The sequence below is a fragment of the Oryx dammah genome, unplaced genomic scaffold (genome assembly GCF_014754425.2).
Source record: "Oryx dammah isolate SB20612 unplaced genomic scaffold, SCBI_Odam_1.1 HiC_scaffold_12, whole genome shotgun sequence".
NCBI lineage: Eukaryota > Metazoa > Chordata > Mammalia > Artiodactyla > Bovidae > Oryx > Oryx dammah.
The window spans coordinates 51,527,600-51,598,239 of NW_024070196.1; the positions used below are offsets into that span (position 1 = coordinate 51,527,600).

General features: G+C 44.9%; 4 protein-coding genes and 1 non-coding gene across 10 annotated transcripts in view; 3 read left to right on the forward strand and 2 right to left on the reverse strand.

Moving 5' to 3' along the window:
• The window catches only part of RILPL1 (Rab interacting lysosomal protein like 1), a 42,994-nt gene extending 40,623 nt beyond the window's left edge, over window positions 1-2,371 (forward strand). For all 4 annotated transcript variants that reach the window (XM_040250699.1, XM_040250697.1, XM_040250700.1 and 1 more), the window contains one exon: window positions 1,518-2,371. In XM_040250699.1, coding sequence (XP_040106633.1) covers window positions 1,518-1,523 — 6 coding nt within the window. In that variant the 3' untranslated portion in view covers window positions 1,524-2,371. The remainder of the gene's footprint in view (window positions 1-1,517) is intronic.
• A 4,459-nt stretch (window positions 2,372-6,830) lies between these two features.
• On the reverse strand, window positions 6,831-10,811 carry SNRNP35 (small nuclear ribonucleoprotein U11/U12 subunit 35). Its single transcript, XM_040250745.1, has 2 exons — window positions 10,456-10,811; window positions 6,831-7,697 (listed from the first exon to the last, which is right to left on the reverse strand). The coding sequence occupies exon 2, from the start codon at window positions 7,692-7,694 to the stop codon at window positions 6,957-6,959; it is 738 nt and encodes a 245-aa protein (XP_040106679.1). The 5' UTR covers window positions 7,695-7,697; window positions 10,456-10,811; the 3' UTR covers window positions 6,831-6,956.
• Window positions 10,812-26,844: 16,033 nt separating this feature from the next.
• On the forward strand, window positions 26,845-55,480 carry RILPL2 (Rab interacting lysosomal protein like 2). Of its 2 annotated transcripts, XM_040250766.1 has the most exons (5): window positions 26,959-27,574; window positions 37,422-37,573; window positions 44,236-44,349; window positions 49,957-49,994; window positions 54,952-55,480. In XM_040250766.1, the coding sequence occupies exons 1-4, from the start codon at window positions 27,251-27,253 to the stop codon at window positions 49,961-49,963; spliced, it is 597 nt and encodes a 198-aa protein (XP_040106700.1). In that variant the 5' UTR covers window positions 26,959-27,250; the 3' UTR covers window positions 49,964-49,994; window positions 54,952-55,480. The 2 variants fall into 2 exon arrangements, with proteins under 2 accessions (XP_040106699.1, XP_040106700.1); XM_040250765.1 differs by lacking the exon at window positions 49,957-49,994 and having other exon boundaries at window positions 26,845-27,574.
• Window positions 44,006-44,112, forward strand: LOC120871667. The gene has a single exon (XR_005723090.1). It is a non-coding gene; the product is annotated as a U6 spliceosomal RNA (small nuclear RNA).
• A 4,241-nt stretch (window positions 55,481-59,721) lies between the features above and the next one.
• KMT5A (lysine methyltransferase 5A) overlaps window positions 59,722-70,640 on the reverse strand; it is an 18,564-nt gene continuing 7,645 nt past the window's right edge. For both annotated transcript variants that reach the window (XM_040250708.1, XM_040250710.1), the window contains 5 exons: window positions 68,204-68,423; window positions 67,735-67,822; window positions 64,833-64,892; window positions 62,393-62,583; window positions 59,722-61,603 (listed from right to left, as the gene is read on the reverse strand). In XM_040250708.1, the coding sequence (XP_040106642.1) occupies window positions 61,393-61,603; window positions 62,393-62,583; window positions 64,833-64,892; window positions 67,735-67,822; window positions 68,204-68,423 (770 nt within the window). In that variant the 3' untranslated portion in view covers window positions 59,722-61,392. The remainder of the gene's footprint in view (window positions 61,604-62,392; window positions 62,584-64,832; window positions 64,893-67,734; window positions 67,823-68,203; window positions 68,424-70,640) is intronic.

Here is a 70,640-nt window from a genome sequence, read left to right on the forward strand (position 1 = left end):
TTTACATATACATGTATATGTATGGCTGAGTCCCTTCGTGGTTCACTTGAAACTATCACAACATTGTTAATCAGCTATACCCCAGTACAAAGTAAAAAGTTTAAAAATAAACAAACAAAAACAGTCCAAGAAGACATCATTAAAAAAGAGAGAGAGAGAGACTTTAGCTGGTACAGAGAATTTCTCCAGGCAGACTTGGCTTGCCCCAGCTTTACAATGAAAGACTACTTCATTCCAGGTAGGAAGTGATTGTAGGATCCAGTAACCACAGAATAGGAAAATCATTTTCACCCAAATGTGATTAAAACTGAACTCCATAGGCCACAGCACTAAAAAACAGAAACAAAACAAAACAAACAAACAACAAAACCTAATAGGTAAGCGGACAGAAGGAACTAAAAATAGTTAATCTGAAGCTTTGATTTCTCAGAGGTTCCTTCCTATTCCTGCTCTCAGAAAACATACCTGAATTACTATAACTGACCAAGTTCAAAACTAAAATTCAAGAGTAGAGGAACTTAGTAATACTAGAGATCATCTTTAATTAGAAGCTGGGAGTACAGGAGGACAGTTAGCAGCTTAGAAAGGACTTATCGGAAATACTCATTGTGGGCCAACTCGGGTTGACTGCCCTGGGTCCTCGACTCTGTTGAGGTGGAGTTTAAGTTGACTTTGTTTCAAGTGGGCCACTTTGTCAGCTTTTTGCCTGAGATTTCCACTTTTATCATTCAGGCATCTGATGGTTCACTCTGATTGATCAATGAGCAACAGTCACAGCTATTTGAAAAAGAGTTCATGGTCTACTGTAGCCTTGTAGATAGTAACTGTGACAACTTCTAAAGGCTCTCACCATTAGATCACTTCTCGTCACTTGTCCAAATTGATGTTTCCCAAATTTCTTTCATAGTCTGTATTCACAGTGTTTATCTAATCAGTACACATGTGTACTATTACTTAATATATATTCCTTAATATGTATTTTAATCTCTTAACTACCTACTTTCAGCTCATTCTAAGCAGTAGAAATATCCATGAAATTTGGACTTTGAGGTGCTACTTATCTAGCTTCCCAATTCACATCACATAAATACACAGTTACTTTAAAACATTCATCTCTTTACATCTGAGTCATTTACATTTCATATGGCTTCTGAGTATTCCTTTCTCTGCATCATCGAGGTAAAGAAACCGATGATGTATGTTTCCAGTAGCTTTTTATTTCCACTGGTAAGGAGGAGAAATCCCCTGTAGTGCTTAAGTGGGGAGGTACATCACACATCACCTACGTGCACGCCCTGCTCACACTGTGTCACCTCCAAGGTACTGTGACAGTCACATGCAGAATCAACCCCCTGCTGCTTTCCGGAATAACTCTGACCCGCACCCCCAACCTTTTCTTTCACACCTTGAGTTGATTCGCTCCCCTCACGTTTGCTGCTGTACGTCCTGGCAATTGCAAAACCTGTGACGTGCACAGCCAAGGGCAGCCTCTCATTTCCGTCTTTCCCTTCTCAAAGGTTTAGCTTCTTCTCCCGAGATAAGAAGCGTCTGGCCAACACGCAGAGAAACGTGCGCATCCACGAGACCTTTGGCCAGTGGGCCAACTGCCACCGCGATGACGGTTACACGGAGCAAGGACAGGAGGCCCTGCAGCACCTGTGACCGTGACCCACCTCTGTCCTCGTACCTGAAACACCCACCACCAGGGCCTGCCATGGAACATGGGCACCTCAGGTGTCACACCCTCAAAACTGATCCCTCCAACAGACTGTCTGCTTTGAGGGAGCACGTTGAAAAACTGATGCCAAACTCTAAAGAGACGTTTATTTATACCAGGGCTACCACCGTTTCTAATAGATGACTCCGATCCCTTAAGATTTATATTTAATAAGACCATGAGCGGAGGCTGACTTTTGCATTAACTTCAGTAACACGAGGTTCGCCAGATACATCACCTGCTGCTCTAATTGCTGTCTGACTCACTTTGTATGAAATTCTTTGTGTAGAAATTTTATGATCACGTTTGTCATACTGACATGGGAGGCAGGGAACTGGTAGGTTTTCATTAGTTGCGTTCATGATATTGTCATGGTGGTAGCAGAATATTTAGGATGCATCAACTAGACAGGGAGGGCCTCCGAAGTCACAGGACACACTGGCCCCACTCAGACACAAAGCAACAGAAATCAGGGACAACAGTCCTCCCACCCAGAAACTGGAGACAAGTTTGCAAGAGCCTGTGGTTCTCTATTGCACCTTGTTACCGATAATGCCTAGAGCATGTAGCAATGTTCAAGGCCAGTGCCTTGGAATCTGCTGTGAGTTATGCAGTACTAACCAAACAAAGTTGCTAAGGATGAGACACTGCAAAGGTTCTTGTGTGTGTTCTTTTTTATTGGCATCTTGTTTCTTTTCAGCATTTACTGTGTCAAATACTTAGTCCCCTGGGAAGAAGACAAAGATTCCCAAAGTGGATTGAGAGTGGGCTGTGGAGTGCTAGGGGATGCTGGATGGTAGGTGGCAAAGAGAGGGTGGGGGGTGAAAAGATGGCTTGGGGACCACTGATGTCTGGCTGACTTATGGGGCTGTGGTGGACAGCCAGATGCCCTGTCTGCAACTGGCAAGTTGGGGGTTTGCCCAAATAATGCTTTTTCTCCACCCAATGGGGTACCTAGGGTGCAAGTCTTGAAAGAGATACCATTTCCCGACAGAGCACTCAAGGACATCTGACTGGGCTGCTTTCTGCACGTTTTACTGTGTTGTGCTAAGAAATCATCAGGTTGGTTTACAGAATCTACATGAACTCTGTTTACAGATCACTACGAAAAATAATCAGACAGGATAATGTTGGTTTAGAGTAATGGTTCTCCAACCCGACTGCCATTAGAACTATCGGAGTTTACTCTCAGAGAGTTTAAAAGCCTGCCAATGCAGGAGACGTGGGTTTGATCCCTGGGTCAGGAAGATCCCCTGGAGGAGGAAATGGCAATCTACTCCAGCAGTCTTGCCTGGGAAATCTCATGGACAGAGGAGCCCAGCGGGCTATAGTCCAGGCGGTTGCAAAGAGTCAGACACGCCTGAGCAACTCAACAACAAAACTGATCCCCCATCAAACTCCCCCCATCACGATTGATTGCCCTTCCTTGGGGTAACCAGTCTTGGTAGTTTCCTGGGTGTTTTTCCTGAAACAGTTTATAAATATACATCAGTTCAGTTCAGTTGCTCAGTCGTGTCCGACTCTTTGTGACCCCATGGACTGCAGCACGCCAGGCCTCTCTGTCCATCACCAACTCCCAGAGTCCACCCAAACCCATGTTCATTGAGTCGGTGATGCCATCCAACCATCTCATCCTCCTGCCCCCAAACCCTCCCAGCATCAGGGTCTTTTCCAATGAGTCAACTCTTTGCATCAGGTGGCCAAAGTATTGGAGTTTCAGCTTCAACATCAGTCCTTCCAGTGAACACCCAGGACTGATCTCCTTTAGGATGGAATAGTTGGATCTCCTTGCTGTCCAGGGGACTCTCTCAAGAGTCTTTTCCAACACCACAATTCAAAAGCATCAATTCTTCGGTGCTCAGCCTTCTTCACAGTCCAACTCTCACATCCATACATGACCACTGGAAAAACCATAGCCTTGACTAGACGGACTTTTGTTGACAAAGTAATGCAGTCATGTAAAATACATATATTTCTGTTCTTTTTACATAAATGGCAGCATATGATACACACATCCTGCTGTACTTTTCATTCCTTAGAATACCCTAGATATAACTCCACAGCAGTATAAGAGACATTGAGTCTCAACCAAGGGTGATTTTGGCCCCCAGAGATATTTGGCGCTCTCTGGAGACATTTTTGGTTGTCACAACTGGGTGGGGGGTGCTGGTGCGGATGTTGTCATCCATCCTGGGTAAGCCCCAGGGATGTTGCTAAATATCCTACAATGCATAGCCCAGCACCCAACACCAAAGAATATTCCAGCCCCAAATGTCGATGCCAGTGCTGAGGAATCCTGGTCAAGCATACAGAGTGTAGTGTGTTTATGTTTGTCCAGGCCCACGGGTGGACAGGTGGCTTCCAGTTTTCCTAAAACAGCACTGCACTTTCATACTTGTGCGTCAACCTGCAGAACAAACTAGAAGCAGAACTGCTAGGTCAGAGGGAGTTGGCCTTTGCCACGTCGATGGCTACAGTCCCTGCCGGGATGGGGCAGAGTGGGGAAAGGGAGGTAGTCCTACTTTTTTTTTTTTTTAATTATCAGGGCTGATACAAGACTAAACCCAAATGTCCAGAGGCAGGGTCTGAGTGTGTATATTTTTTTTCACTCATTCATGTTCTGGTACTCAGGGCTGATAAATGCCAGCTTAGACTATGTAAACACTGCCACTGGAGACGTCCCTGGTGGTCCAGTGCTTAAGACTCCATGTTTCCAATGCAGAGGGTGAAAGTTCAATCCCTAGTTGGGGAACTAAGATCCCACATGCTGTGTGGCACGGTCAAAAGATAAAAATTAGAACTAAACAAAACACTGCCACTGGATGTGTTACTTCTGAAGCCATCTCACAATTCATGTTCCTGGATGGGGATCTCTCGTTTACCTAGTATACCTGCTAACTCTAACTCTAACCCATAACAGATGTTTTACATGAAATGTGGGTGAAGTCAGAAAGGTGTTCCTGCAAGATGGTTGAGATTTAGGACATTGTAAATTATTGCACAGGAAATCGAGAAAGAGTATATTTTTCTAAAATGGTTCTAACAGCTAACAGTAATTTTAAGATATTGCAGGTCCCCAACCTAACAATGAGATTCATACTCCTGATGCAAAAACCTAGTAATGAATGTGTGAATCTTGATACTAAATCAGGCATTTATTCTGCATGAGACATCCTGAATTTTAAGAACTTAACTTTCAAAGATACAGTCATGGATAAAACAAAAATGTTAAATGTCAGTTTCTTGAAAACCATAGGAATAGTATGGCACTTATTCAAAATGCTCAGAAGTTAAGGTCAATATATCCAGCTTTTAAACAAACCAGAGGCCAGATGGTCGAGGGAAAAGGCAAATCAGTCCATTAGAACTAGATACTGACCTTTCGTGGATTTCACTTTCATTTCACTCTCCCTTCTCTTGAACTTTCTCTTTTCCAAGGGCTGGAAGATTGCCATAGTCCATAGCCTCACAGCCTGCAACTTTGGTTTTTCATTTTAAATGCCAGTCACCCCACCAAAAAAGGAAAGGGGAAAAAAAGTAGTCAGCACTTGGCTGGAGAATGGAGTTATATTTGTTCAAGAGAAGCTGGCTACTGACCCAGAACACTGCTAGGACTGGCTTTTGGTTCTCTGTCTCTGGACAATCTCCTTGGATTCACTTTTCTATCCTATTTTTAATTTCACTTAACCAAACCCTTGCACTATGGACATAAAGAAGGAAAAGATACAACTTTGATCCTGACCAGATTCAGGTTCCTGAGAGTCACAGATCAATGCAAATGGTTTCCAGGCATCACCTCTTTTTGCTACACTTTCAAAAAGGTCATTTCCAATAGATGGGAGAAAAAAATCAAAACAAAGCCCTCTACTACCAAATTATGGCGACTACAAAATTGTTTCTCAAGCTTATCAAATAACAGGTCGTTAATCACTGCAGATGATGATTGCACCCATGAAATTAAAAGACGCTTACTCCTTGGGAGGAAATTTATGACTAACCTAGATAGCATATTAAAAAGCAGAGATATTTCTTTGCCAACCAAGGTCCGTCTAGTCAAGGCTATGGTTTTTCCAGTGGTCATGTATGGATGTGAGAGTTGGCCTGTGAAGAAAGCTGAGCACCAAAGAATTGATGCTTTTGAACTGTGGTGTTGAAGAAGACTCTTGAGAGTCCCTTGGACTGCAAGGAGATCCAACCAGTCCATTCTAAAGGAGATCAGTCCTGGGTGTTCACTGGAAGGACTGATGTTGAAGCTGAAACTCCAATACTTTGGCCACCTGATGCAAAGAGTTGACTCATTGGAAAAGACCCTGATGCTAGGAGGGTTTGGGGGCAGGAGGAGAAGGGGACAACAGAGGATGAGATGGCTGGCTGGATGGCATCACCAACTCAATAGGCATGAGTTTAGGTAAACTCTGGGAGCTGGTGACTGATAGGGAGGCCTGGTGTGCTGCGATTCATGGGGTTGTAAAGAGTCGGACACAACTGAGCGACTGAACTGAACTGAAAACCGTAAGATGAAGGGAATGCCCTAGAGATCCAATGGTTAGAACTCTGCAGTCTCACTGCTGAGGGCCCCCAGGTTCAATCCCCTGGTCAGGGAATTAAGATCCCTGCAAGCTGCCCATAAGCCCAAAAACAAAAACAGGGTAGTCCAGTGATTAAGATTCTATGCTGGCAATACAAAGGACCTGGGTTCCCTGGTTGGTAACCAATATTCCACATACCATGAGGTGTGGCAAAGGATTTTTGAAAATAATAAAAACTGAAAAAACTGTAAGATGAAGAGGGGCTTCCCTGGTGGCTCAGATGGTAAAGAATCCGCCTGCAACGCAGAAGATCCAAGTCCGATGCCTGGGTTGGGAAGATCCCCTGCAGGAGAAAATGGCAACCCACTCTGGTATTCTTGCCTGGAAAATCCCATGGACAGAGGAGCCTGGCAGGCTACAGTCCATGGGGTTGCAAACCTTAGTCAGACATGACTGAGCAACTAACACACACACTCATAAGATGAAGAAGAGAAAATTCATACAATATCAGCGTGTTCAGCTTGAAACTGGGTTCCAGAGTCAAAAGAAAGCTTACCCAACCCATTATCATTGGAAAGGTTTTGTTGTTTTCGTTTTCATCAGAAAGTTTTATTCAACCACTGGACTTAGACTCTGTACACAGGCAATGCGGTATCCCTGCACTCTTACACTTTCCTTTGGGTTTGGGGAGGAAGAGGGGGAGGGATAGTCTACTTGCTTCTGTCCCTCTTCTCCCTCCCCTTGACCCTGTCATCTCTGAAGTCCCTCTCTCTCTCCCAGTCACCTTCTGGCCATGCCCTGGCTGGTTCTCTCTCCTGCCACCTTTTCTCCCGGCCCCTGTCATGGTGGTCCCTCATCCTGGAGTCCCAGTGTCTTTCTCGGGACCGAGACCGCTCCCTCCTCTCCCTCTTCCCCTCTCGGAACTGGTCATTTTTCACAACTGGCAGGTTAATGGGTTTGCGAAAAGGCCGATCCCGCCCCCCAAATCTCAGCTGCCCAGATTCCTTCTTCCCACCCAGACCTCCTCCGAGTCGCCGAGGAATCCACCCTTTGAGAGTCCTCTCCAGCTCATAGTCCACAAATATTTCGTGCTGGTCGATGACCAGGCCGTCAGCATCCCGGTAAGCTTTGAGCAGAGAACGCTCATCTTTGTATTCGATGAAGGCGTAGCCCTTTGAAAAGCCTGTGACCAAGTCCCTCACTAGCCGCAGCCGCCGGATGTCCCCGTAGCGAGAAAACACCTCCTTTAGCTTCTCCTCTTTGGTCTGCAGGTTCAGTCTCGCCACAAACAGGGTGAGGAGGGGGTCCCCCGTGACGCCTTTGTTGGGGGTGTATCGTGCCAGCATCGCCCTCCAGACGGCGCGATCGTGCGGGTCTTCGTCGGTGCCATCAATGCTGCCAGCTTTAAGTGGGTCATACTCCTTGGCAATGGGCATCCAATCATTCATGTTCTAAGGAGGGGCACAGCAAGCAAGTTTATGTAGCACCTACTAAGAGCTCTGCCTTCAGTCCTTCCAACAACCCCATTAAGTGGATACTATTTTAAATCCCTTCTTCCAACAGGGGAGGAAGCAAAGGCTGAGGCCTCCCAGTTAGAAAATAGGGGAGACAGGATCACAGCCGGGCAGTGGGCCTCCAGGGTGCTCTCACCCACCCCCCGACCAGGGAAGACAACATGCCGGGGTCTAAGGCATACATTTATTATCCAGCTTAGCCATAGTAGGGCATGTACAAACTCTTTTAATGTGGCAATATGGATCAAAATCCAGAATCAAAATCCAGGCTTGCCTTTCAGAAACTTTAAAATGGTCCTAGGAAAACCAGCCTGGGAACTTCTATGGAAAAGGGGGTTTTAAGAAACTCTACAAGTGGTCCAGTGGTTAGGACTGCCAGGGCAGGGGTTCCATCCCTGGTCAGGGAACTAAGATCTTCCCTGTAAGCAGAGTGGCCAATAATAATTTTTTAAAAAGAAAACAAAAACCAAGAATTTCAAACACATACTAACATAAACAATGGCATAACCCTCCATGAATTTCTCACCCAGCTCCAACTATGACCCCACACCTGACCCATCTTATTTCATCTGTGCCCCCCACTCACATCTCCCTCCCAGATTATTCTGAAACTAATTCAAGATATTACATCATTCATCTGTAAATATCTCAGTGTGCATTACTAAAGGATAAGGACTGAAAAGCTACAAGGGAAAATGGTGCTCTGAATGCAGTAAACAGGTAGCAGAGTCAAAATGACAGTGACCCAGCCTCAGGCGCTTCAGTTCAAAAGGAAGACAGGGTTTCTTCTCAGTTCTCTAGCTGATAGTCCATTTATGCTTTAGGGGTTGAGTATTGACTGCAATGGTAATTTGAGTCCAGCAAGCACACAGTCATCCATTCATCTGATACAAGATCTCTCTCTCTTTTTTTTTAAAGAGTGTAGGTAAGGTTAAGTCTGACACATGATAACTGACTTATGTGAATCTGCTGGAATAAATCAGATCCTGCTAATAATGTGACTACTTCTGTGCAGCTTTAGAGCCAATGCTGAAATATGTTACTAAAAATCAGGGCTCTTTTGAATATATCTGGTGATCTTCATTGGCTATATTATCTTTACTTTTTTTTTTTGCCTTCTGGCATGCAAGATCATCTTAGTTCCCCAAGGACAGAGTGAAGCTGCAGCCCCTGAAAGGGAAGCAGTCTTAAACCACTGGATCACCAGAGAAGTCCCATCATTGCCTTGTTTCATTGATCTCTGCTCTGGTATTCTCTAAATGGCCCTAAAATTCTTAAAATTCTAATCTTACTTCCTGCTTCCATGACAAGGTTGCAGAGGGGGAAAAAAAAAAAAACACCGTAATAACTATAGTTATATACAAGTTCTATACAAGTATAGAACACTTAGGAGGTGTCAGGCACTGTGCTAAGCACTTACCTCCCTTCATAGCTCAACAATAACAGGACACACGTACTTCTGTTGCCACTTCAGATGTGGAAAGTGAAATGCAAAAAGGTTATCTTTTGTCCCAAATCACAGAAGTAGCCCAGCTGTGGAGTTAGGACCAAGGGCTTTTTTGATTCCAGAGCTTGAGCTCTTAACTATTTCCTTAGATGGCTATCATAAAATATAAAGCTTGAAATGGGGATAGGAAAAAGCAGGCTAGGTCTGGGTGTTGAAGGCTGACGGCGACGCCAACCAAGTGGGAAGGAGACCCGTTCCCATTTCACAGGAAAAGGTTGCAAAGATCCACCAGATGAACCTGACATTATTGTACACAGTCAGAGCTCCTGTTGAAAGCTGTAAGAATTCTTCAAATTGAAATCTGGAATTACAAAGGTATAAAAGATGAATTTTGTTTTCTCCCTCATCTGCATGCTCCTATCAATACTAAATACCAAGGGAACAGCGGACTTCATGGGTTCTCGTTTATCTTTCTAGGTGTATTTCCTCCGTTGTAACATTACGTTGAGATTTCCTACAAATTTTTAGACTCTCTCTGGTTTTTTCAATTCTCAGTCATTACTTCATAAACGGGAATGGGATGAATCGTGCAAGGTGGAGGTGGGTTGGGTTGGGCAATTAGCCATTAAAAACAGAAGTGTGCAAACTGAAAAAGTTCTGGATTGGGAGTCAGAAAACCCAGGTTTAAGATCTAGTGCTCTCTTGGGCAAAATTTAAATCATTTGTTAAATGCTAAATGCCTCTTCATCGCGTTTTATATGAAGATGAGATAAGGTAGTGTCTTTGAAAGCGCTTTATAATTCCAAATTATTTTGCAAGTAAAATCTATTCTTAAGCAAATAAACAACGAAAGCCTCCCCAGGTTGAATCTGCAGAACGAAACTCTCCGCGGTTCCCACCAGGTGGGAAACCTTGAAGGCTGGCTCACCGAGCCGTCAGAGCATGCGTAGTGGGGACCTGGACGCTGAGGCGGAAGTTTCCGTGAAAAGGCTTATATTTCCAGTCACTCCTGCAGCCGCCGGCCCTGGAGGCTACCTCCGCCAGCCCCTCATTCGGGTGCGCACAGGAGGAAAGACTAACCCAGCTATCGCCCCCGCTCCTCGCAACACAACCCCAAGAGGTTCCCTGCAACCGCCTTGCCCGCTTTCAACATGGCGGCCCACGCTCGAGCCGACACACGATCCAGGCAGATTGCCCTCGTCCTTCTCGCCAGGGTGGGCCCTCCTCCACCTGGCCGCTCCCTCTCACCTCAGCAAAGCTCGGTCTTCCTTTCCCACCGACGCCTGTGCCGAGCTCGTCGCGACGGAAGATTCTTCTTCTTAGACCGACCGGACCTTAACATCTGAAGCAGCAGATTCGTCACAGGCCCTATTTCCGTCTTTCCTTTTATTGTAGGAAATTTAATCACAGGCATTGAGCATCAAAGGCGTATCGTTTCCGAAGAGAGTGAAATTTCCGCTTTTCTAAAATTTTTCATGAAGATTAAAAAATGCTGAATTGAACAACTAACGAAAGTGCAGCTAGTTGACTGGAAGCCGCTGAATTTCCGTACGAGATGTTTCAGCGCAGTTTTAGTTCTTAGACCCACTTTGAGAATTCGATTCTTGTTAACGGTTTCCCCCCCCACCCCCTCAGAAAATGCGTGTGCCGGTTCACAGGGAAACATTGTACGTATTTTTTGCCAGAGTGTTTCTAACAATATTGTAAAGCAGTTATCCTCCAATTAAATAAATTTTAAGTTTTAAAAAGAAAGTTTGGAGACTTTTAGAATCACTTAGGAGCTGGTTTAAATGCCTTTCCCTGGCGCCCATAGCGATCTATGAATCACAGGATCTCTGAAAATTTGCTTTTCTTTTTTTTTTTTTTTTTGCAAGTTCCCAAACGGTTCTTTTAGGACCCCTGCCTTTACGGTTAAGAAGACTAGATTTAAAACCTGGGCGTGGGAGGGGGAAGGGAGGGCCTTGCAATCAGTAAATCTGTATAGAACCGATAGATGTGTGGTTCATAGTATAGGTTTTTTGTTTGTTAGGTTAATAATATATTCGGGTAGATTACGACTTGTGGTACAACTTGAAATGTCTTGATACAGTTGTACTTTTCTTGATGAATGTCTCGTGATTTCTTCAGCCACTCATTAATTCTTACAAGTGGGTCATACCTGCCAACAGCTGACCTCATTTTGATTCCAGTCTTATTCTTAGAAGGTAAGCCAATCACCAACAAATAAGGGTGTATTACTGTTACTTAGTATTTTTTGAATCTTTATTATGTAGGTGAAGCATAGGCCCTGAATGTCTATAGCTTTCTTTATAGTAATATACTGAGTTAAAAAAAAAAAAAATCATCAGGGCACACCCCTGGCAGGCCAGTGGTTAAGACTTCACCTTTCAGTGCAGGGATGCAGTTTCTGTCCCTGGTCAGGGAGCTAAGATCTCAGGTGCCTCATGGCCAAAACAAAGCAGAAACAATATTGTAACAATTACGTGAAGACTTTTTTTTTAGTGGTACACTTTTTTTTTTTTTAATGAGCAGTATTTGAAGAAGGAAATGGCAACTCACTCGGGTATTCTTGCTTGGGAAACCCCATGGATAGAGGACCTGGCAGGCTATAGTCCATGGGTTTGCAAAAAAAAGTCAGACATAGCGACTAAACAGCAAGCATTCCTTAGGTTTTGAACTTCTGGTGTTTGTTATCCAAAACTCAAGAATCCGGTAGATTTCAGATAATGTGGTTTTTGTACTCTTGCTATTTGAACTCCCATCCAAACTCAGGAAATGAATACATTTAGATAGTAATATATTAGTTCTATATTTTGAGGAAGGAAAATTAAATTTGGGGTGAAGGGAAAGCTGCTAGAAAAAAATGAATAGTATCTATAGTTTAAAATTTCATATTTAAAAGTGTGTGTGTTATATACATGCAACGGAATACTGTTAAATAGGAAGGAAATTCTGATAACTGCAACTTTGGATGAACCTGGAAGACATGGTAAGTAAAATAAGCCAGACACAAAAGAACAAATATTTTATGATTCCGTTTATATTAGTGACCGTCCCTTGGACTGCAAGGAGATCCAACCACTCCATCCTAAAGGAGATCAGTCCTGGGTGTTCATTGAAAGGGCTGATGTTGAAGCTGAAACTCCAAAACTTTGGCCACCTGACTCGAAGAGCTGACTCATTTGAAAAGACCCTGATGCTGGGAAAGATTGAGGGCAGGAGGAGAAGGGGACGACAGAGGATGAGATGGTTGGATGGCATTACCGACTCAATGGACAGTTTGGGTAACCTCTGGGAGTTGGTGATGGACAGGGAGGCCTGGCGTGCTGCGGTTCATGGGGTCGCAAAGTGTCGGACACGACTGAGCGACTGAACTGACTGAGAATAGTTAAATTCATAGAGACAGAAAGTAGAATGGTCGTTACCAGGGGCTGAGGGTTGGAGGAAGGGGAGCTGTTTTATGAACACAAAGGTTCAGTTTGGGCTGATGAAAAGTTCTGGGAATGGATGGTGATGGTTACAGAACGTTGTGAATGTACTTCGTGCCACTGCACTGTCCACTCAGAGATAGTTAAAATGGTAAATTTTATGTATGTTTTACCACAATAAAAGTTTTCAGTGTAAGTTTGCACTCCAGTAGCAATGAACACAACCTAGCGCCCAGATCTTGGTTTTTAATGTCTTCCAATAAAAGGAATCAGAGCACCTTGTAAAAATGGCTAGTTCTAGGACTGGGGCAAGAAATACATAACATGAACTTGGAGAAACTGGTAATACCAGAAAGTAAAGAAGTGCTAAAAACAAACCAAAAGATCCACTGATAAGGGCATCAAAGGGACACAGGAGAACTCCCAGTAGCCAAAGAGGGACAATTCCAGCAACAAAACAGTGTTATAGTAGAACCCAAAATATAAAACAAGTATCTATGGGTCTATACTGATATAAATAAGTGGTTAAATAAACTGAGTAAAAAAAACACATCTCCCATGCAGAACCCCAAATTGTGTCTCTAGACAACTTCTCTCTCAATACTGTGGAGGGAAAGTGCCCATTTCTTAAGTCTGGGTGGGGCATAGTGACTTTTGTCCAAAGACTGCAATATGGAAAAGAGAAAAAGAGGAGTAACTTTACAGTGGAGAAACCTGATGAAAAACTGCCGCAGCCAGCTGATTGAGGTCAGCATCAACAGTATAAATCACTAACACGAACCTTTAAAAGGATGGGATGCGGACTTCCCTGGTGGTCCAGTGGCTAAGACTGTGTTCCCAATGCAGGAGGCCCAGGTTCAATGTTTGGTCAGGGAATTAGATCCCACATATTGCAACTAAGATCTGATGCAGGGAAATAAAATAATTTTTAAAAAAATGTACTGTCTTAATCATTTCTAAGTGTGTTCAGTAGTGTTAAGTATATTTACATTGTTGTGCAACCAATCTCCAAAACTTTTTCATCTTGCAAGACTGGAGTTCTGTTCCCATTACACAATTACTCTCTATTCCCCTTCCTTCCAGCCCCTGGCAACTACTATTCTACTTTCTGTCTCTATGATTCTATTCTTAAGTACCTCATGTAAGTGGAATCATAAAGTATTCTTTCATGACCAGTTTATTTCACTTAATGTTCCCTAGGTTCATCAATGCTGTCACAATTCCCTCCTTTTTAAGGCTGATTAACATCCCACAGTATGGATAGATCACATTTTTTCTATCCATTTATCTGGTGATGGACCCTTAGGTTGCTTAGACTTCTTGGCTGTTGTGATAATGCTGCCACATAAAACATGTGGTGCTAGGGGTGAACAAAGAACCTGCCTGCCAACACAGGAGACAAGCAGGTATGGTCCCTGGGTCAGGAAGATCCCCTGGAGGAGGGCATGACAACCCACTTCAGTATTCTTGCTTGGAGAATCCCCATGGGCAGAGGAGCCATGGGTTCACAAAGAGTCGGACACAACTGAGCTACTTATCATGCATGCATGTACAACATGGTTGTACAAATATTTCTTCTATATTCTGCTTTCAATTCTTTTGGAATATGTGCTTTTCTATCCTTTTAAATCACCCATGCTATAGGAATAAATGGTAGGAGGAAAGTTAATGTTAACTGTTTTTAATGAGTGGAAAAATGGAGTTGAGCTTTTAAATGTTGGGAGTGAATTTGTTCACTTAAATGATGACCCAAGTTTTGGTGCATGTCTGTTCCTACGAGGTGAAGTGCATTTTATAGAGTAAGCTGTTATCACAGAGCCACGTGTCCCTGGTACTCTAAGGCACAGCAGTCATTAGATGCAAAGGTGGGAAAAATCAAGCATCACAACTCAAAGGGAACTGACAGGAGGTGACGTGCTGCTGGGGATGCTGGTTAGAGTGCCAATAAAGATTTTCTCTTTTAGGTTCTTAGAAAGTTGTCTCTGAGATGATATTGTCTTATCCTTTTGAATACAAATCTCTTGACCTGACTTAATTGTGAGGAGGAGAGGAAAGGAGCCCCTTTAGCTCCTTGGTAAATATTCTTTGACACATTTCTATTAACTCTTCAAAGAAGGAAAACCAGCTGAAATGTTTGCTTTAACAAACATATTTTAAGTCCTTTGGGGTCAGTTTTCTCTCTCTCTAATTAGGCTGTATACTAGGTGGCGTGGTGGTAAAGAATCTGCCTGCCAATGTAGGAGACTCAAGAGAGTCAGGTTCAATCCCTGTGTAGGGAAGATCCCCTGGAGTAGGAAATGGCAACCCACTCCAGTATTCTTGCCTGGAGAATCCCATGGACAGAGGAGCCTGATGGGCTACAGTCCATGGGGTCACAAAGAATCAGACATGACTGGGCGCGCACTCATACCCTGAAGTGGAATGACTGGATCATAAGGTTATTCTAAATATTTTTCGTTTTTCAGGAACTTCCATACTGTTTTCTACAGTGGTTGCACCATTTTATATTCCCACTAGCCCAAGAGTTCCAGTTTCTCCATGTCCTGGCCAACACTTGTTCTTTTCTGCTTTTTGTGTGAGTGTGTATTTTTTTTTTTTTTTTTTGTGAGTGTGTATTTTTAAATAATAGCCATTCTCATAGATGCAGGTGATATTTTCTTGTAGTCTTTATTTGCATTTCTTTATGATGTCAAGCATCTTTTTGGAGGAGGTTGGGGGGACTGCTCTGCAACATGAGGGATCTCATTTCCCCAAACAAGGATCGAACCTGTGCCCCCTGCAATTCATATTGAGCTCACCTTTTCATATGCTTGATGGCCTCTTCGAGGGTCATCTGAAAGGTTATCTCCATGACTGCCAAATTTTAAATATATGATTAAAATGTAATTATATACAAGATAATTATACAGTGAAATGCTTTACCAACCAAGCTGAAGATCTGGAGGACAACAAGAACTACTGTACTAGAGATTTCTATATAAGTTTCACACTAATGCAAGGTGTTTTTTTTTTTCCTTTTTCCAGTTTTACTGAGATAACTGACCTACAGCACTATATAAGTTCAAGGTGTACAGCATAATGATCTGATTTATGTCTATCATGAAATGATTATCACAGTAAGTTTAGTGAACATTCATCATCTCATATGGATACAAAATAAAAGAAACAAAAAAAACATTTTTCCTGGTGATGAGAATTCCTAGGAATTACTCTCTTAATAACCTTCAGATATAACAGGCACCCCTAGTACTAATTTATATTAATTAATGAGTGAAGTGAAGTCGCTCAGTCGTGTCTGACTCTTTGCGACCCCATGGAATGTAGCCTACCAGGCTCCTCGGTCCATGGAATTTTCCAGGCAAGAATACTGGAGTGGGTTGCCATTTCCTTCTCCAGGGGATCTTCCCGACCCAGGGATCGAACCCTGCTCTCCTGCATTGTAGGCAGATGCTTTACCATCTGAGCTAGTAATAAGTGGAAATATGTGCATTTTGACTGCTTCCATTCAATTTGCCCTCCCTGATTCCTCACCTCTGGTAATCATAGGTCCGATCTCTTTTTCTATGAGTTTGTTTTTTAAATATTTATTTTTTAAATTTTATATATTTATTTGGCTGCGCCTAGTCTTAGTTGTGGAATGTGAGGTCTTTAGTTGCAGCATGCAAACTCTTAGCTGCAGCATGTGGGACCTAGTTTTCTGGGGATCAAACCCGGGCCCACTGCATTGGAAGCTCGGGTCTTGGCCACTGGACCACCAAGGAGGTTCCTGTTTGTTTTTGAAGTATAACTGACCTACAACACTATGTTAGTTCTTCGGGTACAGTATTATATTCGCTATTCATGTACATTTCAACATGATTGCCACCACACTGATACTATCTTAAAGCAAACATTTAGCATCCCCTGCTAGGCATTGAGCTAAGTTCACTTCATTCTTTCAACAGCTTCTTGTGGAATGTATTGTTGCCTTCCAGGGTGGAACAAGAGCTGCCCTGGAGAGTACTGTTGGAAGATTTAGTCTCCTTTAATGTTTCCCTTACCCACCCAACTGCATTCCTCCCTACACCCCCCATCCTCCACTCACCACCCTGAATAAACATTTCACCTAAGTTAAAACAAAAAAAAAGTGTTCTGCAAACACCAACTGAAAACAAGTGCTCTGGGCACCACCCTTCCTTCAACCAAATTCTTTTCTAAAGAACTTCAACTCAAGGAGATGCAGTCACTGACCCAGAACTGCAGGCATTTAAGCCAAACTGGGAAGTCTCTCAAATCCTTGCTGTTTCTGTGCAGGATTTAAGACCTGAACATAATTTAGAGAACAGGAAGAAAGACATACTGAACGAGCCACTCAGGAAGTTAGTGATGTGGCAGGTAATCAGAAGAGCATGAGATTTACTCTGCTTGATGCACCAAAATAGGACCACTAGATATTTCCTATGGGTGGAATTAACCCCCAGAAACTTAGGGTTCCATTTTGATAAAACGTGACCCACCCACTACTTTTGATTCCCACGTCACTTTTTCCTTTAACCATGCATAGGGCATGACCTTACTTTCGCGCCTTTTTGCGGTCAGTTTGGGTTCTACTTAAAGGCAGAGGGGGAAGACAGTGCATCTCAGGGGATGAGTGTTTTTGAAATTATTTTTAAAACTTTGTATAGTGATATATCATTGGGAATTTTTGAAAAGCTTTGTTGTAGACAGTCTATGTATGTTAATGACCCAATTCATATCTTGTTCCCAAACATGAACTTAGGGAGTTTCTTGTACTTCACATTTTGGAGATAAAAGTAGTTTATAATAATAGTAATCCTTTCTTCCCTGGTGGCTCAGTTGGTAAAGAATCTGCCTGCAATGTGGGAAATCCAGGTTTGATCCCTGGGTTGGGAAGATCCCCTGGAGATGGGAATGGCTACTCTCTCCAGTAATCTGGCCTGGAGAGTCTCATGGACAGAGGAGCCTGGCCCACTGCAGTCCATGGGGTTGCAAAGAGTCAGACATGACTGAGCGACTAACACACACACACACACACACACACACACACACACACACTGCACCAGGGTTACCTAGAGGACTTGGTAAAACACAGATTGCTGGGGGCCCACATCAATGTTTCTGATTCAGTGGTTCAAGAATTTGCATTTCTCAAAAGTTTCCAGGTGATGTTGATGCTGCTGGTCTCCGAAGCACACGAAGCACACTTTAAGAACCTCCGCTGGCTTAAAAAAGAAACAGGCCCCCAATGGAATCACTTGTGCTAAGTCCCATGGCAGAAATAAAAACGTTAATATCTCATTTCAGTTTCAGCCTCTCCAAGAGGTGGGATTTTAAACCAATCAGTCTGGAATTTGCTGATCATCCCTAGTAATCTGCTTGATAGATTCCCCACCTTTCCCCTGAAGGAAGGTAGCCTTACTGAAAATAATCCTTTATTTTGTTCATGACTTCCTGGTCTTATCCCCTCTTTCTGCCTTTAAAAATCTTCTATTTTGTACAGCTACTCTGGAACTATTTTCTATTTGCTAGATAGGATGCTAATTCATGACTCATCAAATAAAGCCATTGAGTTCTTCAAATTTACTCAGTTGAATTTTTTTTTAAATGTGTTTCATTGCTTCAGGTCTTATTTGAGGCATCTTCAATCTTTGTTGCAGCATGAGAACTCTCTTAGCTGCAGCATGTGGGATTTAGTTCCCTGACCAGGGATCAAATCCTGGCCCCCTGCACTGGGGCATGGAGTCTTAGCCAAGGGACCACTCGGGAAGTCCCTGATTTTTGTGTTTTAACAGCTGTAACTCAGAATTGTTTTCATAATTTCCCAATGGAGAGGTGGGGGTCATGATTATCTACCAACAGATTGTTCCAATTCTATGAGGGATCCAAGAGTTAAGATCATTAATACTTTATAATAAGAGCTAAGATCCACTGATGCTTCTGATATGCTAGACATTGGATGAGGCACTTGTCAGCACCTTATCTCATCTAATCCTCACACCAAGTTTGGGGGAATACTTTTATTTTTCCATGTTGACTGTAGGAAATGGGGATTTGGACCAATTAGGGCATCTAATGTACCAGCAAATAACAATTGAGAGGTTCAAGTCAAAGACTACTTAACTTCACAGCCCTCTTGATGACTGCACTACAGTCTTGGCACATAGTAGGTGCTCAGTAAATAAATGGTTAAAAGAATCTTTTTTAAAAAATATCTAAAGCCTAGATACTCACTGGAAGACATTTTGACATTCTAAAAGTGTCATTTACTAGGTTTCACTGTGTAACAAAGGAGGGAAGATATGGCACCTCAGAGGATGAATTTCTAGAGAAGTTTCAAGGCAGGAGAAACTTTGAAAAGGACAGTGGTGGAGAAGAGATTCATACCAGCACTGGTGGCTGCGAATTCTAAAGGTAAGAAAGGAAGAAAGGTAGTCATATTTAGTTCTTTCTGATAGCATTGTTCTGAGAAGTCTACATTCCAAGAATGATGTTCTGTGGTTTTTAGTATATTCACAGAGTTGTACAACCATCACCACTACCTAATTTTAGAACATTTTCATCACCCTGGAAAGAAGCTCTGTCCACATTAGCAGTCACTTCTTATCCCCCTCCCCCTACTCCACCCCCACCCCCGGCTCCAGCTTTAGCCAACCACTAAACTGCATTTGCTATTGTGCACATTTCCTATACATGGAATCATACAAGAGGTATGTATGGCTTTGTGGCTGCCTTCTTGCACTGAGCAAGATGTTTTCAGGATTCACCCACATTGTAGCATCTGTCAGAGCTTCATCCTTTTCCTCCTCACCAGCTCTTTACAGAGATATAAATTACCTAAAGGAAGTACACAAGGTTAGCCATACAGTCCCCTAACATTTCCCTTATGTATATACTCATGTGATTTTCACCAAGATCAAGACGTGGCGCATCTTGATCACCTCAGAGAGTTTCCCCAGAGAGTTATCATGAATTCAAACCAAACCAAATCAAACCTGGGACTTCCCTGATGGCACAGTGGATAAAGAATCAGCCTGCCCATGAAGGAGACACAGGTTTGATCCCTGATTTGGAGAGATTCAGAGTATCCCCACGCCACAACTACTGAAACACACATACTCTGGGGTCTGCAAGTCGTTAACTAATGAGCCCCTATACCATACCTACTGAAACCCACAGTTAAAGCCCCTGTGCCGTAACTACGGAAACCCTCTTGTAACTACTGAAACCCACAAGTAGTAGTAGTAACGACTCCTGAGTCTGCGTGCTGCAACTGCGGAAGCCAGTGCACCTAGAGCCCGTGCTTCACAACTAGAGAAGCCACTGCAGTGAGAATCCCGTGCACCACAACTAGAGAAAGCCCGAGGGCAGCAATAAAGACCTAGCGCAGCCAAAACAGATAAATATGGCAGTGTGTGCACGTCATGTGTACTTCACCAGAAAAAACGTATTTTACCGTCTTAACCGTTAAGTGTACAGTTCAGTAGTAGTAAGTACATTCACATTGCGCAACCAAACTCTAAAGCTTTTTCACTTTGCAGAACTGAAACTCCATAGTTACTAAACAACCAGGCTTCACTCCCCACTCCCCACCACCCCTGACAACTACCATTCTACTTTCTCTGTCTATGTACACAAGATATCTCATGTAAATGAAATCATATAGGACCGATATTTTGGTGACTGGCTTATTTCACTTAGCAAAAAGTTCTCAAGGTTCATCGATGTTGTGGCATGTGTCAGAATTTCCTTTAAGGTTGATTAATATTTCATTGTGTGTGTATACATTTTGTTTATCCATTCATCTGTGGATGGACATTTGGGTTACTTCCACCTTTCAGCTATTGTGAATAATGCTGCTGGGACCATGGGTGTGCAAATATCTCTTGGAAATGCTGCTTTCAATTCTTCTGGATATGTACCCAGAATTGCTGGATCATATGATAATTCCATTTTTTATTTTTTGAGGAACAACCATATTGTTTCCCATAGAAGCTATGCCATTTTACATTCCCACCAACAATGCACAGAAGTTCCAGTTTCTACCCCATCCTTGCCAACACTTGTTAGTTTCTACCTTAAAAAAAAATTGCCAACCTAATGGGTGTGAGGAGATACCTCATTGTGGTTGTAATGAAATTAGTGATTAGCTGTAATGAGCATCTTTTCCTGTGCTTATTGGCTGCTTCTATATTTTTGGAGAAATGTCTACTCAAGTCCTTTGCCCATTATTTTTAAATTTTTTCATAGCAGCTTCAACAAAATGTTATTTACATACCATATAATTTTCCCAAAGTGTGAAATTCAGTGATTTTTAATCTATGCACAGAGTCGTCACCCTAGAAAGAAACTCCATTCGTCCCCAGCCTTAGGCAATCACTCATCTACTTTCTGTCTCTATGGATTTGCCTATTCTGGACATTTCATGTAAATGGAATCAGACAACACAAGGTCTTTTGTGGCTGGCTTTTTGACTTAGAATAATTTCCAAGTAATGAGTTGTGACATGCGTGAAATATTGTCTATGAAGGAAGCACCAGAGACTCTGTGCCAAACGTTTCTCTTGTACCTGGTCCTGCAGGTACCACCTGCCTAGCACATTCATCATAAGCCATATTTTGTTTGCACATATGGTTAAGGCATTCTTATCAGTTGGGGTGGTGGGAACCCTACGCAAATTCAAGTTCCCAGATCCTAGCCAAGGCCAACCTTGCAAGAAGTATTTTCAAATGATAGCATTCTTAGGCCTGCTATGTTAACTATCTTCAGCAGATTTTTTAAAATATAAACCTTTAATTTTATATAGGAGTATGGCTTCTCTGGTGACTCAGTGGTAAAGAATTGTCTGCCAATGCAGGAGATGAAGGTGCAATCCCTTGGGAAGATCCCTCGGAGAAGGAACTGGCAACCCACTCCAGTACTCTTGCTTGAGAAATGCCAGGGACAGAGGAGCCTGGCGGGACAGAGGAGTCCATGGAGTCACAAAAGAGTCAGACAGACTTAGCAACTAAACAGCAACAACAGCTGATTAACAATGTTGTAATAGTTTCTGGCGCACAGCAAGGTGACCCAGCCATATATTTATATGTATCTATTCTCTCCCAAATTCCCCTCTCATCCAGGCTCTGCACAGATTTTTTAAAACTGTTTATTTATTTACTTGGCTGGGCCTGGTTTTAGTTGAGATACTCGGGATCTTCGATCTTCACTGGGGAATGTGGGATATTTTTCTTTTTTTTTTAGCTGTGGCATGTGGGATTTAGTTCCTTGACCAGAGATCAAACCTGAGTCGCCTGCATTGGGAGCATGGAGTCTCAGCCACCAGAGCACCAAGGAAGTCCCTAATTGTAATCTTCGATGCACAAGTTTTAAATGTTGATGTTGGCAACAAAAATTCCATTAACAATCAAATTAAGAAGAAAAAAGAATTTTATTCAAGTCAAACTAAGAATTATAACCCAAGAGACAGACTCTTGGAAGTCCTGAGAACTGTTCTGCCCATTAGAAGGCACATTGTACACATTTGGGGGACAAAGAATCTTACATCAAAATGGCATAGTAAAAAAATATCTAGTCCAAGTATGCAGGCAGCAAGTCACCATGACTCCCTACAGCCCTACGGAGTTTGCAAAAAATGCTATTTGGCCCAGGGTCAGGGCCCAGGGGACCCATTCCTGTAGAATCTTAGTTCCCCAACCAGGAAATGAACTCCAGTTTACCTCAGTGTAAGGCAATGGCACCCCACTCCAGTACTCTTGCCTGGAAAATCCCATGGACGCATGAGCCTGGGGTCCATGGGGTTGCTAAGAGTTGGACACGACTGAGCGACTTCACTTTCACTCTTCAGTTTCATGCATTGGAGAAGGAAATGGCAACCCACTCCAGTATTCTTGCCTTGAGAATCCCAGGGACAGGGGAGCCTGGTGGGCTGCTGTCTATGGGGTCGCACAGAGTCGGACACGACTGAAGCGACTTAGCAGCAGCAGCAGCAAGCACAAGTCTTAACCACTGGACTGCCAGAGAAAGGAATGCCAGTCTTTCAAGAAGTTACTGGAATTCCCTGTTGTCCAGTGGTTGGGACTCTTTGATTCCACGGCAAGGGACCAGGATTCGATCCCTGGTTGGAGAACTAAAATTCTGCATGCCACACAGTCAGGCCAAAAAAACACACAGAAAAGTTACATTGGTAGCATCAGAAGAAAGGAGAAAAACCTGATCTTTGCAGTCAAGCAGGCATTCGCACCTTTGAGGAGGTCTGGTTAATGTATAATGCAAATACACATTGCATGTGAGGGAAGGAGGAGGCCCAAATGGACAGAGAGAGATTTTGTGTTTACATTTTCTTGTCCCACCTTAAAATGTGAATTTTATTTCATCAATGTAATCCGATTTATCTATTTTTTCTTTTGTTGCCTGTGTCTTTTAAGAAATCATTGCCAAATCCTTTGACATAAAGCTTTTTCATTATGTTTTCTTCTTAGAGTTTTATAGGTTACGTCTTTGATCCATTTTGAGTTAATTTTTGTATAAGGTGTAAGGGAAGATACTTCACACTTTTGCATGTGGATATCCTATTTTGCCAATACCATTTGTTGAAAAGACTGTCCTTTCCCCAATGAATGTTCTTGGCACCCTGGTTGAAAATAATTTGATCATACATGCAAGGGTTCCTTTCTGGACCATCAATTCTATTCCCCCATTCCTTTTTATGAATGAATAATATTCCATTGTATCTGACAAAATGATTCCATTCCATCTGACAAAAAGTGGTCCACTGGAGAAGGGAATGGCAAACCACTTCAGTATTCTTGCCTTGAGAACCCGATGAGCAGTATGAAAAGGCAAAAAGATAGGACACTGGAAGATGAGCTCCCTAGGTCGGTAGGAACCCAATATGCTACTGGAGATCAGTGGAGAAATAACTCCAGAAAGGATGAAGAGACGGAGATAAAGCAAAAACAACAACCAGTTGTGGATGTGACTGGTGATGGAAATAAAGTCCAATGCTGTAAAGAGCACAGGAACCTGGAATGTTAGGTCCATGAATCAAGGCAAACTGGAAGTGGTCAAACAGGAGATGGCAAGAGTGAACGTCGACATTCTAGGAATCAGCGAACTAAGATGGACTGGAATGGGTGAAATGAATTCAGATGACCATTATATCTACTACTGTGGGCAGGAATCCCTTAGAAGAAATGGAGTTGCCATCATAGTCAACAAGAGTCCAAAATGCAGTACTTGGATGCAGTCTCAAAAATGACAGACTGATCTCTGTTCATTTCCAAGGCAAACCATTTAATATCACAGTAATCCAAATCTATGCCCCGACCAGTAATGCTGAAAAAGCTGAAGCTGAATGGTTCTATGAAGGCCTACAAGACCTTCTAGAACTAATACCCAAAAAAGATGTCCTTTTCATTATAGGGGACTGGAATGCAAAAGTAAGAAGTCAAGAAATACCTGTTGTAACAGGCAAATTTAGGGTTGGTGTACAGAATGAAGCAGGGCAAAGACTAATAGAGTTTTGCCAAGAGAACACACTGGTCATAGCAAACACCCTCTTCCAACAACACAAGAGAAGACTCTACACATGGACATCAACAGATGGTCAGTACCGAAATCAGATTAATTTTATTCTTTGCAGCCAAAGATGGAGAAGCTCTATACAGTCAGCAAAAACAAGACCAGGAGCTGGCTGTGGCTCAGATCATGAACTCCTTATTGCCAAATTCAGACTCATATTGAAAAAAATAGGGAAAACCAGTAGACCATTCAGGTATGATCTAAATCAAATCCCTTATGATTATACAGTGAAAGTGAGAGATAGATTCAAGGGAGTAGATCTGATAGAGAGAATGCCTGAAGAACTATGGACGGAGGTTCGTGACATTGTGCAAGAGGCAGTGATCAAGACCATCCCCAAGAAAAGGAAATGCAAAAAAGGCAAAATGGCTGTCTGGAGAGGCCTTACAAATAGCTGAGAAAAGAAGAGAAACTAAAGGCAAAGGAGAAAAGGAAAGATATACCCATTTGAATGCAGAGTTCCAAAGAAGAGTAAGGAGAGATAAGAAAGCCTTCCTCAGTGATCAGTGCAAAGAAATAGAGGAAAACAACAGAATGGGAAAGACTAGAGATCTCTTCAAGAAAATTAGAGCTACCAAGAGAACATTTCATGCAAAGATGGGCACAATAAAGGACAGAAATGGTATGGATCTAACAGAAGCAGAAGATATTAAGAAGAGGTGGCAAGAATACACAGAAGAACTGTACAAAAAAAATCTTCACTACCTAGATAATCACGATGGTGTGATCACTCACCTAGAGCCAGACATCCTGGAATGCAAAGTCAAGTGGGCCTTAGGAAGCATCACTATGAGCAAAGCTAGTGGAGGTGATGGAATTCTACTTGAGCTGTTTCAAATCCTGAAAGATGATGCTGTGAAAGTGCTGCACTCAATATGCCAGCAAATTTGGAAAACTCATCAGTGGCCACAGGACTGGAGAAGGTCAGTTTTCATTCCAATCCCAAAGAAAGGCAATGCCAAAGAATGCTCAAACTACTGCACAATTGCACTCATCTTACATGCTAGTAAAGTAATGCTCAAAATTCTCCAAGCCAGGCTTCAACAGTACATGAACCATGAACTTCCAAGTGTTCAAGCTAGATTTAGAAAAGGCAGAGGAACCAGATATCAAATTGCCAACATCCGTTGGATCATTGATAAAACAACAGAGTTCCAGAAAAACATTCTGCTTTATTGACTATGTTAAAGCCTTTGACTGTGTGGATCACAATAAACTGTGGAAAATTCTTTAAGAGATGCAAATAGCAGACCACCTAACTTGCCTCTTGAGAAATCTGTATGCAGGTCAGGAAGCAACAGTTAGGACTGGACATGGAACAACAGACTGGTTCCAAATAGGGAGAGCAGTACGTCAAGGCTGTATATTGTCACCCTGCTTATTTAACCTATATGCAGAGTACATCATGAGAAACACTGGGCTGAATAAAGCACAAGCTGGAATCAAGATTGCCAGGAGAAATATCAATAACCTCAGATATGCAGATGATACCACCCTCATGGCAGAAAGCAAAGAAGAATAGCCTCTTGATGAAAGAGAAAGAGGAGAGTGAAAAAGTTGTCTTAAAACTCAACATTCAGAAAACTAAGATCATGGCATCTGGTCCCATCACTTCATGGCAAATAGATGGGGAAACAGTGGAAACAGTGTCAGACTTTATTTTGGGGGGCTCCAAAATCACTGCAGATGGTGACTGCAGCCATGAAATTAAAAGACACTTGCTCCTTGGAAGAAAAACTATGACCAACCTAGAGAGCATATTAAAAAGCAGAGACATTTGCCAACAAATGTCCATCTAGTCAAAGCTATGTTTTTTTCAGTAGTCATGTATGGATGTGAGAGATGGACTATAAAGAAAGCTGAGCGCCGAAGAATTAATGCTTTTGAACTGTGGTGTTGGAGAAGACTCTTGAGAGTCCCTTGGACTGCAAGGAGATCCAACCAGTTCATCCTAAAGGAGATCAGTCCTGGGTGTTCATTGGAGCTGAAACTCCAATACTTTGGCCACCTCACGCGACGAGCTGACTCATTGGAAAAGACCTTGATGCTGGGAGGGATTGGGGGCAGAAGAAGAAAGGGATGACAGAGGATGAGATGGCTGGATGTCATCACCGACTCGATGGACATGAGTTTGGGTAAACTCCGGGAGTTGGTGATGGACAGGGAGGCCTGGCGTGCGGCAGTCCATGGGGTCACAAAGAGTTGGACATGACTGAGCTACTGAACTGAACTGAAAGTGAGGTTCGGAGGAGTTAAGTAACTCTCCAAGGCCACACGCTGGACAAGTGGAGGATCCCAGGAGAGGGCCAGGTGCACAGCGCAGGGAAATCTCCAGTTTACTGAGGGTCAGATGCTGCAGGTCCCGGTAACAATGGGCCTGAAAGCTCTACGCAGTTTAGATCTTTGGACTTGCTGGAGCTGCCACCTACTGCTGTTTTCCCGCTTTGCCGCAGAAAATACTGTCAGAGACCGGATCTGCCTCCACATACCATGCAAATTCTAAGGCTAGAAGGCCCGAGTGCAGCGAGGGAAAAACTGCTCTTTTTTAGCCTCTTTCCCAGGCTGCGGTAGAAACCCCGCCCCCGTCTCCGTAGAAACCCGGCTTCCGCTGTCGCCGTTACCAAGGGGTGGAGCTGAGGGGCGCTGCCCTTCCCCCGGTCTGCAGCCGCTCCCGGGCTGGGAGCGATCACAGTCACCCTTTAACCTCTCAGTTCCTCTTCTCCCCTCCCCTCTCTTCCTCTAGTCTTTTCGTGCCCCGCACCGTATCCTGGAGCCCGCACTCCTGCACGGGCTTCGGGGTGGACGGTGCACCGGGATCACCGACCTCCGAGCCGCGCTGCGTGACCTCCACAGACGCCCCCACCTCCCGGGCCCACCCCTCGGCGGCGCTGATTGGCCGCTTCTGGGCCACATTCCCCCGCCCCCGGGCCCGGCAGGGTCCTCGGCCCAGCGGAAAGTTTTCTGTGCCGGGAGGAAGTTGAACGTTCGCAGACTCCGAGAAAGCAGCTCCGGAGGCTGTAGGGGTCTGGGCCGCCATGGAGGAGCCCCCTTTGAGAGAGGAAGAAGAGGAAGAGGAGGAGGACGAGGCGGGACCCGAGGGGGCTCTGGGCAAGAGCCCCTTACAGCTGACTGCTGAGGATGTATATGACATCTCCTACGTGATGGGCCGTGAGCTGATGGCCCTGGGCAGTGACCCCCGGGTGACACAACTGCAGTTCAAGATCGTCCGCGTCCTGGAGATGCTGGAGACGCTGGTGAATGAAGGTAACCTGACTGTGGAGGAGCTAAGATTGGAGCGGGACAACCTCAGGAAGGAGGTGGAGGGGCTGCGGAGAGAGGGCTCGGCTGCCGGCCCGGAGGTGAGTGCCGGAGAGCGGGGACTCGCCCCGGGGGCGGGGTTCAGGGACCGCCCAGTGGGAGGGGGGCCGCTTACCTCTCTTGAACATCCAAGCCCCTCAAAACAAATCCCCATGAGTATCAAGTCCCCAGTTTAGAAGTGTTGTGTGTGCTCAGTTGCTCAGTCTTGTCCGACTCTTTTCGGCCCCATGGACTGTAGCCCACCAGACTACTCTGTCCATGGGATTTTCCAGGCAAGAATCCTGGAGTGGGTTGCCATGCCTCCTCCAGGGAATCTTCCCGATCCAGGGATGGAACCTGAATCTCTTATGTCTCCTGCATTGGCAGGTGGATTCATTACCACTGCTCCACCTGGGAAGCCCAGAAGCTTTATGATAGGTAACATTAAATGTTCTAAAGCAGAGGCTTCCTGCTGGAAGAGGGGAGGGCAGAGTCTTAACCACTGGAACCACCAGGAAGTCCATCTTTACTCGCAGAAGACAGGTTGATGCGGACCTTGAGCAGTGGTTCTCAAGCTTTACTGTGTTACTGGCTCAGTCATGACCAACTCTTTGTGACTCCATGGACTGTAGCCCGCCAGGCTCCTCTGTCCGTGGGATTCTTCAGGAAAGAATACTGGAGTGGGTTGCCATTTCCTTCTCCAGGGGATCTTCCCCACCCAGGGATAGAACCTGGGCCTCCTGCACTGCAGGCAGATTCAGTACCATCTGAGCCACCAGGGAAGCAGGCATCAGAATCACCTTGAGTGATTAAAACACAGATTGGCTGGCCCCAGTCCCAGAATTTCTGACTCGGTAGGTCTGCAATGGGACCTAGAATCTACAGCTTTTCAGAGGTTCCAAGATGATACAGGTGCTCTTGGTCCAGGTTTCACGATTTGAGAATCTTTGACCTGGAGTAAGATGTCCATTTTAACTATAGAGAAATTACTGCTTATGACCACAGAAAAATATGTACAAGAATATCCAGGGCAGTTTTATTCATAATTGTGTCAAACTGGGAATCCAGATGGAACAGAGGAATGGATTTTTTTAACTTGTGGTATGGAATACTACACAACAATGAGAAGGTACCGAAACACAGAACTATAAGGATGAATCTCACAGATATTACATTGAGAGGTAGAAGCCAGGTACAAAAGAGAGCCTCCTGTACATAGAATTCAAGAATAGGCAAAGTAATCTTTATATATATATAAATTTTTTGACTGCACCAGGTGGCATGTGGATTCCTAGTTCCCCAACCAGGGATCAAACCCAAGCTCTCTATATTAGTAGTGTGGAGTCTTAACCACTGCACCACCAGGAACGTCCCATCTTTACTTATAGAAGACAGGTTGATGGTAACCCTGGGATGGGACAGTGGGAGAGAACAGGAAGGAAATATATAGGGAACTAATCTGGGTGTGGTTACTTGGGTATATACATATGGTAAAAATCATCAAGCTATAAATTCAAGATTAGTGCGTATTTCTGTATATATGTTATACCCCCATTTTACAAAATTACATTTTGCATCAATATTCAGAACTGATGAAACAAAAAGTTTCAAGAAACAATTTATCCTAACTCACCCTTACTAAATATGATATATAGTCATATTTTCCTATTCTTTTTTATGAATTTTTAAATTATTTTGCAACTCACTAAATTAATATCACAACTCTCTAGTAGGTCTCCAGTTACAGTTTTTTAAAAAAAACCTTCCTCAAGTGAATTATCTCATTTAATCCTCATACTATTATTATTCCCGTTTTATAGAAGCAGAGACATAGAAAATTAAGTAATCTGCCAAGGACTTGTAGCAAGTAAGAGGTGGAGGCAGGATTTTAGTTCAGAGATGCTAGTCTGTTTTTCTTTTTTTTTTGGCTGTGCTGGGTCTTCATTGCTTCTTGAAGGCTTTCTCTATTTGCAGCAAGCAGGGGTACTCTCTAGTTGCGGTGCACAGGTTTCTCATTGTGGCGGCTTCTCCCATTGTGGAGCACAGGCTTAGTTGCCCCAGGGCATCTGGAATCTTCCCAGACCAGGGATCAAACCCATGTCTCCTGCATTGGCCATCAGGGAAGTCCTCAGAGATGCTAGTCTTAACCACACAGTACTGAAGTACAGACCTGTAACTTTACTTGTGGTAACATTTGATGAGTGACTACACTGTGAGGGCCCTGGAGCTATGGAGCTAAATTAGACAAGGTCCCTGCTGTCATGGAACCTCACAACTAGTAGGAAAAGCAAGACACACAGACCTTCAAAACCAGCCCACAGGGTTACAGCCCAAGATGTGTGCCCTGGAAGGACAACAGGAACAGGGTGGCTGAAATTCACAGGGAAGAGTGAAGATTTCTGGCAGCTTTGCTGGTACACCTTTACTTCACATACTCATTAGTCAGGGTGACAATTCTATTTGTAGGTAAGGTTCTTCTTTAGAATCTGTCATATGAGATGGTTGAATATCATTAGTAGCCTGACTTTTGAGATTCAAGAGCAGTTAAATGACTTGCCCAAGATCCCTCAGCTCACATTTTGAGCTTGTTTCCTGTCATCTCCAACCCCAGGCACAAAGATAGACCCACGATGGATCATGAACAGTGTGGTTTGCACAGGGCCCGGGCCATTTCCTGCCTGGGGCGTAGCAGACAAGCTTCATTAGCCCCAGATGAGATAGCACATTTTCCTCCCCAAACCATAGTCTTGAGAATGAGCGTGGGGGAAAAGACACGCTGCTAGACAGTTTATAAAAATATGCCCTTGTCTTTTTTTTTTTCTTCTTGTTTTTTTAATTACTATTTTTAGCTGTGGTAAAGTAGAGGTGAAATTTACCATCTTAATCATCTTTCAGAGCAGAGTTCAGTGGCATTGAATCGATTCACACGATTAGGCAACATCACCACCGTCCTCCCCAAAATGCCCATCTTGCGAAACTGAAATTCAGTGCCCACTAACCACTAACTCCAAATTTCCCTTCTCCCCCGAGCCTCTGGTAATTCTGTTCTCCTTTCTGTCTATATGAATTTACCTATTCTAGATACTTCATATAAGTAGAATCAGATGATTTTTGGTCCTTTGCCACTGACTTCTTATTTCACTTCATGTCCCAAGGGTCCTCCATGTTATGGCATGTGTCAGAATTTCCTTCCTGTTTAAGGCTGTATAATATTCCATTGTAGGGATTTACCAGTTTGTCTGTCCATCTGTCAGTGGACACGTGGGTTGCTTCCACCTCATGATCTGTATAAATATTGTTTCTCTGAACATGGATCTCTAAGTCAATCTTCAAGCACCTGCTTTCAAGACTTTGGGGTATATACCCAAAAGTGGAATTGCTGTATCATGTGATAATTCTGTTGTTAATTTCTAAAGGATCAGCCATTCAGTTTTTCATAGTGACTTCACCATTTTACATTCTATCAACTGTGCCCAAGAATTTCAGTTTTCCCACATCCTTACCAAAGCTTGTCTTTTTTTTCTTTTTTTTTTTTTTTTCTGGCCACACCATATGCCATGTGGGATATTCCTTGTGAAGTCAAATGAAGTGGAAGTCACTGAGTTGTGTCCGACTCTTTGCCACCCCGTGAACTATACAGTCCATGGAATTCTCCAGACCAGAATACTGGAGTGGGTAGCCTTTCCCTTCTCCAGGGGATCTTCCCAACCCAGGGATCTGCTGGGGTCTACCTCTGGTGGATCCAGGGAATTTGAAGAGGGGATGGAGTCAGCGAGGAAAAACTTATTTATTTAGAAATATAAAGAGAGATTAGGAAAGAATAGTATAGTAGGAAAATTAGTGGAGAAAAGATGCTGAATAACTTGGTTTACGTGGAAAGCTAATAAAGTCTCAAGACAAGAAACTTGCACCACCTACATAGGCCACCGGCGCCCACTTGAATAGCGGAAGGTGCCCCACCTTGGGCTCCCTCTCGCGTGGGTCTTAGAAGCCAGGGCAAGTAAGTAGACATGGCGAGCCTCCACGCTCCAGATGGGAATTCAGCCAGAAAAGAAGGAGAAAAGACCACACAGGGGAAACCAGTCTTTCCAGTGACTGGTCCATCCCTTTTGTCCAGGAAAGCTTTTTATACTTTTGGTTGTACATAGAGATCAATAGATAATACAAAATTATGCAGTGTCAGCAGCCCTGACTCTTATCGAGACCAGGCTTTCTCTCTGCATACCTAGCTGTATACACAAATCTTAGGTGATTTACATCATTTTCTGGCCAGGAGGCCTATTAGCATTTTATGGTCCTTTTCTGATAAGGGTCCATCAACCAGAAAACTTATTTGCCTTAAAAGTGTTGTTCTTACTAAAGTCTGGTGCCACTCTCAGAAAGCACTAAATAAAGTTACATTCTTACATAGCAGGACACAACAATTTATAACAAGGAAAGAGGAGTACAGTGATTTATAACAAAGAGAAAGTTCATTAACTCAAAAGTCTAGTGTTGCTAACATCAAAACTACTATATTCCTTTTTCTATATCCCAATTACATTGATTAATATCCTCTGGATGCCTAAAAGATAAAGAATATGGAGGCCTGGCAGCAGTCATTGACTCAACAGTGAAACCCATCACCAATATAATTTTTAGCTTTTTAGAAAAGGCTCTATATCTTTAAGATGTTTTAAGCTGCGTGCCTCTCTCGGTTGAGGGGCTGTAAACAATCACAAGTTGTAAAAGTCTCTAACTGTCAGGCAAGTTAGAGAGCCATCAGAGGGGTTTGAGCTGAGACACTCCTTTTATATGCAGGAGACTGTTAACTGGAGCTCTAAGTTAACTCTTCCCAGAGAAAGGTGGTTGGGGATAGCCCCCTGTTATGTCAGAAGAGTGGAAAGCACAGTACAATAAAGCAAGCAGACTCTGGTTTTGGGGGTAGATGCTCAGGAAAATCCAGGGGTACCCCTGAGGCCTGATCTCAACCTTTGCCTTTTGCCAGGCCCCTTTCCTCATGACCTTTGCCATGGGCGGGATTCCCCATGCTGACTCCCAGCAGGGAACGAACCCAGGTATCCAGCACTGCAGGTGGATTCTTTACCATCTGAGCCACAGAGGGATCAACCCATGTCCCCTGCAGTGAAAGCACAGAGTCTTAACCACTGGACCGTTAGGGAAGTCCTGGCAACACTTGTTATTTTATATTTTGTTTGTTTGATTACAGTGGCCATCCCAATAGGTATGAGATTTTTTTTCCTTTTTTTTAAATTTAAGTTCAAAATTCAAAAGTTACAAAAGTATTTGCCTTGGAAAAGCTCTCACATCCCTTCCTTGGAAAAAATTTAAGCCGTTTCTTAAAGTATCCAGAGATACTTCATGCAAACGCAAGCAGATGTGAATATAGTTATTCACACAGATAGTATGATAATATATACCCCGTTCTGCCCCTTGCTTATTTTCACTTAATATGGCATGAAAGTGGTACTAAATCAGAATATAAAGAGCTTCCTCATCTTTTTTTTTTTCTTAATGTATTTATTTATTTATTTATTGGCTTCACCAGGTCTTAGTTGCATGCAGGATTTTTAGTTGTGGCCTGTGGGGTCTAGTTCCCTGACCAGAGATCAAACTTGGGTCCCCTGCATTGGGAGCTCAGTCTTAGCCACTGGATCACCAGCAAAATCTCTACTTCCTCATCTTTTAATGGCTTTTGGAAACTTCCATTGTACAGTAATATCAATTGTTCAACCTGAGGGTTCTCAGCTTAGAGTTTTTGGAACCCTGCTCCCCGCTATTCCCCAAGATATGAGTCTGATCCATGAGATCCATGAACTTGCATGGGAAGAAATTATATTTTTATTTTCACCAGCCTCCAGATGAAATGTACCACTTTATTCAATCATGAAGGCATTTATGTTGATGTTTGGTAGAAATCAACACAATACTGTAAAGCAATTAGCCTTTGATTAAAAATAAATAAATTTAAAAAAATCATGAATGTAGAAAACCACAGTAATATTATCAGTAGTACCTGTGACAATCATCAATGGAAATCACAGGTGTTTTCATATCCCATTACAATGTAGTACATATCTCAAAACTTTGTTTTTGTTCTGTATCTTATTGGACCTGTAGCTACATTGTGTTTAATGAAGGAGCAGGTCTCTGGATCACATATTTATTTTTAGATTTTGATGATTGTATGTTATCTTAGTTGGTTTCCTTGTAATTCTATGCCTTTGTTTTATACATTTAAGATCATTATTCTGAGATGGAATCCACATGGGCTTTACCAGACTGCCAAAAAAGGTTTGTAGAACACAAATATGTTAAGAATCTCTGCTTTAACCAGTTTCCTATCAAAAGACCTTTGTTTTCCAATCATTTGCTCTGAGCCCGAGCCTCAGTGGGTTACTCTGATCTGTACCAGTTGGCCCCTGAGTATGTAGAGGAAGTGGACTCACTGGTCAAAGCAAAGGCATTTGACATTTTAATGTGTATACATGCTAAGTCACTTCAGTTGTATCCAACTCTTTGCAACCCCATGGACTGTAGCCCACCAGGCTCCTCTGTCCATGGGATTCTCCAGGCAAGAATATTGGAGTGGGTTGCCATTCCCTTCTCCAGGGGATCTTCCCGACCCAGAGATCGAACCTGGATCTCTTGCATTACAGGTGGATTCTTTACCATCTGAGCCACCAGAGAAGCCCGGTGCCGCCAGGAACTATTGCCAAATTGCACTCTAAAGGGGATAAAGTGATTGGCTCCCTTTGCAGTCAGTGAAGGAGCCAGTTTCCACGCAGCTTTTACGACAGTGTTTTCTCAAACACCACTGATATTTGTCAGTCCAAGAGGAGGAATGTGGGCACCACCGCCTTTCTCTTTGTGGTGTGCCTTATTCTCTTTATCACCTGTAGAATATTCCCGAGTGTGGTTGTGCCTCTGTTTATTTAACTAGACTTCTGCTAGTGGACATTTATGTTGTTTTCAAATATTTGCTTCATTTTAACTTCAGTTTGAAACAATGTCAAACCTATGGAAGAGTTGCAAGACAAATACAGTGAACACTTGTATTCCTTTCACCCTGATTCAGTTGTTGTATTCAGGTGTGTGTATATGTGTGTTTGTGTGTATGTGTGTGTAGTATGTCTTAAGAAATACACACTGGGGACTTCCCTGGTGGTCCACTGGTTGAGTCTGCCTGCTAATGCAGGGGATGTTGGTTTGATCCCTGGTCTGGGAAGATTCCACATGCTGCGGGGCAGCTAAGCCCACACATTGCAACTACTGAAGCCTAGAGCCCATGCTCCACAACAAGAAAAGCCACCGCAATGAGAAGGTGAAGCACTGCAACTAGGGAGTAGCTCCCACTTGCCAAAACTAGAGAAGGCCCATGCAAGCAACAAAGACAAACACAGCCAAAAATAAATAAAATTATTTTTAAAAGAACAGAAATAGACACTGAAACTTCCCTGCTTCCACTGCCTGGGGTATGGGTTCAGTCCCTGGTAGGGAAACTAAGATCCTGCATGTCGCATAGTCCAGTCGAAAAAAAAAAAGATATACAGACTGACACCCATTTATAGGTGTCTATTTATAGACACCCATATACACATATGTATATACACATTATTTACTCATTCAAAGTCTGCCCAGCTATTTGAGCAGACATTATGTTAGCTGCAGAGTTAGTAAAAGATTAGGATCTTTCACCCTAAATACTAAATACTTCAGTGTGTATCTCCTAGACATACTGTTACATAACCACAATAAATGATCAAATTCAGGGGGGAAGGTTGGTAGAATATTAAGATCTAAATGCCATCCCTATTCAAAATTCATAATAATGACCTTTATATCATTTTTTTCTGATATATAATCTAGTATAGAGTTGTACAGTATCTTTGGGAAATATCTCTCTCTCCTTTTTTATTTTTTGGCTGCACCTCTAAGCATGTGGAATCTTAAATTCCCCAACCAGGGATCGAACCCTTGCCGCCTGTAGTGGGAGCTCAGAGTCTTAACCACTGGTCCACCAGGGAAGTAGGACACCTCTCTTTAGTCAGCTTTAGTCTGGAGCAGTTCCTGGGCTTTTCTTTCTCTTTCATGATATTGACATTTTTGAATATATTATGTATCAGTGTCTGTAGAATGTTCTTCAACTTGAGCTTGTTCTGGTGTCTCCTCACAGTTAGATTCATGTTTAAACAAGTAATACATGTTTAGCAGGGTTATCACTCAAGCGATGCTATATCCTTCTCAGTGTCTTGGATCAGAAGGTGCCTGATTCAGTTTGTTGTTATTGGTGATGTTTGGTAATGTTAACTTCTAGCCCTTGGTTCAGGTGTTGTCTACAAAATTTCTGCACTGGAAGGGTGTTTTTATGCCCTTTGTAATGTGCAAGTAGCCTATGGAAAAATACTTTGAAACTGTGTAAAATATCCTGTTCTCTGACAAATTTTCACCCAATGGTTTTAGATCCATTCATTAGTCTTGCCTGAATCAATTATTACTAAATTAGTTGCAAAAGGATTTTCTAACTCTTATCATCTTCTACACATTAATTGGCATTCCAGGGATCTCCTTGGTGGTCCAGTGGTTGACTCTGTGCTCCCAATGCAGGTGTCTGGGGTTTGATCCTTGGCCAGGGAAGTAGATCCCCATGCTGATCCCGCATGCTGCAACTCTTAGTTCGCTTGCTGCAACTGAGAGTTCACATGCCACAATTATAAGATCCTGCATGATACAGGAAAGATCAAAGATCCCCTGTGCCTCACCTAAGATCTGGTGCAGTCAAATAAGTAAATAAATATTAATTGGCATTCTGCTGTAAAGTACAGATTCCCTTCCTTCCCAGCATATTAGTCAGAGAAATAAAACAATAGGAGGTATAGATGTAGTATAGAGGTAGATGAGAATATTCATTATAGGAATCAGCTCAGGTGGTTATGGAGGCTGAGAAGTTCCACAATCTAATGTCTGCAAGCTGTAAAACCAAAAAAGCTGGTGTCGTAATTCAGTCCAAGTTGGAAGGCTTGTCTCAGGGGCTGATGGTAAAAGTCCTGGTTTGGGACAGTTCGAAATCCCAAGAACCAGGAGCACTGATGTGCAGTGCTCAAGGGCAGGAGAAGAAGAATGTTCCAGCTCAAGCAGGGAGTGAATTCACCCTCCCTCCACCTTTTTGTTCTATTCGGGCCCTTAACGATGCCCACCCACACTGGGGAGATCCCTCTGCTGTACTTAGATCACCAAATCAAATGCTGATCTCTTCTAAAACACACCTTCACACTCACCTCAAAATAATGGGCTGACCAACTATCTGGGTATTCCTTAGCCCAGTAGGTTGACATATAAAATTAGCTATTAGATCCCCATTAATTAGTTAATTAAATTAAAAAATTATAGATTCCTGAATCTTCCTCTTTTTATTTGATGGCTTATTATCCATTCTTGTTATTAATGTTGTTACTCAGATTGTTCAGTTTGGCCAGTTAGGAGCACCTTTGAACTATGTCCTTTTGCTCTGTCTCCATCCCTTACACAATGGAATATTCCAGACTAAACTTGGACTTTCCCTGCTCCAGCCCTAGACTCAGCCCCTCTCTAAGGAGCCCTGGCTCCTTTCTTGGAGAATAGTACTTAGAACTCTTGCTGCTGCTTCTTCTTTAAAAAGTTTTTAAAGAGGATCTTAGTTCCCCAACCAGGGATCACCCCAGGGCCCAGAGTCCTAACAAAAGCACAGAGTCCTATCCACCAGACTGCCAGGGAATTCCCAGAACTCTTTACCATCAACCAAACACTTGGCAGCAGGCGGTGCCTCACCTCATTAGGTCCCTGGAGTAACAGAACAAGAGAACTTTCCTTTCGGGGGTGGCAAGTCCATCCTCATGCAGTAAAACGTACAAGCGATGTCCTTTCTTACAGGTGAACCTGGGACCAGACAAAATGGTGGTTGACCTGACAGATCCCAACCGACCGCGCTTTACTCTGCAGGAGCTGAGGGACGTGCTTCAGGAGCGCAACAAGCTCAAGTCACAGCTGCTGGTGGTGCAGGAAGAGCTGCAGTGCTATAAGAGGTGGGCTGTGCTGCCCTGGGGCTCCTGCTCTGCAGACCCAGATCCTGTCTGGAACTCCCTGATATGTTTACCTATCTGTTCTGATGTTCGTTCAGTCAACTTACTGGAGACCCACTCTATACTGGAAACTATTCCCGGCACTGAGGGTAGACCAGGAAACAAAATGGGAAGTCCATGCTAGGCTAGTGGGAAGATAGGCACTCAGCCAGGAAGCCTGCTGTGAGCCCGCAGGATGAGGGTGGTGGATGCTGAAGAGAATGTGGAAAAGTGACTCGTTGGAGACTGGAGTGCTGGGGAGGGGCCTGTGTCAGATTGGGTGGACAAGACCCCTCTGAGGTGAATGACAAGAAGCAGCCAACCAAGTAACAGTTTGGTTGGGCAAAAGTAGAACAGGAAGTGCAGAGGTCCTGGGGTGGGAACCGTTTGGCCAATTTAGGGGACCCACCATGGTGGAACTTGGATTGTGAGGTATACAATGGTTCAGAAAAGACCAGGAGCTGGTCGTGATGGCCACAGAAGGGAGCTTTAGGTTTTTTATTTTGTTGTTGTTGTTTTTATTGGCGTATAGTTGTAATGGCAATCCACTCCAGGATTCTTGCCTGGAGAGTTCCATGAACAGAGGAGCCAAGAGGGCTACAGTCCACGAAATTGCAGAGTCAGACACAACTGAGCGACTAATACACATAGTTGCTTTACAATGTCATATCCATTTCTGCTGTACAGCAAAGTGAATCAGCTATTTGTATACATATATGCTCTCTTTTTTGGATTTCCTTCCCATCTAGGTCACCACGAGCATTGAGTAGAGTTCACTGAGCTATACAGTAGGTTCTCATTACTTATCTATTGTATACATAGTATCAATAATGTATATGTGTCAATCCCAATCTCCCAATTCATCCCACCCCCACCAAGGAGCTCTAGTTTTATAGCAAATGTAACAAGAAGACTCCGGGATGCCTTAATCAAGGGAATGACCAGGTCTGATTCACTATTTGAAAAGATCAATGTGGTGATTCTGATAATTGAACAACTTGGTTATGTAACAGAAAGTCCTTGTTCTTTGGAAAGCCACTTAAGTATTTAGGAGTAAGGGGGTAAGATTTCTCCAGTTCACTCTCAAGAGAATTCATAGAGAAGGTAGATAGTTGTAGGGGTGGATGGGTCAGTGGATGGAAAGATGGATGCATGGCTAGGTAGGTAGATAGATACATGGATAAGCATTTGAAGGATTGGGGTAAAAAGTATATGGAAAGTTTTTGCACTAATATTATATCTTTTCTCTAAGTTTGAAATTGTATAAAAATTAAAAGTTAAAAAAATCATAATAAGTATTGTATACAGGAGGAATTGTAGGATAAGCAAGGCAGGAAATAAGGAAGTTGTTGATAGAGCAGGTTTGGACTTTGCTGTACCCCTCTGTACCATGTTTCCCAAAATGTTTTGCTTTACGTGGGTATTTCTTGAAAAGGAAGCTCTAGGAAGTCCCCTGGTGGTCCTGTGGTCAGGATCCGGTGCTTTTACCGCCATGGCCCAGGTTCAGTCTGTGGTTGGAGAACTGAGATCCCACAAGCCACAGGGCACGGCATAAAGGAGCTCTGTGGTTGAATAATTCTGAGAAGCCCGCAGTTAAACAAAGCAGGTTTCATTAGAGGCAGGCAAAGGAAAGACCAAAAGAAGAAAAACATATTGCCTACTAATATTTGTTTGTTTTTATCCTATTTACTTATGTATTTGTTTTTGGCAGCGCTGAGTCTCCGTTGCTTTTCCCAGGCTTTCTTCAGTTGTGACGAGCTGGGGCTACTCTTTGTTTCGGTGTGAGCACTTCTCTTGGTGGTGGCTTCTTTTGCTGCAGAGCACAGGTTCTAGGTGCACAGGCTTCAGTAGTTGCAGCACACAGACTTAGAGCACAGGCTCAGTCAATTAGTATTTGTTTCGTTTTGGTGTATTGGTGGTGCTGCAGAGCACATGGGATCTTAGTTCCTCAGGGTCAAACCCATATCCCCTGCATTGGAAGCATGGAGTCTTAACTGCTGGACCACAGGGACGTCCCGTGCCAACTAATATTTATCAGTTCAGTTCAGTTCAGTTCAGTCACTCAGTCGTGTCTGGCTCTTTGCGACTCCATGGACTGCAGCACTCCAAACTTCCCTGTCCATCACCAACTCCTGGAGCTTGCTCAAACTCATGTCTATCAAGTTGGTGGTGCCATCGAACTTACTCATCCTCTGTCATCCCCTTCTCCTCCATCTTTTCCAGCATCAGGGTCTTTTCCAATGAGTCAGTTCTTTGCATCAGGTGGCCAAAGTACTGGAGTTTTCAGCTTAGCACTAGTCCTTCCAATGAATATTCAGGACTAATTTCCTTTAGGATTGACTGGTTTGATCTCCTTACAGTCCAAGAGACTTTCAAGAGTCTTCTCCAACACCACAGTTCAAAAGCATCAATTCTTTGGTGCTAAGCTTTCTTTATAGTCCAATTCTCACATCCATATATGACTACTGGAAAAACCTTAGCTTTGACTATACAGACCTTTGTCGGCAAAGTAATGTCTCTGCTTTTTAATATGCTGTCTAGGTTGGTTGTAGCTTTTCTTCCAAGGAGCAAGTGTCTTTTAATTTCATGGCTGCAGTCACCATCTGCAGTGATTTTGGAGCCCAAGAAAATAAAATAGTTTCCATTGTTTCCCCATCTGTTTGCCATGAAGTGATGGGACTGGATGCCATGATCTTAATTTTTTTGAATGTTGAATTTTCAGCCAGCTTTTTACTCTACTCTTTCCCTTTCATCAACAGGCTTTTTAGTTCCTCTTCACTTTCTCTTATAAGGGTGGTGTGTCATCTGCGTATCTGAGGTTATTGATATTCCTCCTGGCAATCTTGATTCCAGCTTGTGCTTCATCCAGCCCGGCATTTCACATGATGTACTCTGCATATAAGTTAAATAAGCAGGATGACAATATACAGCTTTGATGTACTCCTCTCCCAATTTGGAACTGTCTGTTGTTCCATGTCCAGTTCTAACTGTGGCTTCTTGACCTGTATACAGATTTACCAGGAACTCTGCTTAGTGTATCCCAAGCATAATTTCAATTAGTGTTCACAGCAAGCCTGTGAGTTAGGGTAATATTATCCCCAAGATGATCTAAGGGTCAGAGAGGTCAAGTAGCTGCTCAAAGTCCCTGGGCTGGTGGTGGCAACCTTGAGATATAATGTCAGACAGACTGACATCAGAGCCTGAGCTTTTAATTATCGCACCACATTGAAACTTGGAAAGTTTGGAAGTATGGGATGTACTCTGAAACAAAACCAAACAAAAAAAATTTTTTTTTAATTTGACTGTGCCGGGTTTGAAGCATGAGGGATCTTTAATTGAACCATGAAAACTCTTAATTGCAGTTTGTGAGATCTAGTTCCCTGACCAGGGATCCGTCCCAGGCCCCTTGCATTGGGAACTCTGTAGTCTTAGCTAATGGACTACCAGGGAAGTCCTCCAATGATATTATTCGTTAAATTCATTCAATGTGACATCATTAAGAAAGCAGCAAAGTAAAAATGTCCTTAGAAAGCCCTATCCAAAAGGACTGAATTCTGCCAACAGGAATTTAATTGTCTTCCTTCCGCTGAGGTTGGAACCACGTTAATGGAAATACCTGCCTTCATCTCATTTAATAAGTGCTCCAGACACAGTTAATTAAAAAGAGGAACTGCTAGACTGCCAATGCCGTAAGCAGCTTGCAAGTGAATAAAGCAACACATGTTGGTTCCAGTTTTGAATTCCCAGAGAACAACAGATGGGCACTTCCCATCTGGTGCAGGCTGATAGACAGATAGCAGGATTCTGTTTAGTCTCTAGTGTTATATATTCTGGAGAAACCAGCATGTCAACTGAGGTGTTCTCTTAGCAACTGCATCAATTTGGAAGCCCAAGCTCATACTAAGGATAGTTTTTAACTGAAGGCAGCTATGGTAGGCTGTTTCCAAAGATGGACACAACAGTTTTTCCCATCCTGCACTCCTTTTGCAGTGAGACTTTGCCACTCCTCTCATCAGAGTACAAGTAGAGTCTGTTTTCCCTTTTCTTGAATCTAGATGGCCCTATAACTTTCTTGGACCAGTTAAATGTGGTGGAAGTGATGCTGTTTGGCTTCCAAGGTTAAGACTCTCAAAGGCCTAACAGCTTCCATGTTTGTGCTCTCAGACTGCTGCCTTGAGACTGCCATGCCATGAGGAAGCTCAAGGCAGTCACGTGGAGAGGTCACATGAAGAAGAATCGAGGGGTCCCATATGACAGCCCCAGCTGATCCACCAACTGAACACGGCCACTTGAGAACCCCAAAGTGGACCATTAGGAGAACCACCAAATCAACCATAAGAGATAGAGCCATCTGGGAATTTCTTGGCCCTTTCAGTGGTTTGAATTTCACAATCTCACTGCCAAAGGCCTGGATTTAATCCCTGGTTAGGGAACTGATATCCTACAAGCTGTGCAGAGCAGCCAGAAAAAAAAAAAAAAAAAAAATAGAGCCATCATGAGAAGTCATAAATCATTGTTTTTTGTTTATTTGTTTTCACTTTTTTTTTTTAACTTTTGGCTACACCCTGTGTCATGTGTGGGATCCAAGTTCCCCAATCAGGGATTGAACCCACATCTCCTGCGTGGGAGGGCAGACTCTTAACCACTGGACTGCCAAGGGAGCCCCACATCATTATTGCAAATCACTAAGTTCTAGGGTGTTTTGTAGCTGTAGGTAGTGGGGAAAGGTAATTTTTAGATCAAGCCCCCAGTATGGTTGGTTTAGGCTCTTTCTGGCTTGTAGACAGCTGCCATATTGCTGTGTCCTCAGCTGGCGGGGAGAATGAGAAAGAGAGAAAGCTGTATCTCCTTTTAAAAGGGCACAAATCCATCATGAGGGCCCACCCTCATAACCTCAGGTAAACCTAATTATCTTCCAAAGGCCCTATCTCCAAATACTGTAATACTGGGGGTTAGGGCTTCAACATACAAATTCTTTAAAAACAATTAAAAAAATTTTTTTATTGTTTTTATTTGACTGTGTTGGGTCTTAGTTTCAGCATGTGGATTCCTTTAGTTGTGGCATACAAGCTCTCAGTTGCAGCATGTGAGATGTAGTTCCCTGACCAGGAATTGAACCCAGGCCCCCTGTACTGGGAGCTCAGAGTCTTAGCCATTGAACTATCAGGGAAGTCTCAACATATGAATTCTGGGAGGACATAATTCAGTCTGTGGTAAGGGGGAAATTTGTGCCTGTAGCATAGGCATAAATTTACCAGTTGGTATACACAACAAAATACCTAAGTGGACCTAATGAGCTTACTAGGTCAGACATTAAAATGCTTCATCACAGTCAGGCTTCTTTTGGTTGCAAGTAACAGAGATCCTATTCAAACCAGCTCAAGTACAAAAGGAGGTTTTGTTGGTTCACATAGCTGGGAAGGATCCTAGAATTGCTCTCAGAAATAAAGAAAAAAACTGCATCTAAGACCTCAGGGTTGGAATCAGGGACCCCAGTGCTGATTCTTTCTTTGATTCTTTTTCTTTGTTGGCCTCCTTATCTTGTATTAAAGACAGTCCTTTTCTGAATCTTAGGGAGCATGAATGCTGGCAGTCCCAGTTGAACAAGTAAGAGAAAACAGCCTTCTTCCAAGTTCTGTACATCAAGTCCAGGGAAATACTCTGGCCCTCTTTGGGTCACCTGACCTCATTATCTTATTGATTAATATCCATCTAGCTGTTACCACCACCTGACTTACCATATATTTTTACATTTTTACTTATTTGTTCGTTGACTGTTTTCTTCTCAATGGAATATAAATTGCATGAGAGAAGATATTTTATCTGTTTTGTTCATTGCTATGTCTATATACCTTGGTAGACTTTGTAGCTTAATAATATTTGTTAAATGAATGAATTCTATGTATTATCTCACTTAATCCCTCAATCCTAGAAGGCAGGTACTTTTATGATCCTTTTATTACCAATTAGGAAATCAAGGCTTAAGTTAAAGCAGCCGTCCCTGACCGTTTTGGCATCAGGGACCAGTGTCATGGAAGACAGTTTTTCCACAGACCAGGGTGTAGTGGGGGATGGATTCAGGATGATTCAAGAGCTTTACATTTTTGTCCACTTTACTTCTAATCTAATTCCACTGCTGATCTGACAGGAGGTACCAGTCGGTGGCCCAAAGGTTGGGGAGCCCTGAGTTAGAGAATTTACACATGATCATATTTCTAGAAATTAGAGAAGCTTGAAGTACCAGCCATGGTAATTAGATAAGAGAAGGAAAGAAGAGGTAACAACATTGGAAAAGAGGAAGGAAGATTCCAGACATCTGGGTCAGGATGATAACTCTAGAGCTTTCAATGATAGCATTATTAGTATAATAATAATTACAAAGAAACTTCACTTTCAGTGCCCGCTTCGGCAGCACATATACTGTAAGTGGAACAAAACAGAGAAGATTAGCCTGGACCCTGCGTAAGGATGATATGCAATTTCATGAAGCATTCCATATGTTTTAATAATAATAATGAATATGTAAATAAATAAACTGTAAAAAAAAAAAAGAACCTTCACTTTCAAAGATCAACAGATAAGAGATCTGCAATAAACAACCCATTTATTTATCTCATTTTTCCCAGTGGTCTGATTCCACCAAGAGAAGGCCCAGGAGGAAGAAGAGAGAAAGAGGCTCTTGTTCCCAGGGGCAGCAATGCTAACAGCAACAAGGAGGAGAAGACAATCATAAGGAAACTGTAAGTTGACTTGCTGCCCCATGTTGCCACTAAATAATTGCTAAAGGAAGGAGTAGGGGTAAGAGGGGAGGCTCTGCTCTCCTGGTGGTGGTCCTGCAGCTGATATGAAAACGCTATGATGGTGTATTATGGTATCTTCTAAGCAGTAGCGTAAACACCTGACATTATTAATTCATTGACTCATCACAATGACCCTATGAGGTAGACACTGTTGTTATCCTTGACTCACAGATGGGGAAATAAATTCCAGGGGGTAAAGTTCTGTACCCAAGGTCACACACGTTGTAAGTAGTGAAGTCAGGAACCCAAGGAAGTCCAGGTTCCACACTCTACTGCCTCCCTGTGATATAATACAATAACCAGATAATAATACTAATATTAAACAACAAGAAAAACAATAGCAATAATTATTGGAGTTTACGGAGGCTAAATCATCACCTCTTCTACTTCCAACTCTGGAGGGTCCCCTGTCTCCCAACATTAGGACACATAAGACAGTTTCCTTCGAACACTCCCCTTGTTTTCATGCACCTTTGTTCATTCCTAGTTTCTTTGGTTGCTGCACCTCAAACCATAGACTGTGAGATGACAGTTAAAGTTCAGATTCTCAGAAATCAAATCGCTGGTTCTAGGATGAGGCCCAGAAATCTGGATTTTTAATGAATGCCCAGACAATTGAATGTGGGGAACCTTTGGACAACAGCCTGAGATATGCCTTTTCTTCTTTTTTAAAAAGTATTTATTTATTTATTTGGCTGTGTCGGGTCTCAGTTGCAGCACATAGGATCCTCGATCTTCGATATGACATGTGGGATCCCTTAGTTGTGTGATGTGAACTCTTACTTGTGGCAGGTGGGATCTAGTTCCCCAACCGGAGATTGAACCCAGACCCCTGGCATTGGGAGCAAAGTGCTGCACTCAATATGCCAGCAAATTTGGAAAACGCAGCAGTGGCCACAGGACTGGAAAAGATCAGTTTTCATTCCAATCCCAAAGAAAGGCAATGCCAAAGAATGCTCAAACTACCACACAATTGCACTCATCTCACATGCTAGTAAAGTAATGCTCAAAATTCTCCAAGCCAGGCTTCAGCAATACGTGAACCGTGAACTTTCAGATGTTCAAGCTGGTTTTAGAAAAGGCAGAGGAACCAGAGATCAAATTGCCAACATCCGCTGGATCATCGAAAAAGCAAGAGAGTTCCAGAAAAACATCTATTTCTGCTTTATTGACTATGCCAAAGCCTTTGACTGTGTGGATCACAATAAACTGTGGAAAATTCTGAAAGAGATGGGAATACCAGACCACCTAACCTGCCTCTTGAGAAATCTGTATGCAGGTCAGGAAGCAACAGTTAGAACTGGACATGGAACAACAGACTGGTTCCAAATAGGAAAAGGAGTACGTCAAGGCTGTATATTGTCACCCTGCTTATTTAACTTCTATGCAGAGTACATCATGAGAAACGCTGGACTGGAAGAAGCACAAGCTGGAATCAAGATTTCCGGAAGAAATATCAATAACCTCAGATATGCAGATGACACCACCCTTATGGCAGAAAGTGAAGAGGAGCTAAAAAGCCTCTTGATGAAAGTGAAAGAGGAGAGCGAAAAAGTTGGCTTAAAACTCAACATTCAGAAAACGAAGATCATGGCATCCGGTCCCATCACTTCATGGTAAATAGATGGGGAAACAGTGGAAACAGTGTCAGACTTTATTTTGGGGGGCTCCAAAATCACTGTAGATGGTGACTACAGCCATGAAATTAAAAGACGCTTACTCCTTGGAAGAAAAGTTATGACCAACCTAGATAGTATATTCAGAAGTAAAGACATTACTTTGCCAACAAAGGTCCGTCTAGTCAAGGCTATGGTTTTTCCTGTGGTCATGTATGGATGTGAGAGTTGGACTGTGAAGAAGGCTGAGCGCTGAAGAATTGATGCTTTTGAACTGTGGTGTTGGAGAAGACTCTTGAGAGTCCCTTGGACTGCAAGGAGATCCAACCAGTCCCTTCTGAAGGAGATCAACCCTGGGATTTCTTTGGAAGGAATGATGCTAAAGCTGAAGCTCCAGTACTTTGGCCACCTCATGCGAAGAGTTGACTCATTGGAAAAGACTCTGATGCTGGGAGGGATTGGGGGCAGGAGGAGAAGGGGACGACAGAGGATGAGATGGCTGGATGGCATCACTGACTCGATGGACGTGAGTCAGTGAACTCCAGGAGATGGTGATGGACAGGGAGGCCTGGTGTGCTGCGATTCATGGGGTCGCAAAGAGTTGGACACTACTGAGCAACTGAACTGAACTGAACTGAACTGAAGGGAACATTTATTGCAAAGATGGATACAATAAAGGACAGAAATGGTATGGACCTAACAGAAGCAGAAAATATTAAGAAGAGGTGGTAAGAATACACAGAAGAACTATACAAAAAAGATCTTCATGACTCAGATAACCATGATGATGAGATCACTCACCTAGAGCCAGACATCCTGTGTGAAGTGCAGTCAAGTGGGCCATTAGGAAGCATTACTATGAACAAAGCCAGTGGAGGTTATAGAATTCCAGCTGAGCTATTTAAAATGCTAAAAGATGATGCTGTGAAAGTGCTGCACTCAATATGCCAGCAAATTTGGAAAACTCAGCAGTGGCCACAGGACTGGAAAAGGTCAGTTTTCATTCCAATCCCAAAGAAAGGCAATGCCAAAGAATGCTCAAACTACTGCACAATTGTACTTATCTCACATGCTAGCAAAGTAATACTCAAAATTCTCCAAGCTAGGCTTCAACAGAGAACTTGAACTGAGAACTTCCAGATGTTCAAGCTGGATTTAGAAAAGACAGAGGAACCAAGGATCAAATTGCCTGCATCTGTTGGATCATAGAAAAAGCAAGAGAATTCCAGAAAAATATCTACTTTTGCTTTATTGACTATGGTAAAGCCTTTGACTATGTAGATCACAACAAAATGTTGAAAACTCTTTAAGAGATGGGAATACCTACCTTACCTACTTCCTAAGAAACCTGTATGTAAGTCAAGAAGCATCAGTTAGAACTGGACATGGAACAATGGACTGGTTCCAAATTGGGAAAGTAGTACATCAAGGCTGTATGTTGTCACCTGGCTTATTTAACTTATATGCAAAGTACATCATGCAAAATGCCAGACTGGATGAAGCACAAGCTGGAATCAAGATTGCCAGAAGAAATATCAATAACCTCAGATAAGCAGGGTGACAACATAGAAAGTGAAGAGGAACTAAAGAGCTTCTTGATGAAAGTGAAAGAGGAGAGTAAAAAGCTGGCTTAAAACTCAACATTCAAAAAACTAAGATCATGGCATCTGGTCCCATCACTTCATGGCAAATAGATGGGGAAACAATGGAAACAGTGACAGACTATATTTTCTTAGGCTCCAAAATCACTGCAGATGGTGACTGCTGCCATGAAATTAAAAGACACTTGCTCCTTGGAAGAAAAACTATGACCAACCTAGACAGCGTATTAAAAAGCAGAGACATTACTTTGCTGACAAAGGTCCATCTAGTCAAGGCTATGGTTTTTCCAGTAGTCATGTATGGATGTGAGAACTGGACCATAAAGAAGGCTGATTGCCAAAGAATTGATGCTTTTGAACTGTGGTGTTGGAGAAGACTCTTGTGAGTCCCTTGAACTGCAAGGAGATCCAACCAGTCCATCCTAAAGGAGATCAGTCCTGACTATTCATTGGAAGGCCTAGTGCTGAAGCTGAAACTCCAATACTTTGGCCATGTGATGCAAAGAACTGACTCATTGGAAAAGACCTTGATGCTGGGAAAGATGGAAGATAGGAGGAGAAGGGGATGACAGAGGATGAGATGGTGGGATGGCATTACTGACTAGATGGACATGAGTTTCCGCAGGCTCCCAGAGTTGGTGATGGACAGGGAAGCCTTGCGTGCTTCAGTCCATGGGGTCGCAAAGAGCTGGACATGACTGAGCAACTGAACTGAACTGAACTGAGGCACACCTTTCCTCAACTCCAGGCTGAAGCAAGCAGTCTGTTGGTCTTGGTTGCTTTGAAAATGTCTGACCTGGTGACAGTTTACCAGCTCCTGGTCTTTTGGATCGAAAGTGAGAAACGGCCTTGGTCAAGGATGTCAAACTCGAAAGCCTGCGGGGGCCAAGCACTTCATGTGGATGTATGAGGGGGGCGTAGGGTGGGGTAGGGGACATTTGCCCTTCAGTTCTGTCTGGCCAGTGAACAACTTGTTAACAGATCTTCTGATTCTTGAGAGATGCCAAGACGTCGGATTTGTTCATGGAATCTGTTTTCCAAATGCTGGCAAATCGTTTAAGCTTAAAAATAAAAACCATGTGATCTGAATGAACCATCATTGTGGGTTGCATCAGGTCCTCAGCCTCCATCCAGCTCTTGCTTCATTAGTCTTGCCTCCCAGGGAGGGCTGAGGGGACCTCAACTTCCATTCAGGCTATCTGGTCATTAGTTAGTCAACAGACCCTCACTGAGTCTATACTGTGTGCCAGGCGAGATGTTCACCCTGGGGATACTGCCGTGACCGATTTTGTAAGGACTCTGTCGACTCCGGTTTTACAGGGAAGTAATTTTGAGGGGTCAGAGATTCTGGGTTACCTCCCAGGGCAGATTTAATTAAGATGCCTTTGTTTCAAGAGAGAAGAGAGATTTTTTTCTTTTTCTTTTTTTGGATCCTCAGGAACAGAGTGTTCCATTAGTGATTCTCAGCTCATGGCACGATGAGCTTCGTTGTCAACACAAGCTTTCTTTCTTCTTGGTTTTATTTATTCCCTCTTTATCTCCATCGCCCATTTGCAATCTGCTTCCCAGCTCCCCTCCTGCTCAGCCCATCTCATATGTATTTAATGTGTTCTAGAAAGTATATATTGTCTTATGTGAATGTGTTTTCAATGGTAACTTATATTTTGTTTAACACTTCATTTCCATTCAGTTTCCTAGTGCTTTTTTCTGCCTTCACTAAGCACTGTCATTGTTTTCTTTTTTACCAGGCACTCTTCTTTTTTAGGCTTTTTTTTTTTTTTGCTGTGCCATGGCTGCGGGATCCTGGTTCCCAACTAGGGATCGAATCCCTGCCCCCTGCAGTGGAAACTCAGAGTCCTAACCTCTGGACCGCCAGGGAATTCTTCAGGCACTTTTTAACAAAAATTTTAGTAATATATTTTACTAATCCAATGCTTCCAAAATACTGTCATTTTCAATATGTGTTCACTATAAAGTATTATTAATGAGATATTTTACAATCTTTTTTAAAAAATAGTAAGCCCTTGAGATCTTATGTATATTTCACACCGACAACATATTTCAATTAAGACTCATAGTGGCCACTGTCTTGGGCGGCACAGCTTTGAGCAATATATGGTCAAATGCTTTGGGTTTTGAGAACTGAGTGTGAATGATCCTTTTCTTCAGTGTTTTTAAAAAGTTATACCTAACATAAAATTTACCATTTTAATCGTTTTTTAAAAATTGAAGTATAGTTGACTTACAGTGTTGTGTTTCAGATGTATAGTAAAGTGATTCCATTATATATATATTTAATATATCTTTTAAAATATTCTTTTCTGTTATAGGTTATAACAAGTTATTGAATATTACTCCATGTGTGGAAGTAGGTCTTTGTTGTTTATCTATTTTATATACAGTGTGTATCTGTCAGTACTAAACTCCTAATTTATTCCTCCCCCGTACTTCCCCTTTGGTAACCATAATAGATTGTTCTCTGTCTGTGAGACCATTTTAATCATTTTTTTAAAATCCTTTTTTATCTGGCTGCACCAGGTCTTATTGTGGGACATAGGATCCTTAGTTGGGGTGCTCCGGATCCCCAGCCGCAGCACTCAGAGTCTTTAGTCTCAGAATTCGAACTCCTAGTTTCGGCATGTGGGATCTAATTCCCCAACCAGGGATTGAACCCAGGCCCCTGAACTGGGAGTGTTGAGTCCTAGCCACTGGACCAACAGAGAAGTCCCCATTTTTCAGGGGCGTTAAATATCATTATGTTTACAGGGACTTCCGTTGGCGGTCCAGTGGTTAAGACTCTGAACTTTCACTGCAGGGGGTGTGGGTTTGATCCCTGGTCGGGGAACTAAGATCCCACATACTTTGTGGTGTGGCTAAAAAAAGAAAAAAGGAAATTTATGATATTATGCAGCCATCACCACAATCCATTTCCAGAACTTTTTCATCACCCAACCTTGAAACTCTGTCCCCATACTAACTGCTCAGTTCCCCTCCCCCAGGCCCTGGCAACCACCACTGCCCCTCTCTGTCTTTATGAATCTGACTACTCTGGAGACCTCATGTAAGAGGAGACATACAGTATTTGTCCTTCTGTGATGGGCTTATATGATTAGCATATTGTTCTCAGGTTCATCCATGTTGTACCACATGTCAGGATTTCTTTCATTTTTAAGGCCTGGTGATATTCCATGGTATGTGTAGACCGCTTTTGATTTATCTCTTCATCTCTTGATGAACATTAAGTAATTTTTTTGTTTTAATTTGTTTCTTTATTTGACTGTGCATGCATGTGAGCTCAGTTGCTTCAGTCCTGTCCAACACTTTGTAACACTATGGACTATAGCCCTGCCAGGCTTCTCTGTCCATGGGATTCTCCAGGCAAGAATACTGCAGCGGGTTGCCATGCCTTCCTCAAGGGGATCTTCTGGACTCAGCAATCGAAACAGGGTCTCCTGCGTTGCAGGTGGGTTGTTTACCACCTTCCCTACAAGGGAAGGCCTTATTTGAATATACTGGGTCTTAATTGTGACCTTGCAGAATCTAGTTCCCTGACCGAGAATCAAACCAGGCCCCCTGCATTGGGAGCTCAAAATCTTAGCCACTGGACCACCAGTCCCTAAGCAGTTTTTTAAGATCTATCCTCCTAGCGGCATAGACACACATCTTGTTTCTAACCCCAGATTGCCTTCCCCCACTGTGGACAGTGCTGCAGTGAATATCTGCATGTGTATTCATGTCCTCTCATGGACTTGTGTGTGAATTTCCCAGGGATAGACACCCAGGAGGAAAATTGCAGGGCCACGGGGCCTATCAGCCAGGATTCTTGTTTATCAAGAAACCAAGGCTCACTCAAAAGGAATGACTGAAGAAGATTTCAAGAAAGGACATTTTACAGGTGTGGGAACAGAGATAAGGGATGGAGAAGCACCCCGGGGTGGGCAACAGAGGAGCAAGGAAAGGGAGCTGTGAGAGGCCCTGGGGGAGTCAGACTGAAGTGTGGCCTTCAGAAGAGGAAACACACAGTGACTAGTGAGACAAGGCTGGCAGGGACAGAGCTGGGAGTGAATACCCCTACGTTTCTCTCCTCCCACTCTCCCAGCTCCTGCTGGTGCTTCCCACTGGCTGAGCACAGCCAGAAGCTAGAGGACAAGGGAGCTTGTTGAGATCATCCACAGATGTCAGCCTCCTGGAGCAGGCCAAAGAAGGGAGGACATGGTTCTGTGGGGGCAGATAGCCCACAGAGTATGCATCTTCTTAGTTAAGTATTACCAGGCTTATGGGATCTTAGTTCCCTCACCCAGGATCAAACTCAGGCCCCCTCCAGTGGAGGGGTGGAGTCCTAACCACTGAATCACCAAGGATGTCTCTGCCAGGCTTTCTTTTCTCCGTTCTTTTCTTTCCTTATTTTTTGCTTGCACTGGGTCTTCATTGCTGCATTCGGGCTTTCTCTAGTTGCGGCCAGCACGGGCTACCCTCTCATTGTGGTGCGTGGGCTTCTCATTGCGATGACTTCTCTTGCTGTGGAGCACAGGCTCTAGGCACACGGGCTTCCGTAGTTGCAGCATGTGGGCGCAGAAGTTGTGGCACATGGGCTTAGTTGTTCAAAACCATGTGGAATCTTCCCGGACCAGGGTAGAACCTGTGTTTCCTGCGTTGGCAGGCAGATTCCTATCCACTGTACCACAGGGAAGTCCAGGCTTTCTTGAATGACTGCATGAAAACAGCTTTGTCAGACAAGACCACCTGAAACCACATTTATTTATTCCTCCAACAAATATTTATTGAGGGTCTACCGTGCAGCAGGCACTGTTCTAGGTGCTCGAGTAGAGTGAACAAGCCAGAGTCCCTGCCCTCGTGGTGCTTACATTCTAGTGGGAGAGGTAGAGAGTGAACTGGTCAGGACAATTTCAGATGGCCCTGTATGTACTGAAGACCATGAAATAGGGAGCTAAGAGAGAGGTTGATAGAGAGCTACTTTTTAATTTTTTTGGCCTCACCTCAAGGCATAGGGGACCTTAGTTCCCTGACCAGGGATTGAACCCATCCTCCCTGCCGTGGAAGCACTGAGTCTTAACTGCTGGGCCGACAGGGAAGTCCCGATAAAGAGCTACTTTAGATTTGGTGAGTCCTGGAAGGCGCCTGTGAAAAGGCAGAGTTCAAGCTAAGTTCTGAAAGATCATAATGATCTGAGTTTTCCCTGCCTTCCTGGCAGAAAGAACAGCAGGTATGAAGGCCAGAGGCTGGAGTCAGCTTGTGCAGCAGAGACTATAGTGGCTGGAGCAGCAAAGAGAAGGGAGATGAGGTTGGAGTGGGGAGCGATCGGGTCGTTCTAGGCCACATGGATCCCAGTGATGACTCTGGATTTCATTTTAAGTGCTTTGGAAAGACCTTGGAAGGTTTTAAGCTGGGGAGTGACATGTACGTATTCACCTATAAAAAGCTTAAGGACCTCCCTGGTGATCCAGGGATTAAAACTCCGTGCTCCCAAAGCAGTAGGCATGGATTCAATCCCTGGTCCAGAAACTAAGATCTCACATGCCGCACAGTGCAGCTGAGAATGAAAAAATAAAATCTTTTTGAAAAAACAAAAGTTTACTCTGACCGCTTTGTGGAGAAGGGTTGATAGGACAGAGTCAAATTGTTTCTTCTCCCTAGAAAGGGTCTCCTGTGGTAAGATAATGTACGAGAGAACATCTCCACCCTACAGAGGGTATCAGATCTGAAAGTGTTTATGTGGGATATTCACTGGCTGAGGATCACACTGGAAACAAGGCTTCCAGATGCATAAGCTACTGGTTTCTTTCTGCCTCTTCTTGGGGAGTTCTTTGGGTCACATAATTGGAGTTTGAGCCTGATATGGCAAAAATGAAATGTATGTAAGCCAGCCTAAGGACATGGGCTTCCCAGGTGGCACTAGTAGTAAAGAATCCCCCCTGCCGATTCAGGAGATGCAAGACTTGGGTTTGATCCCTGAGTTGGGAAGACCCCCCTGAAGGAGGGCATGGCAGCCTGCTCCCATATTCTTGCCTGGAGAATCCCATGGACAGAGCAGCCTGGTGGGCTACAGTCCACGGGTCTGCCAAGAGTGAGACACGACTGAGCAGCTGAGCACACACTGAACACACAGGTTTGAAGATAGTGAGGCCGCGGTTTCATGATCAGACAAGCTATGGACTGAATGACTGAATGACTTTCCGAAGAATTAGGTCACGCTAAGAAGGGTTTTATCTTTGTCCTGAGGACAACGGGGAGCCCTGGAAGGGTTTAAGCTGAGGAATGACTTATCTCTGCACAGTGATGCAGTCATGCTGGCTGCTGTGTGAGTGGATTGTGGGGGTGGCGGGGGAGGGGGCGGGCAGGAAGGCTGTGGTGCTCATCAGGGTGGCTTGGCCTGGGGGTGGCAGTGGAAGAGATAAGTGGTGGGATTAGGAACATATTTGGGGCATGGTGACTAAAATACAACAGATGGGATGACAGGAGAGGAATTGAGAACAACTCCCAGTTCCTGGCTTGAATGACTGGGTGGGGGCTGATGTCATTTCCTGAGGCAGGCAAGTGGGGGTTGGGAGGTGGTATACATAGGTTCAGGGGGAGGGCGGATGTGCCCTAACGCCTGTATCCACACATGAGTCAAGGGCTCGCCCCTGCTGTTGCTGGCAGAGCTGCTAGCGGGGCTGGGACTGGGGCTTGTCTTTGACTAGAAGCAAGAGCCGGTATCCCCATCACTGACTGTTCAGCTCACTGGCCATCTTTGCATCTTTCCGACAACCTGAACTAGCACTGACACTGTCCTTTGTGATCACCCCCACGTGTCAAGCGCGTCAGGAGGACTGAAAGTCTGGTGTTCATGCTTCAGGGGATATCTTTATATGTGTTATCTGTTATATCCAAGAATTTACGTGTTAGTCATTATTCATTTATGAGAAGTTATCGTTTCCTCTACAATAAAAACCACTTAAAATGAAAACAAAAACATTCTAGACTCCATTTGTCAGTCTAGCACAGTGGTTAAGTGGGCTTCTGGGCCCAACTCCCAGTTCCAGGACAAAATTGTGTGACCTTGGGCCTGTTACTTAACCTCCCAGAACCTCAGTTTGCTCATCTATAAAATGGGGATATTGACTATACTCAACGTCCTCATGTTATTATGAGTGTGAAATGAATGAGTTGATGGAAAGCCCTGAAACAGTGCCTGTTGCATAATGAGCTCTTAAGAAATAAACTTTTGGTTGAATGGCCTGCAGGAGCTGCTTACAGAATTTGCAGGGGGTTGTGCACACCCCGCTTCAGCATTCTCTGTTTCCTCTGACCTCCCCCCTTCCCAGGTTCTCTTTCCGATCAGGGAAGCAGACCTAGGCCTGAGGCCATGACTACGTTCTCAGACACAGAAGACCACCCAGAAAGACGACTTCCACAATCATCTCTTGGTGCCATGCGTACCCACTGCACTTGCTTCTTCGCTTCCCCTCAAAGCCATCCGAGGAGGAAGGGGTGAAGCTTTCTCCCCGGATGCAGAACTGAACACCCCTGAACGCTGGGCCAGGGCAGGAGAAGTGGCAAAAGAAATTGAGAAAGCAGAAGAAAAAAACAGTGGGGCCACCTGCAGCCCCACTTCAACCACCCAGGGGGCCCCAAGCACGCAGATGTGTATGCCAGCTCTGCGTCCCTGGGCCCACGTCTTTGCCACACAGCAGCGAAACACACCAGCCCAAGTGGGGACGGGGAGTGGATGCAGGAAAACTTGGTATGGACATTGCAATGAAGACTTCACTGATATTTAGTGAATATTTGATTTTGCTCATATGACTTTCCATATATGATTTTGTATTAAAGTAAAATGACTTTTACACTTTCTTTGTTTTAGAGTGGCCTCTTGGAGTTATGTGACCTGGTATAAGGTACTTCAGCCTTTTGGAGTCTTGGTTTCCAAATTTGTGAACTGTATACAGTTGACTCTTGACCAATTCACTGAACTGCGCAGGTCCACTGACACATGGATGTTTTTCTATAGTAAACACCGTGAAATTGAAAGTGAAAATCTCTCAGTCATGTCTGACTCTTTGCAACTCCATGGACTATGCAGCCCATGGAATTCTCCAGGGTAGATTACTGGAGTGGGTAGCCTTTCCCTTCTCCAGGGGATCTTCCTAACCCAGGGATCGAACCCAGGTCTCCCACATTGCAGGCAGATTCTTTACCAGCTGAGCTCCCAGGGAAGCCCAAGAATACTGGAGTGGGTGGTCTAGCCCTTCTCCAGCGGATCTTCCCAACCCATGAATCAAACTGGGGTCTCCTGCATTGCAGGTGGATTCTTTAGCAACTGAGCTATCAGGGAAGCCCAGTAAACACCATAGTATGGCACAATCTGCATATGTGGAGATATGTATGATATATATGAGATGGTTGAATCTAGTTGGATCTGCATATATGGAGGAGGAGCCTTGAATCCAGAGGGCTGACTATAATCTATAGATGGATTTTATTTATTTTTTGGCCATACCACGTGACACGGGAATCTTAGTGTTCTGACCAGGGATCAAACCCACACCCCTGCATTGGAAACTTGAAGTTTTAACCACTAGACCACCAGGAAGTCCCTATACTTGGATTTTTTCAATGTGGGGAGAGTGAGGGCCCGTAACTCCCTGCACTGTTCAAGGGCCAAATACACACACACGTATATATTATCCACATATAACACACATGTACATACATGGGAAATAGATGGGGAAACAGTGGAAACAGTGTCAGACTTTATTTTGGGGGGCTCCAAAATCACTGCAGATGGTGATTGCAGCCATGAAATTAAAAGACGCTTACTCCTTGGAAGGAAAGTTATGGCCCACCTAGATAGCATATTAAAAAGCAAAGACATTACTTTGCCAACAAAGGTCCGTCTAGTCAAGGCTATGGTTTTTTCAGTGGTCATGTATGGATGTGAGAGTTAGACTATAAAGAAAGCTGAGCGCCGAAGAATTGATGCTTTTGAACTGTGGTGTTGGAGAAGACTCTTGAGAGTCCCTTGGACTGCAAGGAGATCCAACCAGTCCATTCTAAAGGAGATCAGTCCTGGGTGTTCATTGGAAGGACTGATGCTGAAACTGAAACTCCAATACTCTGGCCACCTCATGCGAAGAGCTGGCTCATTGGAAAAGACTCTGATGCTGGGAGGAATTGAGGGCAGGAGAAGGGGATGACAGGATGAGATGGCTGGATGGCATCACTGACTTGATGGACATGAGTTTGAGTGAACTCCAGGAGTTGGTGATGACAGGGAGGCCTGCCGTGCTGCGATTCATAGATAGGGTCGCAGAGTCAGACGTGACTGAGTGACTGAACTGAACTGATACATACATGCATATATATGGTGGACATGTATTTCATTGTATCTAAGTGATGCACCATTATTTTGTGTGTTGCTGTGACAGAAAAAAAAAAAAAAAACGCTACAAATAACTTCAAGATGCTATTGACTTTAAGGCTCACCCTGATTTCAGCAGTGTTAAAATGTGAAAAAGAAATCCATCTAGGCATCAATGAGATACAGTCCATAGGGAGCAGGAGACTACACTTTGCAAAGAAACTAATGAGCCTGCTGAACACAGCCTAGGAGCCTGTCTTCTCAATGAATAACTCCGGCTCAGTGATCACGTCTCAGTTCCTGCCTGGATTATCTCATTTATTCCTCTAACAACTGGAGGAGATGGAGACTAACTAATATGAATTGCCTAGTTTATGGATTTGGAAATGAAGGCTCTGAGAGGTTGAAGCACCTTACATGAGGTCACGTAGCTATGAAGTTACTGCCCAGGATGCTAATGCAAGCCTGATTCTAGATTCTTTTTAATTATATGGCTGCACCAGATCTTAGCTGTGGCACATGAGATCTTTAGTTGCAGTGTGCGAACTCTCAGTTGCAGCATGTGGGATCCCTGACTGGCCCCCTGCATTGGGTGTATGGAGTCTTAGCCACTGGACTACCAGGGAAACCCTCAGGTCCAGGTTCTTATCTGTGAAGCTCTACGTACCCTGATTCTCCAAAAATGCTGATATTAATAACGAACGCAATTTACTGCCCCTACATATGTTGCCTCACCTTATCCCTATGAGGTGGGCATTACTATTCACCCGAGCAGCTGGTAGTATGGTGGGGCTAAGGCGCTTGTCCAAGGCCCCAGCTGGAAGTGAGAGAAGTAGGACTTGAACTCAGGTGCAAAGGTCAAAACCACTCTGCCTCCCAAAAGTTGGCAACCTTTAAATGTCTGGTCCAGAATGCGACTGCCACAGCACAGGAGCTTCTGATTCCTGGCACCCTGTATAATGGTGCCTCCCTGACTAGGTGTGCCCCTCTTAATAGTGGGTAGGGAGGAGGAAGATTTCTGCCCCTTGGAGGTGAGAATTGACTTGGGAAACAAATCTGAGCATCCTGACTTCAGAATCACAGATGCTGGGATGTGGGTGTTCGAATTCCAGAAGGTAAGTTCTTGGAGCTGGGCCCAGTGTGACCACATTCCAGACAGACACAGTTGCTCCCACACTGTAGGCTTCCATCTCCAAACCCTGAGCCAGGAGAGCAGGTTTAGAAGCAGTTATCTGTCAGTCCAGGGCACTTGTAAACCCTGAATGATAGAAACCACCCAAGGGACTTCTCTGGTGGCCCAGAGACTGGGACTCCACGTTCCCTGTGCAGGGGTCCCAGGTTTGAGCCCTGGTCAGGGAACTAGATCCTGCATGCCACAACTAAGACTCGGTGCAGCCAAATAAATATTTTTTTAAAACACCCCAAATTTTCATCTTAGTAATAGCTGATTCCTGAAGATTATCTTTGTGCAAGTACTTTTATGTCTTAAACTCAGTCAATCCTCACGATTGTCCCGATGCAAGCACCAGTATTGTCTCTATGTCACAGGGGAGGAAAGTGGTGCCCAGAGAGGTTACGTAACCTGCCCAAGGTTACACAGCGGTGAAGGGGGTGAAACCTGAGGTTCGGTTCCAGGGCTGAGCACTTGGCTACCAGGCCACACTGTCCCCTCCATGGTAAGGTATATAATGACTGAATCCTCCATGGTAAAGTATATGATGACTGAATCCTCAGGAAACCCCTGCAAGGAAGGTGGGTAGAGGCCATTCCCAACTTGATGGACAGATTTCAGAGGGTGAGTGATTTGTTCAGGGCAACGGCTGACAGATGCTGAAAGCCTATGCCGGAAATGGATCTTTCACCTGTAAACCAAGGACTCTGCCCTCAGTTCCAATCTGCCTCCAGTGCCTTGGGGCTGAAGGAATGCAGCCTCTCGGGGGTGGATTGTGGTGTGGGGGTTAGGGATCAGGATCTGGGATACTTCCAGCACCAGACAGGCAAGGTTGATGACTCTTGAGAGACGCCTACCTGAAAATCAAGTCTAGCACGTTAGAAACAATGACAATTACAACAGCTAAAATATATGCTACATGCTGGGCACTCTTCTAAGGGGCCATGTGCTTCACTTTTAACCTCCACAAGCAACCTCTGACCCCTCATGATAAAAATGAAGAGACTGTCCCCAAGGACAGTCACCAAAACTAACTCAAACTGGTTAAGTGGCCCTTTTGTAAAATAAACAGGGGAGACTTCCTTCATGGTCCAATAGTTATCTACCAGTCAATTCAGGAGACACAGGTTCAATCCCCAGTCTGGGAAGATTCCACATACTGAGGAGCAATTAAACACATGCGCCACAACTACTGAGCCCAAAATGCCCTAGAGCCTGTTCTCCACAAGAGAAGTCACTCCAATGAGAAGCCCGCGCAATCAGAGTAGCCCTGCCTCATCACAACTAGAGAAAGCCTGAGTACAGCAACAAAGACCCAATGGAACAAACAACAACAAAAAAAAACAACAGGAATTCCCTGGTGGTCCAGTGGCTAGGACTCCATGCTTTGACAGCTGAGGGCTCAGGTTCAATCCCTGGTTGCAGACTAAGACCCCATAAGCCACATGGTACGGCCCAAAAAAGAAACAAAGTGCATTACCTTTTTCTACCACTGCTTTGCGAAAAACAACAGAATGACACAGGTAGCCTCGCCTGGCAATAAATATTTTAATTTTTGTTTCATTTTTATGACGACAAATAATTTTCAAGTTTATTTCCTTTTCTTAAATACAAAGCTAAACCACAAACAGGTACAACCAAGACATTTTATCTCACATTTACACACTCCCATCGGATCCTCCTCCAATTTGCTGACCACTGACCAGGCAAGTGTGGGATTGCTGGGTGGGGGTAGGCATGGGAAGGGGAAGACTTCCTTAGGTAGCACCGTCATGAGGCCGGGGCTGGGGGGCATTGAAGTTGAGGACAGGTTCTCATACCTGTCTCCATTCACATTTACCTGGGAGTCGGGGGTGGGGTGGGGTTGCGCCAGAGACCCCAGATCGCAGCTCTGGAGCCCCAGGCCCCTGAACTACAAGTTGACAGAAAGTGGGAGTCGGTCCCCCCTTCAGGAAGAAGCTACCCGCTACTCCTGCTGTCACAGTCGAGGTGAACACTTGGCCCTCAGCCATGACCCCTGGGCCTGCCAGCTCCCCTGCCCCCTGGCAGCTAGTGTAGGGGCCCTGCCTCTCGGGGCTTGTAGGCTCGCTCTTTGGTTCATGGCTGCAGCTTTACAGGAAGGACACCAGGTGGTCTGGCACATGGAAGCCTTGACAGCAGGTCTGGACTTTCAACCCAAGCAGAATCAGGTTGGGGTTGAGGGGGTGGGGAATTGGGTAAGTAATTTCTGGTCCCACTACAAAACTTTAGATTTTTGATTAGAATAGTGTACCATCTCATATCTCTTCTACAGAAGCAAAACCAAGGGTGGAAAAAGAAAAAGCCGAACTAAAAACAACCCAAAACAAAAACGCAGCCACTTCACTCACTTCAAGACCTATATACATGTAAGTTGTCTTCTGTGGTTTTTTTTTTGTCTTTTTTTTTTTTGATTTTTATTATTATTTTTTAAAATAAATTCAGTGTTCACATTTCTATAAAGAAACTAACCCAGTTTCGGGAAACCCTGCCCCTGCAAGGGCTAGGTAAGCAATGCTTGCCCCTGCCCACGTCTCCTTTGATTCCCCGCCCTGATGCTTTAAGGTGCCCGGAAAAGCGGCAGCCCGTGGAAGAGTAAATCGAGGCCTGGCCCGTGAGCCACCGGGTCAGTAAGCTTTCGAGAAAGCAGAGGGGAAGACTATCTTACTGTGAAACCTTTTTTTAAAAAATATTCATACACTTCAATGTGCGCCTGTCGAGATGTCAGGAAAAACAAGAGCTTGGGAACATCCCATCCAGGCTGTGGGGGAGGCAGTGTCTTCCTCGCGCCCACCTGGCACTGGGATGTTGGGGGCGGGGGCAGGTATGTGGGGAGCGGGGGAGAGAGTCCTGGCTCTTCGTTTGGAGGCAGGTGCGTCACCCGGCTTCCTAGTTCATGTTCGACTCTTTCCTCTAAAACCTGTGCTGAGTCTTGGACTGCATGCACGGGAAGCACAAACGTTCGACTTGTATGCAAAAAAGGTACAAAAACAACTAGAATATAAAAGTTTTGGTAATATAAGGCCATCTGTTCAAGTCCACCTTGGAAACCTGTAACAGATATTTAAATACTACAGTGAAAAGGCATCTTAATATACTTTTTTCTTAAAAACATCTGAAGTAATCTGCTAAGATTAAGTATGTAAAAAAAAAAAAAATCAATTCCCTTTGAGGGCACTTTGTCCTTAGAAGGGGGGAGGGGGCGGGACCGTTGGGTTAATGCTTCAGCCAGGGGTAGGCTTCAATGGAAGCCCGGCTGCGGTCCCCATAGTCATACAGAAGCTCCTCCCCGGCCTCAATGTCACGGGAGGCGATGAGGATGAGGTGAGGCACGCCGTCGATGTCGTGCAGTTTGGTTTGGCAGTTCCCACATTTACTGTGATTGATCAGTCTTCCCAGGCGATTCGTCTCTCGGGTTGCATCCACGCTGGCCGGGAGGGAGGGCGACAGAGGATTAAATTGATAAAGAGGCTTTTGAACCCAGTCTGAGTCAGGGCTTGCTCTCAGCTCTGGTGGGGTGATGGTGATTTATAGCCATGTTTTTGGGAAAGCAATTCAACTCAAAAAATATATATATGTAACTTTAAGAAACCAGAGGGGCGCTGGGTATGGCGTATTTGGGTGGGAGGTGGGGGAGTGTAGACGGGAATGCAAAAGACTCTGTGGAAGCACCAGAGATGACTGTGGAGTTCAGCATAATAAATAAATGAATAAAAATCAACTCTGTTGGTGAGGGTAGGGGAGAGGCTGTGCAGGATGGTGGGGGCAGGCGGGATATATGGAAACTCTCTCTACTTTCCACTCAGTTTTGCTGGGAACGTTACAAGTACAATCTATTAAAAAATAAAATAAAACAGTCACTGATATCGTCGCATAGGGGACAGAGAAATCAGCGATTCCCAGAGCTGCTCTGGTCACATGCCCCAGGCGGAAGGCCAGGTGAGCCCCTCTGTGGGCTTTCACATGACGGGTCCACTGCTTGGTGGCCGAGATTGCCTCCAGAACTGCTTCAATCACCAGAATTAAAAATGGAAGTGTTGTGTGTGTGGAGCGGGGGAATTAACGGTAGGAAGAGTTGCACTGCAGCTTTGAAAAATGGCAGCAAGCACCAAGCAAGAAGCTGGAGCCAAAAGAAGAGTCAGGATGCCCTTGGTGGCCCTCTGGTTGCACCTCTGCCAGGGTGGGGAAGAGCCACTTGAAGCCCCAGGGGACTTACCAGTAGGTTTTGCTCAGATACTGAAAATAGTACATGTAGCAGCCCGTGGAGGGGTCTTGGGCATACAGAGCCTCCCGCTTCTTGGCGTCGGTGATCTCGATGAGGTCCCCGTGGTATTCCACCACAAACTCACCCCGGGAGAACTGCTTGGTGGCGATGACCCCCCTGCCTTTGCCGTCAATGAGGTCAATCTGGTGGGAGGTGCCGAGAGGGAGGATTGGTTCATAAACAGCAACAAATGCCACCATGAGTGGCCAGCAGCTTGCAATGCATTCTTTGAACAGCCTTACTGCAGTAGGTCATAAAATCCACTCATTTCACACACATGGCTTGAAGGGTATCATTCAGCATATTATTGTGGTTTAGTCACTAAGTCGTGTCCAACTCTTTTGCAACCCCATGGACTGTAGCCCGCCAGGCTCTTCTGTCCATGGGATTTCCCAGGCAAGAATACTGGAGTGGGTAGCCATTTCCTTCTCCAGATCCCTGGGATCTTCCCGACCCAGGGATTGAACCTGTGTTTCCTGCATTGGCAGACGGATTCTTTGCTACTGGGCCACTAGGGAAGCCCATTCAGCATACACAGTTGTGCAACCATCGCCAGAATCCATCACCCCAAAGAGCTCCCTTGTGTTCGTTTGCAAAGCACTGTTATGTGGGATCCTGAGAGATCTGCTAGGTGGCTGCTGCCCCATTTTGCAGGTGAGAAAACCTGCAAAATTAGGGATTAGACAGGCAGAGTCATGTGTCCCTGGCCACCAAGCTAGGAAGTGATGTAGCACAGACTCAGAGCCACATTCTGGCCTACTCTTTAGGGGAAGAGTAGGACCTAACATTCTGAGTCTCTCCGTTAGTCCATAATGTACACGCCTGGGTTTCTCCTCACTCCGTTTTTTATTTATTTTGACCTCCTCCTGCACTCCATTTTAAATGGACATGGAGGGTGACTGGCTGAGAGGCCCAGAACTAAATTCAGATTCCCCTCAATGGCAGGTGGAACCTGAAGCTTCCCAGCCCCTGGGTCCTAGCCCAGACCCATCTGGCCACTACCACTGAGACCTCCTCCCCTCTCATGGTCCCACTGTGTCTGAAATATACTAAAATAGGGGGCGGCGCTAGTGGTAAGGAACCCATCTGCCAATGCAGAAGACATGACACCTGGGTTTGATCTCTGGCTCAGGAAGATCCCATAGAGGAGGAAATGGCAACCCACTCAGCATTTTTGCCTGGAGAATGCCACAGACAGAGGAGCATGGCAGGCCACAGTCCATAGGGCCGCGAAGAGTGGGACACAGCTGAAGCAACTGAGCACACGAGAGAAAAGCAAATCTTCCTGGGCATTGCCATTTCCCAGGAAAACAGTATAGAAAAAACGAGCCTGTCCTTTTAAAAGTTTCCCCAAGTGTCATGCTAAATGAAAGAAGCCAGATACAACAGGCTACACATTCTATGACTCCATTTGTATGAAATGTCCAGAAGAGGCAAATCCACAGAGACAGAAAGCAGACTGGTTGTCAGGGGCTGAGGGCAGGGAACGGGAGTGGCTACTGGTGGGTCCAGGGTTTCCACTTGGGAGGACAAAAGGGTTCCGGAACTAGATGGAAGGGATAGTTGCACAACTGTGAATGAAGAATGTACTTAATGCCACTGAATTTTACACTTAGAGAACGGTTACGATGGTAAATTACATACATATGTATAAATTTCATCGTGATTAAAAAGAAATATTTACTGGCTGTGTCAAATCTTAGTTGCAGCGCATGGGCTCAGAAGTTGTGGCACTTGGACTTAGCAGCCCTGTGGCAATGTGGGATCTTAGTTCCCTGACCAAGAGCTGAATCCGAGTCCCCTGCACTGGCAGACAGATTCTTAACCTGGACTGTGAGGGAAGTCTTTCGTCATGAAAAGTTTGCTCAGGGGCATCCCTGGTGGCACAATGGGTAGGCATCTGCCTGCCAGTGCAGGAGACACAGGTTCGATCCCTGGTCTAGGAAGATCTCACAAAGGCGGAGCAGCAAATTAAGTCCATGCGCCGCAACTCCTGAGCCTGTGCCCTAGGGCCCAGAAGCCTCAGCTACCAAAGCCTCGACACCCCAGAGCCTGTGCTCCACAGGGAAGCCACTGCAACAAGAAGCCTGAGCACATCACCTAGAGGGTAGCCCCCGCACACCACAGCTAGAGAAAAGTCCCTGCAGCAACGAAGACCCAGCACAGCCATAAATAAATGAAAAGTTTCCACAGGACAGTATCTCATTTCCCTCAGGAGGCATTCCCTTAAGGATACTTTTAGGGTTCAGTCCCTTGACAACTTGCAACAGTCTGCCTGGTCACAGCGACATCAGAAGATCTAGGCAGCCTGACTCCTGCACGGGCCTCTGGACCAGGGAGGGCGTGATCTCACAGCCTCAGCCTCCACACGGTGGGCCCTGTGGCCCCTTACCTTCATTCCTTCTTCCTTCCCACTTTCAATCAACTCATCTATTCTTTTCCTTTCTTCAGACTGAAAAGGGAAAGAAAAAAAAGAAAAAAGAAGTGCATCAGCATTCTCACCAAGGCCGCTCCGGGAGTCCCGGCCGCCACAGGGTCCACTCATAGTCAGCCTCCATGGCATCAGTCCCCAGGGATGTCCAGGCCACCAAGCCCCATCCTTTCCTCATTGCCTGTCTAAGGTGGGCCGTTCACCACCTGGCGTTCAGGTGGGCCAGGAGGGGGACGGGGCGCCTTGAGGGCAGAATAGGGCTTGTGGCAGAATGTGGCTTGGGGCTATGCTCCGTTTGGCCCACACAGACTTTTACAAAATATCTAAATTGTGGACATGTAAAAATCAGGACTCCGACTGTGTATAATATTAGCCAGGGCTAAATTGACCAGAGGCTGCGCCGCTTGGACAGGAGGTGTGTACCCACCATCGACCACGTCCACCTTCTGTTTGCCGTGGCATCTCCTGGCCGAGATCAGTACCTGGACGTAGTGAGCCCTCAAGGCAACAATGCCCCGCCCCCACATGCACAGGCACAACCACCTTGTTAACTAATTAGTTACAAGCGTGCAGAAGTAGATGGGAGTAATCATGGGAAAACTGGGATAGGTGGTGGGCAGTGGGGACAGGGACTTTCCTGCTGGGACGGAATGAGACAGAGGAGACGCGCTGGGGCCAGGTGAGACACTCTGAATGTGCAGCCAAGAAGTCCATTTTACTCTGCGGGGGTTTGGGGACATGCGAACAACTAGCTCCAAGCGTCCTAAAGAGGACTGCAGCAGTAGTCGGTCCTTGGGGGACCGAGGGCCTGGAAAGGGAGCAAGGTGTGAACCAGGGTGAGGCAGAAGGACTCGAGACGTGCCCAGCTGGAGTCAGCAGGCTACTCTGCATGCCAGGCCCAGGGCTGGGCTGGGCTGGTGATGACGCGGCCAGGGCATTGCCAACACTGCAGTCCCTGCCCAGTGCGGGCTGTCACCCACCCACGGCCGGGCCAACCAGAGAAGGGGCTCTCACAGCGAAGCAATGAGGGGTTCAGGGCATCTCTCCAGGGCCCTGTTTCCACTCTTTTGCCCTGGACTTGGACCTTGGACTGAGCCCCGCCTGCTTTGTCTTCAGCCACAACCAGGTGTCTTCGGGGCTCTTTGTTTTGCCCCAGCTACCCACACCCTCCCCTAATGCCCTGTCCACCTCGGCTTTGGCTGGCCCAGAAGGGCAGTCAGGTCAGGACCAGCCTCATCCAAGAGAAGACCCGGCTGCCCTGCCTTCGGGCCTCACCTCTGCCAGCCGCAGCCCCACCAGCCTGGCCAGCCATCACCTGGCCAGGATGCCCACTCGACCGAGCCAACACAAACGGTGGTGGGCAGAGCACGGCTCTCCCTGGCCCCTGGCTCTCCATCCAGCCACAGAGTGGGCCTGACTGCCTGCAGACCAAGCTTTGGGGAGCACTGCCAGCTGCTTTCCGCTCGCCTGCGGTAGAATTCAGCACTCTGGCAACACACCCACTGCAGCTTCCACTCCTCCAGAAAGCAAAGTCCCTGGTTTTTGTTTTCTTTTTTTAATTAAAAAAGGCCAACTCAGGCTTCCCCCACCCTGCAGCCCACAGCGGCGCTGGGTGGACCCCCAGGTTCCCTGTGTGGGCTCTGCGGCTCCTGACCGCAGCTGGGAGGTGTCCTGGGTGCTGGGGGCTGGCACCGCCTCGCCCTCTGCAGTGCTGTCTCTAGGCTGACCTCGCACAGCCTCCCACTGCAGGCAAACAGCTTGTAACAGCTTGTTCTTGGCTGAAAGACACTGCCTTTCTAAGGAAATACAGCCAGAGCTTCTCTCTGGGGGGAGAAAAATGACACCCTCCCCCCTTTTTAAAAAATGAAGTCTTGTCAATTCAAAGACGGAGACACAGAGATGCTGCCTCACCGTCTGTACAGCTACAGATTCAACGTCCAAATGCGGAAGAGTCTGAGGGTTGAGAGGCCAGGGTCTCCCACCTCCCTGGTGAGGGTGGCAGTCCTGAACGTTCCTCCCAAGCCTAGAGGTTGCTCTGCTGCCCCTGGGTGGGAGGGGGAATGGAAGCAGCTGGGGGCTGCAGGGCCAGGCCACACCCTGGGTTTCCCTAACAGAAAGGCAATAACCACACCTCATTGCATCAAATATTGATCAACTGTGCACAGCTCAGCATTCTGCAAACACGGCGGGTGGGGACCTTACAGCCCAGTTGGCCTTCCTGCCTGGTTTTCGCAGGTTCTGTGGCTGCGTGGGGAAGACCAGAGAGGAGCCCCGGGAAAGGACAACGCGGGGGGAGCAATGGTGACAAGGGGTAATAGGTCCTCACTGCGTCCCAGGCACGGTCCTAAGTGTTCCATGCGCGTTCACTAACATGCGTGACCCTCCCAACCACTGCACAGGGCTCGACTACATAATCTCATTTCACAGGACAGGCAGAGAGGCAGAGAGCAGTTAAGCCCTGAGGTCACACAACCAGGAAGTAGTTCCCAAGCCAGTGCTCTTCATCATCTCGAGACAGGAAACCTCGGGACAGCAGATAAACACGCCTTTAAGAGAGCACGCAGCCCACCCCACAGTCTCAGGCTCCAATGGCCCTGCCAAAGCCACTCTCCTTGGAGGTCTTGACTTCCCATGCCCTCCACTACAGGCGACAGGGCTCCTTCACAGAAGCATCTTAACTAAGCACTACAGTGACCCAAGGGAGTTATGACAACCCCCACTAGACCCAGGAGGACATCAGGGCCATGGAGGCCAAGAGACTTTTCCTGTGACGATGCAAAGAGAGCTCAGGTGGTGCGCAGTGAGCACTGCCCACTGGGCAATCCCGCCCCTTTGAGAGCCGAATTGAAACACGTGACCCTACCTGCAGCTCAGCCTTGCTCTTCCTGGAGCTCCTTCGCACAGGGTAGAAATCTGTGAGCTTGCGATTCTGCTGTGTTTTTCCTTGAGCTCTGGGGTGGGAAAGGAAGAGGAGGAACCAAGTGTTAGCGCCGAGACCATGTTCACAGCCAGGAGGCATGCAACCCTTCAGGAGCAGGCTCCTTGGAAATCGGGTCACTTAAAACACCTTTGTCCACTGTGGCCCGGGGTCACTTCAGCTCACCTGCCCACGGCAGCCTCAGAAAGAGTGCCAAAGGCAGGCTGCCTACTCTCAGCAGGGTCGGGGCTCTGGACCTGAGGCAGACCAGGACGTGGACAAGTAACAGTATCCCTGGTGCTGTCTCGGGAATCTGAGCCTTAACAGCTCAAAGGCCTGAGAGGGTGGGCGGCCTCCCCCCAGCTGGTACCCAGCAGGTCGCCCTGCGTGAGAAGTGGCTCCAGGGAGCACTTACTTTTTCCTGGGGGCCTGTTTGCCCCTGACGGACTTTTTCAGGGCCTGCTTGGCAGCAGCTGCATTGGGAGTATCACAAGACGAGGTCGGGGTTTTGGGAGGTTCTGCAGCTTCAGATTTTTGGTTTGGAAAAGGTGCCAGGGGACCTCTCCTGGCGTCTTTGATCTTCTGTTCCTCGGCCTTCATGGAGCTTCGTATTGCATTCCCAGAGTTTCTTTTCTCTGTGGGCAGAGGGTGGGGAGAGACAGGCTGACTCTGGACCTGACACCTCCCACTTTCCAGCCCTCAGCTGCTTGCTAAGACAGGCTCCGGGAGGAGACTGGGGGGATGGGGGTGGGGGCGTGTTGGGCAGTAGAGCCCTTGGGCTGTTAAGCCTGGTGTCCACTAACCAGTATCTTGGGGAAAAGATCTGGCTTTACTTTTTGACCCAGACACTAGGTAGAGCTTTTGGTCTCTGCATCTCCGCCCCCCCGGTCTTTCCAGCTTTGTTGAGGTATGACTGACCAATATAACATATTTGAAGTATTAGACTACGGTAAGTGATATATATATATATTGTGATTGGATTCTGCTCTTGTGATTAATCAACCCATCAGGTTGTCTGCATCTTGAAGGAAGAGCCTTTGACGCAGAACTGTCACAGCCAGCAACACTGGCATGAGGGCTCCATCGACGGCTTTTGAGGAAATGGGCTCCAGGGGGGAAAAGCTCAATTCCTACAGAGTGGGGCAGCACTGGTGGACGGAAGTAAGGTGATAAAGTAGAACCTCTCCCCAACAAAGACCTCTTCCCCAAGGGCTAGCTCCCTGGCATGATTCATTTCCGATTCTTTTTTTTAATTCCCTCTTCTAAGAGGGTCGAAGCATGGCATTCACAGCGGTTCTCTGCATGGTGCCCCAACAGCAGTTCATTCAGTGTGTTGTGTGGGACGTCGCCAATGACTTGTTACTAAAAATACTCATGGAACATCAGTATTGAACTGTTTTTTTTTTTCCTCCATAAAATTTTTTTACTTTTTAAAAATAAATACTACATTGCTGGTGGGAATGCAAAATGGTGCAGTCACTTTGCAAAAGAGTTTGGCAGCCTTCAAAATGTTAGAGAATTATCTGACTCAGCAGTTCTAGTTCTGGGCATCTATCAAGAAAATTAAAAACATATGTCTACATAAAAACCTATACATGAATGCCCGCAGAAGCTTATTCTTAAGAGCTAAAAAGTGAAAACAACTCTAATGTCCATCAACTGATGAACGGGTAAGTAAAATGTGGTCTATCCACACGATGGAATATTATTCAGCCACAGAAAGGAATGAAGTACTGACAGCCTACAACATGTATGAACCTTGAGAACATTATAATGTATAAGAGACCAGACCCAAAAGGTCACATATTTTACAACTCCATTTATATGAAATGCCCAGGACAGGCAAATCCAGAGATGGAAAACAGATCAGTGGTTGCCCAGGGCTGGGAGAAGGTAGGAATGGGGAATGACTGTGAATAGGTACAGGGTTTCTTTTTGGGGTGATAGAAATGTACTGGAGTTTGACAGAGGTGATGGCTGCACAAATCTGTGAGTATACCTAAAACCAGTGAACGGTACCCTTTAAAATGGTGAACGTCAGGATATCTGAATAATAGTTCAACAAACAAAAGAAAAAAATAAATACATCAGCAGCCATCCGGACCATTCTCCAGATGGTCCAGACAGACAGTGCTCCCTGACACACTGTCTTGAGTGGAATAAGAGGGAGTTAAGGCCAAGACGTCGGGCATAACCTTGGGAGTGGGTGGTGTTCATGAACATTAGCTGTCATGTAAGTCTGCGTCAAGGCAGGAAAAAGGACGAGAATCATGGATAGACGCCCGGTCTATGGGGGTCTCCTCCAGTGTTCATCTAGCCCCCCATTTCAACTGTCACCATGTAGCAACACTTTGAGTCAAATAAGCTAACTTGTGCCTCATGTCACCATTCAGGACAATCTATATCCCGCCCCATCCCAGAAGGGATGTGAGGCTGGCTTACGGCATCTAGAGAGAGGCCCTTCCCAAGTCTCAGTGTGGTTAGTGCTGGCCTAAGTGCTGTGGAAGCAGGGATGCAGGGAGGGGCAGGCTATGATGTGATGATGTGATGCTTCCCGTCCAGTGGAAAATGGGCTGACAGTATGGTGCGCTCACAAAGTCCCCCTCCCTTTTCTTTTGGCTGTGCCATGAGGCTTGTAGAATCTTAGTTCCCCGACCAGGGATTGAACTTTCTTCCTGAGTAAAAGCACAGAATCCTAACGACTGGACCACCAGGGAACTCGCTCACAAAGGCCTTTTGCACTCATGCTTTAACTGGTTTTCAGGCAGGACTCCTCTCTCCCACTGTACAGATGAAAAACTGAGGCTCAAAAAACCATAGCAACCTGCCTGTGACCCTTCCTTTCATAAATG

Bases quoted from the DNA above. Each gene is read 5' to 3' on its own strand.
- RILPL2 (XM_040250765.1), top strand. From the start codon at position 27,251: ATGGAGGAGCCCCCTTTGAGAGAGGAAGAAGAGGAAGAGGAGGAGGAC. The intron at 27,575-37,421 runs GTGAGTGCCGGA...CCTTTCTTACAG, and splicing joins GCTCGGCTGCCGGCCCGGAG to GTGAACCTGGGACCAGACAA. The intron at 37,574-44,235 runs GTGGGCTGTGCT...CATTTTTCCCAG, and splicing joins GAGCTGCAGTGCTATAAGAG to TGGTCTGATTCCACCAAGAG.
- SNRNP35 (XM_040250745.1), bottom strand. From the start codon at position 7,694: ATGAATGATTGGATGCCCATTGCCAAGGAGTATGACCCACTTAAAGCT.